The 72,089-nt window shown below is 37.7% G+C and overlaps 3 protein-coding genes across 6 annotated transcripts; 1 reads left to right on the forward strand and 2 right to left on the reverse strand.

The window, feature by feature from the left end:
- Positions 1-7,417: 7,417 nt before the first annotated feature.
- LOC104104098 (zinc finger CCCH domain-containing protein 66-like) lies at positions 7,418-10,489 on the reverse strand. Its single transcript, XM_009612101.4, has 2 exons — positions 10,333-10,489; positions 7,418-9,813 (listed from the first exon to the last, which is right to left on the reverse strand). The coding sequence occupies exon 2, from the start codon at positions 9,793-9,795 to the stop codon at positions 7,720-7,722; it is 2,076 nt and encodes a 691-aa protein (XP_009610396.1). The 5' UTR covers positions 9,796-9,813; positions 10,333-10,489; the 3' UTR covers positions 7,418-7,719.
- Positions 10,490-17,880: 7,391 nt separating this feature from the next.
- On the reverse strand, positions 17,881-22,421 carry LOC104104097 (phosphoinositide phospholipase C 2-like). 4 transcript variants are annotated; one of them, XM_009612098.4, is made up of 9 exons: positions 22,025-22,421; positions 21,742-21,938; positions 21,296-21,347; positions 19,950-20,087; positions 19,209-19,411; positions 18,937-19,054; positions 18,638-18,790; positions 18,429-18,530; positions 17,881-18,356 (listed from the first exon to the last, which is right to left on the reverse strand). In XM_009612098.4, exons 1-9 carry the CDS (start codon positions 22,337-22,339, stop codon positions 18,054-18,056), a joined length of 1,581 nt encoding a protein of 526 aa, XP_009610393.1. In that variant the 5' UTR covers positions 22,340-22,421; the 3' UTR covers positions 17,881-18,053. The 4 variants fall into 4 exon arrangements, with proteins under 4 accessions (XP_009610393.1, XP_009610392.1, XP_009610391.1 ...); XM_009612097.4 differs by having other exon boundaries at positions 18,444-18,530; positions 21,206-21,347; positions 22,025-22,419; XM_009612096.4 differs by having other exon boundaries at positions 21,206-21,347; positions 22,025-22,419.
- Positions 22,422-43,642: 21,221 nt separating this feature from the next.
- On the forward strand, positions 43,643-46,554 carry LOC138894263 (uncharacterized). Its single transcript, XM_070178947.1, has 5 exons — positions 43,643-43,911; positions 44,215-44,438; positions 44,784-45,137; positions 45,396-45,505; positions 46,243-46,554. Exons 1-5 carry the CDS (start codon positions 43,643-43,645, stop codon positions 46,552-46,554), a joined length of 1,269 nt encoding a protein of 422 aa, XP_070035048.1.
- The last annotated feature ends 25,535 nt before the right edge of the window (positions 46,555-72,089 follow it).

Below are 72,089 nucleotides of genomic sequence, written 5' to 3' on the forward strand. Positions count from 1 at the left end.
CGTTGCAACCTTTATGGAACCAACATGTGCCTTTACGAATGAATCTGCTAACATGGAAAAAGAATCGATGGAATTTGGCGGTAAATTGTGGTACCAGATCATAGCTCCTTTCGAGAGGGTCTCCCCGAACTTTTTCAATAGCACGGATTCGATCTCATCGTCTTCCAAATCGTTGCCTTTTATGGAACATGTGTAAGAGGTGACATATTCGTTAGGATCGGTCGTACCATTATATTTGGAAATTTCGGGCATACGAAATTTTTTGGGGATTGGCTTCGGTGCCGCACTCGACGGAAAAGGCTTTTGTATAAATTTTTTCGAATCAAGCTCCTTTATCATCGGTGGAGCCCCCGGGATTTGGTCGACCCTGGCATTGTACGTTTTCACCCTCTTGTGGTTTGGCTTCGACTCGTTTTGTGAGTTCCTCGAGAAATTTAGTAATTCCGGGAGTAGTCCCCGATTCTTGCTCTTTAGATTTCACTATGGTAGGCTCTGTTCTGGGGGTGACTTTTAGAAGTGGATTGGAGACCGGCCTGCTTTGTGCGCGAGTTTGGCTCTGTAGCTGAGCTATCGCTACTTGTTGTGCTTGCATCATCTCGAAGATCATACGTAAGATGGCCCTGATTTCCCCTGGATTTTGGGTGTCTCGGGCTACGGATCGAGTACGGCCCTGAATGCTTCTTTCCGGTTCGGAATGCTGGTTCGCCTCCAAAGCTATTTGTGAATTGACATCCAGTGGTATTTTGGCTCGAATTTCGGGTACTTCGATTCGAGCCTCGGGTGCCAAGTTGTTGGTTTCATCTTGAAGGCCGGCTTCATAATCGATCGGTGAAGCCATTCGATCGGTGGTTATTCGTAGCTGACCTTAAATTCAAGATGTTTTCGGAAATAAGTGCAAAGCACAATGGCGTGTTTTTTTCAGATTTGTATCAAATGACCACTGTTATCCTCGTCCCCACGGTGGGAGCCAAACTGTTTACCCGAAAAATGGATAGAGTCGAATTTATACGCAGTTCCGAGGATATGTGGCGTAACTTGATACAAAACGCAAGGATAAATAAAATGTAAATGTAGATTGGAGAGAATGCAATCTAGATAAGGTTATCAAGAACAGTGAACCTTAGGATTTAACAAATAGAATCAATCTAAGAAACTGGAAGTGCGATTCTTTACTGTAGAAGAATATAATACTTTTATTATAATGTAAGTCTTAGCAGAACTTGTGCTACAGAAATGATAACCAAGCCCTTTTATAGTGGAGGGATTCAGCTCCAAGCATAACAAAATAAATATTTAGTGGGAGACCCATGATAAGTCAGCTTTTTCATAATTTCTGCCAAGATTCCCTCTAGTGGGATTGCAACGGCTTTTGTCTGCGAGCTCGATCTCGCTTAGAATCCTCGATTTTGGTTCGAGCTTGATTTCGAGCTTGATTTCGGCTCGAATTTGTGATCTTGGTTCGATCCCGATCCTGGTTCGAACCCTCGAATTGATTCCAGGTCAGAGTTGGTTGGTCTTTGGATTATCAGCACGATAGGTCTACCCTGCGTCATGGTTTGATTCTTGTTCGAGTTTGATTATAATATCGATCTCGATACGAACCGGCCTCCCCGGGTTCGAGGTTAGTTCGTCCCCCCTTCGGGATCTTACTTCGATACATCACCCTTCGAACCATACCGGATATGCCAAAGCTGAAATCTATTTCGACCGTATACAATACTGTTGAATTATATGTCGTATACCAAAAATAACATAAAGTGTATCAAAATGGTATCTTATGTTCTTTGTTCAATGTCTACACTCTCTTTGAAATTGCCTCGAGATATTCAACATAATTTTTACATATTGACTCTAAAATCTCCACAAAAACGACTCAAAATTTAACCATGATCTATAATCAATATTTCAAGCACACATTAGTTAAAATCGAATCAAAATAACTACAAATTCAACAAACTCATTTTATGAATTTTAAGTTTCAAGATCCTTCAATAATGGATTTGATTTTCTCACAATAAATCTCCAAAAAATCAGTGTTAGCACAATAATCTACACATCAAAGAACAACATCTGATGAATTTCAATAGCTAAATACTTCAAACAAACACAAATTTAGTCGATTATCTATTCGTAAATATAAATAAAATAACTCAAAACCCGTAAAGCATCTATTCAATTTGTAAAAGTATAAAATAAAGAACCCACCACATTATATTTCACTGTCTTTAAGCCAACAAGAGAAACCACCTATGGTGGCATAAGATTTTTGTATTTGAATATCCAAACACAGATGTTGAAGCTTATTATGCTTCATAACGATGCCCTGCTAGTAGTACTCTCTCCCCATCCCCAAATAAGAACCAAATTATTCTTATAGGGGTGAGCAGTATAAGCATTATATTTTTAATGGAGTTCTTTAAAATATATCCTCTACTTAACTAATTATCGAAAATGATATAAATTTCTTTTGAGGACAAATTCAAGAAGAAAGAAAATGATGGAAAACATATGCGTCAAGGAAAAATGGGTAATCAGGTAATTAAGTTAGACCGCAAAGGTACAAAATGTAAGAGAATTCAATATAAATAAAAACGGGTAATTAAATTGGATTACAAGAATATTTAGCATAGATTTCCCTAAATTTTATGCAAACTCTGTAATTCTTCTCCTTATTTTACAACTCTTACTCGTAATATCAAATCCAGAAAATGCATGTAAACCAAATAAATAATGTTAATTTCCAAGTTCCGATCCAAAAAGGGGTCAAGTGATGAGCACTTGACATTATTTAATTGCACTTTTCTTCCTGATCTGCTATCTGTTTGTGATTTCTTTGAGGCTGAACTTGTAATATTTAATGATTTAACGATACACGTACGGCAATTTGTTTTGTTTTTTTGTAATCACTACGTATTATATTACAAATGAATAATAAAATACTTGCTCGACTTTCAATTGATAATGTCATATGTCGGAGGTCTCAGTTTGGTCCGAAAATTAAAAGGAAATAGAATTGTCAGACACAATCGTACAATGATACTCGTTAACAAAGGCCGAAAGTAGTTCTAAGGGGTCGTTTGGTAGGGTGCATAAACAGTGACGTACGCAGAATTTTTCGTAAGCGATGTCACTAATAAAAAGTTAAATAGATGAACAAATTACCAAAATGACATCACATTAAAAGGTCTTTTCATAAAATTATAGAATTCAACTCATAAAAAAAATAACGAATATATTTAAAAAAATCAACGAAAAACATAAACGAAAAAATAACAAGACAACTTATAATGGTCGATGACCCACAAAAGCTGGCGTAGATAATGAGAGAGATGACCAACCGTTTTTCAATAATATAATTTTACCTTCATTTATATACTCAATAAGATTGGAAGCGTCAAAATATTTAATACCAATTAATTTCTTGAGAGTATTAAAGAGTAAGGTTTTTTTTAGAAGCTTATACATAAACATATACATGTTTAGGTTCGATCCCTTGACATTTACCATAAAAATATAATATAGTGCTTGGCCAGTGAGCCACTAAGTACTTAACGTTATGTGATGTCACTTTAAAGAAAATCTAGGTGAAATTTTGTTTTTTCATATTGCTCTTACGTATATTCTGTAAAATTTTCCGGCAAAGCAGTGTCACGTGACACCGCTTAGCATAACCTAAATTCGCCCTTGTGCATAAGAATAGTGCTGAATATAGTGTATTAGTAATGCTAGTATTAGTTATGCTTACATTAATTATGTTGGCATTAGTTATGCTGACATAAGTTTTATCTATTGTTTGGTTTGATGTATTAAAGCGCTGCACACTTTCTAAAAGAATTGTTTATTTATAAAAATACCCTCATAATCAGTTCACCACTTTATCTTTTTAAAAGAAACATATGTCAAGGAATACAACTGAATACACTTGCATTTATTCATGCATATTGTACATACAGTATGCATGAATACACTTAACACAAACATTAAAATTGAACAGAATATAAAAAGTGAATAAATTTAATTTTAGAAAACAATGAAATACAGTAAAATACACTGAATACAAATAGAAATATATTGAATATAACCAATGAAATATACTGAATACATCAATAATAACATGTATTAGGAATAATTAAAATACTGTTAATACAAATACATTTGAATACACTGTATATAAAATAGCGATACAGTAAATGCAAATATTGAATCTAATGAATGCAACAGTAAAAATAATAATATTAAAATACACTAAATATAAAAATTATATACAACTGAAAAATCATTCTAATTAATTAGGTTGATAATGAGGCATGTTAGAATTGATTTTATTGAGTTTTATTAGGAGTGTATCACACTAATTCATATTATTTTCGTTATTAGACAGCTGGACATACCTATTTTTAAGGTAATTGTCGTTACTGTATTCATGAATACATGGCGCGAATACATGCGCGTACAGTTGGTTTGCCCTAATTTTAGGCGCTCTTTACTGCTGTATTCATGAATACAGCAGCGCGAATACATGTGAATACATGCGCGTACAGCTGGACTGCGCTAATTTTTAGGCGCTTTTTGCTACTGTATTCATGAACACAGCAGCGCGAATACATCGAATACAATACCGTAACAACTGAATAGTAGCTATAAGAAGTAATTATATATATGGTAGCTATAGAAAATTAATAGCCACTAAAGGAGTATTTCATAATTACTTTTTACTTTTATAGTAGTTAATATATTTTTACTGAATATCTTTCTCTTGATTTACTTTTACTTGTCCACTATACTAAATCAAGAGAAAGATAATTTTTCATGTTTTACTCTTATCATTAACTACTCATTTCCCAAATTATTTGCCAAGACCGTTGGAAATGCTATCATTACTATATATAAAATTGTGAAATACTCATTTGGTTCACTTTTACTTGTCCACTATACTAAAAATATATTTTTATTTTTACTTGTCCATTTTACTAAATTAAGAGAAAGACAATTATTTTTTTCTGTTTTACCCTTATTATTAACTACTCATTCCCCAAATCACTTTCCAACACTTTTTGAAATGCTATCATTATTATGGATAAAATTAGAAAATATATACTTCATTTATTTTTTCTTAAAGAGAATGTAAAGTCAAAAGTGGACAACTAAAAATGAACGGAGGTAGTATATACTTTATTTATTTTTTCTTAAAGGGAGTGCAAAGTCAAAAGTGAACAACTACTTTATAATTTTCTCATAATAATAATAGCTTTTCAAAAGGTCTTGGGAAATAATTTGGGGCATGAGTAGTTAATGATAAGGGTAAAATATGAAATAAAGATTATCTTGCTCGTGATTTGCTAAAATTGACAAATAAACGTGAATATACATTTTTAGTACAGTGGACACGTAAAAGTAAACGGAGAGAGTAATAAATATACTTTTTATGATGTTTCAAGCGTACAACTTTTAATTTTAATTTTTAGAAAAGGCAAGAATCAATGTTCACTGAGACCGTAAACTAGATCATTAAACACACATATTTCAGATCCTGCCAATATCACTTTCAAACAAAAAATCATAAACCTCTCTTTAATAAGTATCACGATTCAACTTCTATTAAAAAATATAGTAGCATGATTGAGCCATTTAAGTTGTATAATTTGTTTGAATTTAAGTTATATACATACATTACATTATTTATTTCAGTACAAATCAATGTCGTATAATTATAATATTAAAAGAAATTATTTACAGTTACCTTTTAAATAATTTAATTATATAAAGCATGGTCCATAGTCCATAGCGCCGGCCATAATCTAATGTAAACGTCAATGCATTATCCAATAGATAGGTTGGGGCGGCTATGGACATTTCTATATCATTGCCTGTTATATACTTTTTCCCTATCTTTTCCTACTTTTGACTTCCAAGGCTATTGACTAATTCACAATTTAACAAATAGCAACTTGTTAGAATAAGATTGCATCACATTCATTGCACCGCCTTTTCTTACTTCTTCACAATGAGTGTGAATTAGGCCTGCCTTTAGCACTTGGAATTGTCTCCTTTTTTTCTTCTTATTTGGCTATTCGTTATCACTTTAATTACTTTCTAGGATATAGTCTCTACTTTCTTAAAAAATCAATGGAAAAAGAGGGAAAATCTAATCTTATTAATAGTAAAACAAAATCATCATAATAAAAAAAACTACGAAGATTATAAATTACATCAAGAATTCTTAGAGTTATGTCCTTGGGATATCAAAGAATTACAAATTTTACTTATCAAGCTTATGTCAAAAATGTGTATTTGGAAGTAGCTAGTACAGACGATGAGAAAAAAAAACCTCCTCCTTAAGATTTAGTGGGCGTCTGGACATGAGAATAGTGAAATTCCGAAGAAAAAAAAAATATAAAGTGAAAATGATATTTAAAAATTAGAGTTGTGATTGCACATGAATATAATTTTGAGCTGTTTTTTAATTTTTGTGAGTGATTTGAAGTGAAATTTTTGAAAAACAAGTTTTTGGAGTTTTCTAAATTTTCAAAAAAAATTCGAAATTCAATTTTAAGTGAAATTTAAAATTTTCATGGCCAAACATTGATTCCGAAATTTTTTAAAAAAAAATTAATAAAAAGTGAATTTTTTATGGCCAAACGGGCCCTTAGTTTATACAAAGATGTATGTCAAAAGTATTGACAAGTAGCTAGGTTGTAAACGACCTCTTCTCAAGAGTTAAGTTATACTACAATGTACCGTTTATGTACGTATCTCAAAAGTATTAACTACAATGCTGAAATCCAAAGTAAAAAGAGAGTATTACATTGAGAACATCTTAGGGATTACAGTGTTGTCCAAAACCAGATTAAGGGAGAAAAGCGACAAGCGGGGGGGAAAAAACAAAACTAAATTTCTTTGGTCGTAATTGTTTCAGTCAACCAGGGTAAAAGTATGACGAGAAAAACAAGTCACGCTTCTATTATTAGCTCTGGGCAATCGTCCAAATTCCGAAAAAGGTTAAATGAGATGCACAATGGCATTCCACTCCATATAGATAACTACTAATCCACTATTGCTTTAATGGAGCGAACAAAAGAATATATATAATCTATAGTTGCATCATAATTAATCAAGTCTCAAGAGATTTTCTTGGACTTACATTTCCCAGTTCTTTCCATTTTATGATAAGCATAACATACACAAAAATATGATTATATCTTCTCAGTTCTTTTGTGTAATTTATGGATATAAGTTATATGCATAAATAGTGTAAGAAAATTTTATGCGGCACAAACACACTGCATAATTGTGGAGGACCAGTGTCAGCAAAAATTGCCAAGAATGGGATTGAATAATCAATTTTATCTCCTTGTGTACTTATTCATACAAACAAAGTACAGAAATTATAGGGAAGCGTAACCTGATAACTTGACTCTTGAATTAAAGGACCATTTCACTCGTATTTCATTATTCGTCGCCCTGTTACATATTCTATAGTGATGCCATTAAAGCAGACATCACTTTTCAATATTCAAAACTCAAAAATCAAAATATTTTGAATGAGCAGAATTCTTCCACCCTGACCAAGTCCTTTCTCTAGCTCTCTTTCTCTGTTCTGCTTATCAGTATCCTTTCATCAACAAGATGGTGAATATGAAAAAATGAATTCAAAAAATGGGAAAAGAACTTGTTAGATACTACTTCAAGAAAGAATAAGCCCAGCTCCAATCTTCACCATCAATGCACAATCTGCTCCTGCTCCATGTATAACTGATCTGCCCATGTTGGAATCGTCTCAGAACCTCGACTAGCATTCAGATGATATTGCTGATCTTCCCTAGATAATTGTCTTGAACTCATAGGCTCAGCAGAAGAGTTTAAAATTGAGGGTTCACTCATAGGAAACCTACTGCCACTGCTCCGTAAACCAAAGGAAGCAGATTTTCTCAACTTATTGAGCTCTTCCTTCTGAATACCCCAGTCCAATTTACCATCAGGGGAACCCCAACCTGAGAGGTTAGGAGGCACAGCGGACGTGTTAGAAAGGGATGAAGATATCCCAGAGAGACGGCCTGGAGCACCACGATCGATGAAACTCTGGCTTCGTTTGGCAAATGCAGCAGACCTTGAACTCAAAGCTGCTGCTGCAGCACCAGATGGATCAATCCCAAACGAAGATGATGTCCTAAAAGATGGTGAAGATTGACCGGAAGAATAGCCTGTCATAAGTTGCTGGTTCATATTTTGTCGCATCTGCATCCCTTTGGGAGATTGTAGTTGGGGTGATCCAGCATCAAGTGATAGCCCTTGTAGCTGAGACAAAATTTTGGAATCAAGGGTCGCTAAGATATCATCAAGATTAGTGGGTTTCAATCCACCATGCCTACTAAGTTCACCGTTTCTATCACTAGAAGAAGCTGCAAAAGCAGCAGCTTTGGCCGAAGAACTGTTCCACCCGGACGGTGAAGAAAGAGCAGATAAGTCATCCATCAGTTGATCTTGTCGCAGATGATGACTTTCGAATCCAAGTAAACCATTATCTAACTCCACGTCTCTGGCACTATATGCGGTTTTCAACCTACTTATAGGCAGCTGCAAGGTTGGAGTTGCAAGACTGGATTGGCAAGGCCACAAAGATCCACCCACAGAAGAAGCCACTGTAGAAGGAGACATAGGTGGAGTTGAAGTAGGAGGCATCATAAATGATGGAGAACCAAGGGCTCGCGGAGAAATTGATGCAATATCCAATGACAGAGCATCATTGGAATAAGATCTAGGTGAAAGCATAGCAGACCCTGTAGAAGGGTACAAGGGGCGGAGCTCTTCAGGTTTGTGGGCAAAGAAGCACACCCTCCTATTGCAATTTGTTTCGTCCTTGCACATACGAGTTCGGTACTGTGCAGGGTGAAGCCAGCACTCAAAAATCCCATGCGCATACTCACAAGCATCTCCTCGCTGGCATGCCCCCTTGCGAAAGTCTGGACAAGGGACACAACTATAGTGGTATTTTCTAGGGTCACGCCTTCTTGCGTTTTCACCAGGGTGTACAAAGGGACACTCTGTCCAGTCATGGGAGTAAGCTCTTGAGCATGGTTTCACCTTAAATATGTACATTCTGAAGTCATCTGTCCCATATATCCCAATCTTTATGTCCGGAAGAGAGGGATCAACAGGATACTCTTTCTTCTCGCTCCCAAATTTAGAGATGTTTGGAGTCAATAACAGCTGTTCTTCTGCTTGTTCAGAGATAATCTGATCGATGAGTCCACTTGCTTCCCCGTCGTCGCTGCTTCCTCCAAGCAAGTGCTCCAGTATCTTCCTCCTAGAGTTGAGACAACAGCCCTGAGCTGAGATCAGGTCAACAGCCTGTTTTCCATTCGCATCAACCAAATTCACATCAGCAGAAGCATCAAGCAAGAGCTTGACAACCTCAAGCAAAGCTGAAGAGCCACCAGCAATTGCGCAGTGAAGCGATGTAGCCCCGTCGGAACCACAGGCTTGATTAACATCAAGACAGCCCTTCTCAAGCATATAATTCAGCACCCGTTTGCTACCAAAAGTAGCAGCAATCATAAGGGGTGTCCTCTCCTCATATCCCATCTTCTTTACACCAATTCTCCTACCATACCATAAACCCACCTCATTCATGTCATGACCCTCCTCTTCTACAGCCTTTTGGAAGTTGATAATATCATCCGAGGCTGATAACTCGAGCAAGAGGGAGAAACCAGGGAGAAGATCCTTTTGCTTCTGAATTTCAGCTTCCATGGCTAAATCAGCAGAACAGACCTTACTCTTAGAACCACTACACATGATATGGTCTGTACTTCTCTACAACATCGTACAAGAGAAACATTCAGCACAAGATGTTATCTAATTCACAAAAAAATAACCCCAAAAAAAGAGGTGCAGCAAGCCCAATATTCCAACTTGTCTAATGTTAATGAAATTTCAAGACCACATATAACATAAAAGCAATAAAGAAGGTCACATAAACATCAAATTTTAATCATTAGCATGAGATGCTATATATACTAAAGGCATGTTTATGAAACCCCAACTGGACTACAAATTCTAGCAGCAAAGTATCATTCTTGAAATAAAGGTTCCATTCCTTGAGCACTGTAAGTGAAAAGTTTGCGAATTTGCAGTTACTATGAACGATAAAGCAAACATTTTTACAACTACAATGAATCTTTCTTGAGATCCTTATCATGGTATACCCCAAATAGAAATAAGCCAAGAACTAATTGCAGACAATTAAAAATTCTATACATGAACAAGTAGAGTGATCCAACTAGTTAATAATAGTAATACAAACTAAGAAGAATAATAAAAAGAGAAGTATACCTCAAGTCTTGAAGAGAGAAAGAGAGACAAAGGAGGGGTTTTAAGCCCAGGTTTTGTGCAGAGAGAAAGGAGCAACACACTAACAAGAAATGAGTTGCTAATGGACGCAACTGGAATGCCTCCTTTTAACTATACACAAGATTAACATACGACCTATCAATAGAAAGGGACAGGTGGAGAGAGAGAACGCAAATATTGAATTTGTACAGTAATTAAATTAAGGAAATGAAAGAAGAAATTTCTTTTCCCTCTCGTGACCTCACTTTTTTCAAAATGAAAATGAAAATGAAAATGAAGATGAAATGAAAATGCAAATGCTAGATGAAATGCAAATTCAGAAATGTGGGTTTTGGGCTAAAACAAGACTCCACATTGACTTCATTCATGGGTTTATTAAGTTGTACAATTTTAAAAAATTACATTATAATATAATTTAGGGAAAAAAAGAAAAAATAGCTTGATTTACAATAGCTAATTGAAAATTAGCCATATTTTGAAACGTAATCGAAATTTAGTAACTTTTTTATGTAAAAATAAAATATGAACAAAAATATCCTTAAAAATCCGAAAATATTGCAGCATAATATGTTGGAGTTTGAATATTTTACATATGAGATTTCAGCATAATGTGTTGGAATTTCATAATGTGCTAGAGTTCCAACATAATATACTGGAAGTTTATACGCAGGAACTCCATAATCTAACATATTATGCTGGAACTTTCTGTATTTCAGCTAGGGTATTTTTGTCCAGATTTTATCCTCGTATAAAATGGTGATTATTTTTTAATTATTTTAAAAATATTGGTTATTTTTCAATTAGCAGTTCGAAAACTTGCTAGCCTATGCTATTTTCACTATAATTTAACGGTTATAAAAAACACTCATCTTCTTTTTCAATCAAGTTGTTACAGAAATATTATTTAATCATATATAAAATTACTTTAAATAGTACAAATATTAGGGTTTAATCTATGAATTTAAGTTACATATCTTGATAGTTTAAAGAAAATTTACACTTTGAGTATAATTTTATAGATTATAATATATTATTTACTTTTTTTTTGGTTTCTAATCAATAGTTATACTGAAAATTACTTGTAGCTGCTCTGAGCAACTTGATAGTTTGAATACATTTTTAGTATTATATTGCAAAGAATATAAAACCAAATATACAATGTGCACTATTAAATCATTGTGAAGCCAATTCTATATTAAGTATAAGTTGGTAACTTAAAGAATAAGGTTAATAACAAGCTTATAAGTAATAAGTTAAACCTTGGAAATACCAACTTATTTGATTTCGTAAATATTGTACGGGGTGTCCTATTTGGTCGCCCTCATTTTAACATGTATCCACTTTTTAAACAACTTCAGGCCTTTTTTCCTCGTTCTTCTTCTTCTTCTTCTCCTTCTTCGGGTAACAGTGATTTTATATAGTGTTTGTGAACATATTTTAAGATAGTTTATGATGTTTTACAGTGGCGAGCTATTGCTGCGCTTTATTTTTTATTATGATTAGGATTTCTTCTTTTTCTTTTTCTTAATTGCAAAATGGGTTCGTTAGATTTATTGCTATTTTGACAAATTGATGATTGGGCTTTGTTCTTGATGATATTTGGAGGTTATGTTTTAAATTTGACCTCATTTGGAATAGATTTAGGTATTAAATCGTATATTGAATTGATAAATTCGAAGAGTAAATTTCTGTTTTTGGGCAATTTGCACTTTAGACCTATTTAGCCTTAAGTGTATGAAAATATTGGTTGCACTTCAGACCTTTTAGCCTTAAGTGCATCTGAAGTGCAAATTTTCACTTCAGGCTAAATTTTTTTTAACTTCAGACTCGATAAGTCTGAAGTTGATCATAAAGTGGGTAGGCTTGCAAATATTTTTGCAAAATGGGTATAGGTTCAATTGTGACCTCAAAATCGGGTATAGATGCAAAAGCTCCTTTGTTTCTAAGTATTATAAGGATCATCGACGTTTATAACTGTATCAAGGCTATTTTAAGTATGAATTCAATTTTTTCTTTCCTTTTATATCACAATGTAATTAGTAGCGAAACCAAAAAATTCAATAAGGATAATTCAATTTGAACACCCTTTTGTCAGTAGGTTATGCAAAAATATTCAAAGTCTATTTTTTAAATAATAGCAGTTAATATTGTATCGTATACATAGCTTCGTACCGGAAGGTAATAGGGAGTAGTATTTGTGGATTTGTTTTTTTTTTTTTAAAGGTATGAGGTAATTGAGCGACACACGGAAGGAAACAGTCCCATCATTCTTCAAAGACGTATAGAACCTTAGTTCTTCAATCGACAGGGCTGTCAATTTTAGTGAAGGATGTGTGTTCGTTTGCCATATATATCGCGGGCTGGCTTCATCGTTGGAGTTGCCTTGAGTGGATGGATCAATTGTTATTTTCTTGACTAAGAATGCGCACTGCGTCCACGTTGAAGTTATCGACACACACTCACATAGTGACACAGAAAGTGCCTGTCGAGTTCGGAACCTCCAATGATTTTCCCTTTTCTAGAAGCTCCTTTCAATTTTCTGTTTTTTGGCATTTACTGTTTCAATTAATTCCAACTTAGACGATTTCAACGCTTCGTATATTTTTTTTTTCTGAAATGTTTGGCGTGGAAATTATTTTACCACTCTTTTCCTATAAATTTTAGTATGGAGATGTTTATCCTTAAAATTGGATAATAATTAAATTTATAAGTGATTTTGAGAATACGCGGATTTATTTGACACAAAACATCAAATAAAGACAAATTAAATAAATAAGGATAAAGTAAGCTCAAACTACTCGAGGAAGGCGATTTAAGCCTTAGTAAAATATTTGCCCTCGATCTGGGGTCGTAACAACAAGCACTGATGAACAAAAGAAGAAGAACTAATAACAGAAAAAATAACGATATATTGCTTTGGAATACGTGTTACAATGTACTTTATGAATTATCATACCCCTTTATATAGTAGAGAAATCCTATTTTAGGTGCAATTCTATAAAAGGTAAAAATCTTTTGATTTACTGATTGCCGGTTCTTTATCTGTACGTACCAAGATTACCGCTGTAATATCCGGCCGGTCACGGATATTTCGGTCTTCCGTTGGCTACGCTGACAATGTTTCTTGAAAGTCGTTTGAGGCTAGGACCGGTTTCGGGATCATGGTCTCGATATTCTCGAAGGCAGGCATCCTATCTCCGGGTTCTAGCCCGGTGGGATTTGAGGTTGATCTTTAATCCTTTATTGTCATGTCTCGAGCCTGGCTTACTATGTCGGAGGTTAGGATGCACCACGAGGTCGATTTCGACCGAATATAGATAATCCTCTCGTTTTTTGGAGAGTAGACGACGAAAAACGATATAAACTTCCGATTCTCACTTCGATACATTACGACAGAAACGACAAAACAACTGAATTTCAAGTCTTTATTTTATTCATAAGGGAAAAGAAGGTGGGAATGGGGAGGGGAGAATAACCTTTTACTTTTCCATCACGCCCAAATCTTTATTTCTTTTGTGCACGACGAGAAATACTCTTTTGAAAAATCTGAATGACGTCATTAGTTAACCAATTCTTTCTTTTTTTGGGGGAACCGGGGTCACTTAATCTTTGTTGACGAGCACAATTAAGTTGACTGTCTAGTTAATATATGACATTAATTAATGGAAAATTATCTGTGAATTCATCAGTAATTTTGTTTTTAGTTAATAGAGTTTTCGGCTCAATCATAAAGTTCGGTTCGTGTAATTACCTGCATGGCTGCATCCTATTAAACGAAAGTGACATTACGCACTAAGCTGCTCCTCAAAACTATAGAATTTCTTAATGAATCTATTTCTAAAAAAAGTGAATTCTAAACCATTTTGTTCAGTATCTAACTTAGGTCCTCTAATTTTGAGGTTCCTATCAGATATGCGAAGCTAGTATATGAGACCCTGACAAGTCAATATGCCATTAATTAACGATAAATTGTCTGTGAATTCATCACTAATTTTGTTTTAAGTGTACTACATATTTTAATAGTAGAAATTTTGGCTCAATCATAAAGTTTGGTTCAAAAGTTAACTGCATCCCATTAAACGAAAGTGTCTTCCGCACTAATTAAACTCATCCTCAAAACTTTATGATATTTTATGAATCTATTTCTAAAAAGAAGTGCAATGATTTTTGTTCAGTATCTAACTCAGGTCTCTTTGTCCATTCGGTAACCGATAAAAAAACGAGAAATATATATTTTTAGTCGCTTTTAAAAATTATAGGCGATAAAATATATATTATTTATATATGTGTATATTATATATATATATATATATATATATATATATATATTTTATATACTTTTTACCTAACGAATACAATTAGTTTTGATCGACCAGCCAATTTTATACTTTGATCAATAAAAATTTAAGTTAGGTCCCTTCGGGGTACATTCGATAATAATTTAAGTTAACATCTAGCTGCAGCCTTAACAAAATTGAACGAGCATACAAAATAAGCCCGTATTTTCCATTTATTTCGGTGGAAAATTTTCTTTTGATGTGGATTGTAGTTGAACAACTGAAGTTGAAAATTTTTTAATAGGAAGAGTGATTTTCAAACCTACCTGTGAATCATAACCTTTTATATATCCTTAAAAAAAATTGACCTTACTTCATCTTCTTTGTTTCTGATATTGGTGAACTACGAGTAACTGTAAGATCTGCGAGAGTTCCATACATATGATATATTATTATTACTATGATAATATGATATGACTAGAATACATTATTGTTCACTATAATACTTACGAATTTAGAATTTGAACTTTACGAATTCGAGTTCAGAATTCTATCAAAACTCATTCTATTATACTTGATTCAGAATCTATTAATTATACTAATTTAGTGAATCTTTTAGCACATATATATGATCAAATTAAAGTTAACGGTTCAGACGAAATCATACCTAATGCACTAGGTCCGTCCCTGCACTACAAATTCTAATTAATATTCAAGTAGGTACAAGGTTCTAATATATATACAAGGAGTTTTTACCTAGCAATACTATAATAAAAATCTATTTATCATATTTATTTAGGTTCCTTATTAATTACTTTTTATATCTATATTTACTAGTTATATACAAAACCGTAAAAAAGAAGAAATTCAAGATCTCTTAAATCTAGCCTATCAGTTACATGACATTCAACCCCCATTTCGAAGAATTACTCATACATTTAGGGTGTGTTTGGTATAACGAAAAATATTTTCTGTGAAAAATATTTTCTTGAAAAACAAGTAGTAATCTTACTCATTTTTCGATGTTTGGTATGCAAATTAAGGAAAATAACTTCTCAAGAGTATTCATAAATAATTTAGATACAATAAATATGGAGTCATAAACTTTCGAACCAACAACCTTCCCAACCCATAAATTTGATAAACTTCTAAACCGTTAAACTTTTGAACCCGCACACTTTTGAACCCGTAAACTCTATAATTTCTAAACTCGTAAACTTCCAAACACATAAACCTCTGAACTCATAACTTTGGTGGTGCAGAAAAACGGAAAAACAGAAAATTGAAAAATACAAAAAAAAGGTAATTTTTTTTTGGGGGGAGGGGGTGACGGAAAAGAAAAAAACTGAAATCTGAAAAGAAAAAAAAAAACTTATTGGAGAGAGGGGGTTGGGGTTAGATATGAGAGTAGCTGGAGTTTTTAGAAAATATTTTCCTAAATTTTTTTAGGGAAGTCATTTTCCTCCAATTTCAGAAAAATATGATATCTAAGAAAATATTTTCCAAACTATTTTGTGCAACCAAACAGTGAAAAATGAGAAAATATTTTCCGTCATACCAAACACACCCTTAAGATTCTTTCCTTTTTCAAAGGATTACAAAATCATCTTTTCTCTTTCTTAATAATTAGCCAAAATTATTCTTACCCACAATAAGAAATCTCGACTTACCAAAATCTTGCTTACCCAAAGTTATCCAGATGGAGTTTTTAGAAAATATTTTCCTAAATTTTTTTAGGGAAGTCATTTTCCTCCAATTTCAGAAAAATGTGATATCTAAGAAAATATTTTCCAAACTATTTTGTGCAATCAAACAGTGAAAAATGAGAAAATATTTTCCGTCATACCAAACACACCCTTAAGATTCTTTCCTTTTTCAAAGGATTACAAAATCATCTTTTCTCTTTCTTAACAATTAGCCAAAATTATTCTTACCCACAATAAGAAATCTCGACTTACCAAAATCTTGCTTACCCAAAGTTATCCCCCCCCAAATTGAAGATTCTTTTCCTCTTCCAAAGCTTTTGAAATTCAATTTCTTTCTTTCTTACTAATCACCCAAAATCTCTATTTCTTATTGATACAATGCGACGAAATTCGAAATATTGCTATAGAATCAAGTTGTGGGTAAGTTTTGAATCTTGTTTTCTTTCTTTCTAAAATCTTTATTGTATGTGATTTGTATATGATACATCAATAATAATACTCGATACAATACTAATATAATTATAATACGATTATATTAAATTTTTAGTATAGAGTTGTGATTGAAACTTGAAGAAGATGAAGATCATAATTGTGTCATAATTTTTCAGAAATGTACCGCGACTGTATTATAATTGTATAGGTATCATAATTGTTGCAGGAACTGTATTACAAATGTATGATAATTGTATATTCATTGTATATTATTACGAGCAGTTGTGCATTCGTGACGAATTTCACAGTTTGTATCACAAGTATGATAATTGTATATTAATTTATTAGTATTGTATCAGGTATTATTTTGGGTATTAATATACCGGATACAAGTTAGATACAATAGTGATACAAGTATGATACATTTATGTTTTAGGCATTGATGTATCTAATACAATTCAAATACAATTATGATACAGTTATCATACAATTATCATAAAATTTTAGAATATTTTTTAATAATATAAAGTTGTTGGTAATGGTGGAAAGAGAGAAGATAGAGATTCTAGGCGTAGATTAAGGGATTTTGATGTAAAAAAAAAAAGGAGAAAGAAGAGGAGAAGAAAAAATAAAGGAAATGATATAATTGAATCCCTTAATTGAAGACAATATATACAATTTGTAAGAAAAACTTAGATACTTATTAAAAACTTCAAAACATAGAGAATATATATAAATAAATTTTTAATATAGTATAGCTAGGTAAAAATCCAGTACAACTGTGCGGATGAGACCGTCGTCTAATTAGGTCTTTCCATGTTTAAGTCCAAAAGGAGTGGGTACAAACAGAATTTTCATTTGGGCTTTTCTAAATAACTGCATTCGTTGCACGTAGAATCTCTCCTTATATTGAGCTGGTCATAATGGAATAGTGGATAATGGTACTATTCTCTCTATTCTATTGTTCGGTGATTTATTTGATGATACAGATTGACAAAGTTCATTGGGCAAACTGGAGATATATAAGATAGTAATTTGGTAAAAAAAGTAAGCTCTTTTTATGTTTTTTTAATTTCAGATAAGCTTGTGCTCTTATAAGATGATAGAGTTTAAGGTACGTACAAAGTTGAAAAAGTTTCACAATTAGTGCCACTATAACCTGGTATACAACAAGTTCTACATTATTATCAAATTATCATATCAAGTTAGTTATTGATACCAATAGTTATATACAGTAGTATCTTTGTTAGTCAACTATTGTTAGTGCACCTCTAAACACATGAGAAGTTTAAGGACTCATGAACTCGAAACGCATGAGAAGTTTTACGGATCTGTAGACGTCTCCTCTGTGCTTATACAATGGAACGCATCGAATCCCAGTCCTGAGCTCAGAAACTGGCAAACATGTTTGTCCTGCAAATTCATCTTCTCCAGAGGGGTCATAATCTTTAACATCAATGCGAAGCAAAGCCAGTTCAGGAACACGAATTGGGAATTCGAATTCCTCATTCCATATTGGTAACCATTGATCGTCAACTATCCTAGTTTTGCACATCTTCTTAGTATCAGCAGGGACTCCCGCAATTCCAACCTGCAATTTTCTCAATATAATTAATTTATTTTGTCAATAATGTAAACTATAAATCTCTGGTAATGTCCTAACCAGCCAGCAACTTACCCTGGCATAGAAGTCTGGAGGGGAACAATAATCGAAGTGTCTAAAGTGGAAGTCTGCACGCCAACCTTCTCCCATGTATATCTTTACCTTTTTATCAAAATGAAATTTATACATATGTTATTCTCAAGCAGAAGCGCAAGCACAGACGGATCCAGGACTTAGTAAAAATTCTTAAGTATGTTAGTAATATAAACCTTGAGAATTGTCTTCACTGGCAAGGCCATGGAATTGAAAACTTCATGACATGCGCCATCAGGACTTAGTAAAAATTCTGGTTTTTTCACATAACCACATCCTCCGTTGGCTCGAAAAAATCCTTGCATCATCCATAGGTACTTACAATAACCCTGTTACATATATAGAAATATTTAATTAATTAAGGTTCTAACTGTAATCTTGACCTTCTTTTGTCAGAATTTCTTTATTTTTCATTACCCTTAACTGAAAGTATATATATATATGAAGGAAATGGCAAGATAGAGTACTACTCGACCTGCATGTTAAATGCAACCATCTGAGCTCCGCGCATCCATGCAATTAGAGGATCATAGTTTGATGAATTAATGCGTGCACCCTTTGGGTACACCCTTAATATATGTCGTTGAGTAAATCTGAAGTAAGAAAAATAATACTATCTCATCAATTCTACAGTACATAAATAAAAAAGTACATTAACTTTTTTGGTATCTAATTGGTGAGTGAAAATATTTTCTGGAAATAATTATATCAAAGACAATAAACTGAAGATTTAATTATATAACTTACCGAATTAGTTGATGGCCGTGTTCAGTGACAGCTAAAGCTTTTTCAAGGGCTTGTTCATTCATGCTAAGACGTCCAACTTTATCAAAACTTGCATGCCTCCCAAAATTTTCCATGCCACCTTTATGCTTAGTGGCATGGATTGCTATCAAATCTCTATATTTGAGAACTTCTTCGAACTCCTCATCCTGGTCTTCATCCCTCTCCTATATACCAATTAATTGAAGGAAAGTGTTTGAAAAATATCATGTAAGAGATTTAGTTTATAGTATACCCAGAGGCGGACTCAGGATAAGGTCGCAGTTGCACTTTTTGATTCAACCAAATCTGTTTTGTATATAGGGTGCCCACTATTACTATATCGCTATTTTCTAAAGACATATACATATATATATGGAATTTTTGCCGAACTTTACGGGTGCCGGTGACCTCTCTACCTATTGCATAGGTCTGCCTACAATATAATGGTAATGTATTTTAACCCGTTTAAGAGGTAAGCTTCCTCATTTTTCGAAACTTATGTTCTATGAACTGACAGTGTAAAATCAATTATACTATCAAACTAACCAACAACATGTAACTCTCCATGTCAAACTTGATACGGTGACCTAGCTACAGAATAGAGTAAAATATATTGTATTATAACATGTTAAATTACAAAACAAGGGCTGGAGAATAATAAGGACAAGTTAAACCTGAGTATTTGTATCAAGTTCATTCTCCAAAAGTCCGCTCTGTGATTACCTTGTCTGATTCAGGGCTACTTTTTGGTGGTGGTTTCGTCGAAATTAAGATTTTATTCTTTAAAAAGTTTGGTGAAGGAAACTCGTCCATTTCTGATTTTGGGATGAATAGCATGGAACCAAATGTTTTCTTGACCATCTGCGTTCAAGATTATGTTGACATAGAATAAGCAAAGTATTCAAATGTACATAGAATAAGCAAAGTATTCCAGTATTCTAATACCTAGAGGATTACGTACGTTAATTTTATACTAAAAGAAGAGTTTAACTTCTATGCAATATCTATGTAAAAGATGTTTTACAGTATGAGAGAACCTAAAAGATAGTTACAATAAATGTTCATAAGAAGTAGGATTAGTAATTTGAAAAATAAGACAAGTTACCTATTAAAATACACTTACATGGTATATTGCATGATACCTTGTAACCAGTGTTTTAAAAGGCGTGAGCGTAAGGCGAGACGTTTATATGTGCATCAGCGATGCGTAAGCCCCAAGGCACGGGCGTAAGTCCCGTGTGTATTTAATTTTTAATATTTTATACAATAATATAATTACAGTAAATATTTATAAATAGGTAAAATTGCATAAAAATTGAAGAAAACTATAAATATGTGAAAAAAAAAATATATATAGATATGCTCCATCCCCCACAAAACTAGTCAAAACAATATATTATACTCTACTAATTACAAGCACAAGTAACTTGAGTCGAAAAGAATAAAGTTTTCTACATGGAAGATAAAAAGGATGACTAACCAGTAATTTCAACTTTGAACTTGCTACTATGAACGAGAATGAAATTCTTTTTGTATTTGTAAAAAAAAATTGAATATTCGTTTGCTTTTGGGAGATATTAGCAGACTAGGGACAAAATAAAGAATTGGGAAAGACCATAAATTAGGGCTTCAATCAATAAAAAAGGTCTTGACTTTTAAATTTAATACATTTCAGTTCCTTTTTAAAATATTTGAGTAATTACAAGCTGACTTTTGAGAATTTGGGTATTATATGAAAGACTTATTTAACAAATTTTATTTTAATTTGAAAAAGTCTCTGGTCTTACGCTTCACGACAAAAACGCGCCTCAAACGCCCAGCGTACGCTCGGGCGTAACCCTCTTGAGACTTTCGCCCCACACCATCGCCTCGAGGCATTTTTGGTGCGCCTCACCCCAGGGCTCGCCTCGGAAACGCCTTTTAAAACAGTGCTTGTAACAATAAATTGAAATTTCGCTATGAAATATATATAGGTTCACCTGAGCGACTTTTTTTTGAAGGTGTGGGTAAGGATGAAGGTGGTCTTCAAAGGTTAATATAACAGGATATTCAGAATCTGAGAAAGCAACCTCCTTTATGGCTTTCAGACATTTGCTTAGTTTAACAGGAGTTGTCAGTGTCCTGCAGTTTTCAATTTTATAGTGATGTTAGAATTTATCGTCGTTTATTATCTTTGGTAATCTCTTTAGTACTATAGATTTTTACATTTCATTGTAAATTGGATCCAGAAAATGCTAAATATTGATGTCTTAAATAAGAATGAAAAAGGAAAGATCGATGTTCAGAACAGCAATTTGCTTCTTTAACATTAAAAAAAAGGTCATAATAAACAGACATGAAAATCTGGTCATACATGGTCTCTGACATTTTAAAAAAACAGGTTATAATAAACAGACATGTAACAAGAAAGACCAGGATCTATATTCAATACGGAATCAAAGAATTGCAGAAAGTCAAAGAAAAACTGATATATGGTAATTACATAGTAAAAGTAGTTCAATTAAGAAATAGTTACCCTCCGTGACGAACATCGATATCATCTTTGGTAATATTAGACCAAAGGTCCAATTCAATCACTCTAACTCCTTTCTTTAGTGCCTTCTTTATAGGTTCAGTACTACAATCACTGCTCAGCTGGTTTCCAGTTAAGTAAGAGTTATGTCCAGTGTATATAAAATAATGAGCCAACGGAGCATCCATATTTTGGTGGACCTAAATAACCAACAATAGGCAGAAAGTAAAGAAGAGCAGTAAAAGTTTGTATCTAAAGGAGAAATTGACAAAGATAATTTTAATACCTTAGACTGGTGGGCAAAGTTATAATCACCAATAAGATATTTAAAGAAAGCATCAAGATTCAATCCTCTTTTGTGGACAATATTGTGATGATGCTTGAGGCTATTGAATATAATTTGGGCCACTTTTGTAACATTCACCTCCTTCTGTTCTTTCTCTAAGAAATTAATTAGATTATCTATGCTCATAATCCCATTTACTGAGTAAAATTCAAAGACTTGCTTAATATCTTCTGGTATTTCACCTCCCCTTAACTTGAATCCTAGTGACCAGCAGAAGCAGACCTTGAAATGTTGCTTATTATCATTGGTAGACATTTTCTCGACCAGTGCAACAGTAATTCCAATTATTACTATCACAGATTATTGTATCTGAATTTGTTTGTTCCATTTATATATAGGAATATTAATATCTTTGTTCGTGATATGCATGGTGGAATATTAGAAAACTTTTGGTTTCCATATTCTAGGAATTGCTTAGGAATATATATATTGTCCCTACTTTTGGTCCCAGTAAGAATAAATTATGCCTACACGAAAAGTGATGCTTGCTCTGTCTGAAACTTTAGTAAATTGAGGAGGAAGAGCAAGTTATGTTTCTTGATGGTGGGGTTGGAATCAGTAATGGAAAATTTCAGTGGCAAAGCAAAAAATTGGGATCCAAAACAAATTGCAAGAACGCCTCGAATTCAAACTTGTGACCTAATATAAATTTTGTCTTAGAGTAATTCAAGTAAAGGATTCAACAACTTATATATGTCACACCCCTTTTTACACCACAAAAGATATGTGTGTTTTAGATCGTGGGTTAAAGAATTTGTTCAATTAAAGTGACAAACTTGAATAGAGATTATTTTATTTACAGAGTCGCCACTTGGAATTGATTTTTGGGTGTTCCAAGTCACATTTTATTTGAATCTCTTTTCAAAGGAAGATTTGACTCTTTTCATGTTGATCTGCGAAAACAAAGTACGAATAAGAAATTCTGTTGGCCGAGGAGAAGGTGTAAGGCATTCCCCGAGTCCCGTGGTTCTAGCACGGTCACTTTATTGATTATATTTGGCTTATATTATTTGATTATTACATGTTTTCGACCTATTTTGTATTTTTATCTTTTACCATTTTTAATTGCTTGCTATTTGTAATTATGGAATTATATTTGAAACGAACCACGTGGGTGTGAATCCGTTTTGTTCGTGTGTCGAAATCATGTCACGCGTGCACACAAGTAATAACACTTAATTATTTATTAAGATTGTTTGGCCAAAGTCGCGCATACGCGTACTTTGCCTTTAATTTGGGAAACATAACTATGTCACGCGAACGTGTACACAATCACAATAATTGATTTATTACTGCGCGCCTAAAGCATACTAGCGATTTGTGAGTTATTTCTTCCTAAACTAATTTAAGATTTTTGTGAGGTAAGAGTTATGGAAGAAAGGTAGTTTAGCTTTGTGGACTAAGCATAACAACTACTCGGTTATGAAAGACATGAGCCCGATTTTGATTTATTAACTTTGGGCCAGCTCTCGCGCAAATCTCAAGGCCCAAGCATTATTAATGTTAGTCAAACCTCACACCACATTAATTATTCTAAAATCCATTTCATCTTTCTTCTTAGGCTATGACCCAATAACTTGTTTCCTCTAATCAATCTGGGTGCCACTTCCTATAAACTTCACAGTAAACAAAAGTAACAAAAAAAAAAACTTAAATCCAACAGAATTCTTAATTCATCAACTCAAAAAATTCGGTCTACTCCTAAAAGTCCTTATAAAATCTTTATACTTTCTACTATAAACATATTAGTACCTATATCTCATAAAACTCACTGCCGCTAATAATATTCAGAATCCAAAAGCAAACACACATGAAAAGTGAAGAAGTAAAGCATCAGTAACATGTATCTAAAATATTTGAATCATAGAGAAATGAAATAGAGTAGTAAAAGAAAGAAAGAACCGGACCTTGAGCAATAAAACTTTTCCAAATGTATTGATAAGAAAATTCGAATAAACTAGGTGGTACAATTACAAATGTCAAACCCAATGAGAAAACAGAGAAACTGAAGTGGAGCTAACGTATGGAGCTCGGACGACCTTGCACCTGACGGCAACCGAACCTTTCGAATGGGTTTAGCCTCGAATTTTTCAAGTGATTTGGGATGAAACTGTCAGGTTTTAATAATGATTTAGTGTCTGTTTTTCAGCAGTGTTTGGCTGGAATTTTGGACTGGTTTTAGGACTGTTTTCATGGTGTTTCTGGGCTGGTTTTTCAGCGAAAATGATAGCAATTTGAGCTACTATTTTTGAACGTTTTTGGGGACTGCTTTGCCTGGATTTCGGGGCTAAAAATGATGGTGTTTTGGAGCTGATTTTGGACATTTTTCAGTTGTTTTTGAGGTCGTTCAAGGGCTGGTTTATGAACAGATTTCAGCTCGTTTTTGGAGCTGAAATGGGGAGGCTTTGGAGGTCGTGTTTTGGGTATTTCGGGGTGGAGATGAAGCTGATTTTGGGGGTGATTTTAACTGATTTTGTTGCTTTTTTGGCTATTTTCGAAGCTGATTTTTTAATGGGAAAAGGGTTGTTTTTTTGCTGATTTTTATGGCCTCTTTCGGCTGATTTTTTTTGTCAACTATATAGAGGGTTTTGTTTTATAAGAGAGATGATGGAAAGTGAATGAATATTGTGTGTGTGTCCGTAAAGGAAATGGGGATATGGGGATTGTGAGTGGGGGACAAGGAGCAGGGGACAAAGAGTGGGGGACAAGGAGTGGAGGACAAAGTGTGGGGGACAAGGAGTGAGGTATTGGTGAGATGAGTAAAAACATATTCAAGCATGACAAAAAATTAGGTGCTCACAACATGCCCTTCTTTGCTTGAAAACATGAAGAGTTTTCAGGCAAATAAAAGATGAGCGACATGACTTATTTTTGGCCATACCATTATTCAAAATGGAAGAGATAAGAGAAAAGAGTGCAACCGAGTCCTGGTTTGGACGGCCTACATATCCCGGGTTATAAGAGAATCAGGTCGTGTGTAGTTTAAGAAGAGTGATGGAATAATGAGATGGAGAGTCGAGTGAGGTTTCGTCGAGGCTCCGGTATGTGGTCCTGTTATTACATCAAAATCAAAAGAAACTAAACAAGCCTATTAGTTATGAGTTACAAGATTCTTATCTATAAGTCTTTTGAAGCTTGATCTTGAATCTTGACTGGTTCTTCAGACAGACTCTGTTCTGAACCTTGATGCTTGCTAGCTGCAGGTGCTAGTTCATTCTTCTATGGTTTATTCTGATCAAAACGGAAAATGTAAAGCTCGTAACTTTAGTCATGTCTTGAGCAGTCCATATCCTGTCTATCTGCTTCTGCATTTGAATTCACTTCTTTTCCTTTTCTTTTCTTTATTCTATATTGAGAATTCTTCTTTTGGTCATCTCGAACCCTCTGCGTAGAGGTAAAAACCTGCTCAGACATTTTAAAAAAACGAACGAAATTTTTCTGTCCCAATTTTCACTAGAAAACTTTCGCGAGTTATTGTAGCAAAATTCTATATTACTTTATTATTGAAAGCAATAAAAGATCGGGATTGGTGTACCTTAGGAAAATATGATTCTTTGGTAATGGTGTACCCTGATTTGTCTAAATAGTATCTCAATTAAGGATTGGTTTACCTTATGTTGGGAAATACGATGAGGGAATAATGTACCTTATATTAACAAAGATATTAGGGAGTGGTGTACCCTGCATTTAAGATCAAATCAACTAGGGAGTGGAGACTCTATGTCTACAAATAAAAATTAGCTAGGGAGGAGAGACCCTATATTGGAAAAAAGACTAGGGAGTGGAGACCTTATGTCTAAAATAAAACCAACTAGGGAGTGGATACCCTATGTCTAAAAATAAAAATCAACTAGGGAGTGGGGACTCTATGTTGAAAAAGAGACTAGGGAGTGGAGCCCCTATGTCAAAAATAAAATCAACTAGGGAGTGGAGACCTTATGTTGGAAAAGTGACTAGGGAGTGGAGACCCTATGTCTATAATAACGTCAACTAGGGATTGGTGTACCCTTATACTGGTAAGGAAATGTAACAAGGGGTTGGCGCCCTGTATTACGGAAAAAGAATGTAATCAAGGGTTGGTACCCTGTATTACTTATATAAAATGTAACTAGGGATTGATGCCATGTATTATTGAAAAGGGAACGTAACCAGGGATTGGAACCCTGTATTACTGAGAAAGAAAGTAATCGGGGGTTGGCACCCTGTATTACAGAGAAAGAATATAATCAGGAGTTGGTACCCTATATTACTGATATGAAATGTAATAAGGGATTGGCATCCTATATTACTAAAAAGGAAATGTAACTAGGGGTTGGTACCCTGTATCACTGATTAAATACCAAATTCCTTGGGCGAAAAGGTTCTACCTGGTTAAACTACGAAAAGAAAGCCTGGGCGAAGAGTACTTCTACCCGAAACTATGAGCTAGATCCCCTAGCTGAAAAGGTTCTACTTGAGTTAAGCTACTTAAAACAGCCTGAGCGAAGAGTACTTCTACCTGGAACTATGAGCTGGATCCCCCTAGGCGAAAAGGTTCTACCTGGGTTAAGTTACGTAAAATATCCTGAGAGAAGAGTACTTCTACCCGAAACTATGAGCTGGATCCCCCTAGGCGAAAAGGTTCTACCTGGGTTAAGCTACATAAAACATCCTGAGCGAAGAGTACTTCTACCTGGAACTATGAGCTAGATCCCCCTAGGCAAAAATGTTCTACCTGGGTTAAGCTACGTAAAACATCCTGAGCGAAGAGTACTTTTACCCGGAACTATGAGCTACATCTCCCTAGGCGAAAAGTTTCTACCTGGGTTAAGCTACGTAAAACATCCTGAGCGAAGAGTACTTTTACCCGAAACTATGAGATATATCCCCCTAGTCGAAAATGTTCTACCTAGGTTAAGATACGTAAAACATCCTGAGCGAAGAGTACTTCTACCCGGAACTATGAGTTGGATCCCCCTAGAAGAAATGTTTCTACCTGGGTTAAGCTATGTAAAACAGCCTGAGTGAAGAGTAGTTTTACCTGGAACTATGAGATAGATCCCCCTAGGCAAAAAGGTTCTACCTGGGTTAAGCTACGTAAAGCATCTTGAGCGAAGAGTACTTCTACCGGAAACTATGAGCTGGATCCCCCTAAGCGAAAAGGTTCTACCTGGGTTAAGATACATAAAACATCTTGAGCGAAGAGTACTTCTACTCGGAACTATGAGCTGGATCCCCTAGGCGAAAAGTTTCTACCTGGGTTAAGCTACATAAAACATCCTGAGCTAAGAGTACTTCTATCCGAAACTATAAGCTAGATTCCCTTAGACAAAAAGGTTCTATCTGGGTTAAGCTACGTAAAACATCCCGAGCGAAGAGTACTTCTACCTGGAACTATAAGCTTGATCCCTCTAGGCGAAAAGGTTCAACCTGGGTTAAGCTACGTAAAACATCGTGAGCGAAGAGTTCTTCTGCCCGGAACTATGAGTTGGATCCCCTAGGTGAAAAAGTTCTACCTGGGTTAAGCTACGAAAATGATTTGTATGAACAATAGTGATGCATGCTGAAAATAAAAGAAAATGGAGATTTTGCGGAAACTTACATTTGGTGACATTCGTCTTGCTTCAAAAAAAAGAAAAATTGTGAGTTTTAAAAGTGGTAGTCGGTGTGTGGCCTTGATGTCTTTAGCAGCTTGGCTTTGTGCCCATCTTCTTTTGATGATGATTTCAACCTGCCACTAGATGTTTCCTGAATACCACCTGCATTTCTAGCCTCGAAGAGCCTTTGACTTTTCAAATTTTTACATGATGGTTGGTCGTATGAGACTTAACCTTTTCAACTTTATTTTGCTTTTGTGGCATTTCACTTTGATTTCCTCCTTTCGATAGTTTTTAATTTCAAAGCATCAGCCACCATTGCCAGTTGGGGTTGACTTGATGCCCCTGTTGAGGCTGGGTGTCTCTTGAATATTAGCTTGTATCAAATAAAATCCTTATAAATTAGTCTTGCCATCCCCTCTTCGCCTTAGTTTTGGAACAGAGTTAGACCGAAAGGGATTCAAATAACAACAAACAATGGAATGGACAATGAATTTAGACAAGAGGTATCCCTTTCGGGGAAAGAAAATAAGGACTTATCTGGAGTACATGCGGACTTCAATGAACATGACATGCCTTTTGAATGGATGCCTCATCTGTGTAAACCGTCCGACTCTCAAAAATTCATCATAACTTTTGCCTTAAAATCGAGAAACCTTTCCCAGGATTTTGTCGATGCCAATGGCTGTGAGGATCCTTTTTTCGATCAGTGGCACCCTTTGTGAGTTTTCACCAGTTGACCTCTCTCTTCTCACCATCTCCTTATAGTGCTCCTTGCGAGTTTGCACTAAAAAGACTTTCATTTTAGTTTCTTTACTCACCATTGCCTTACGGTGCCCATGAGGATTTTCACCAATAAGACTCTCTCAATTTATTTCTCTCATTGTGGTTGCACTAGATCCAAGTGACAGTATCCTCCAATTTTGAATATTCTCATTGATTGATCGGAAGGACTTGAAAAGGATTTGGGTAAAAAGGATTTGGATTGAATTACAACTTTGGAACCTCTCAAGCGAGACCATCGCCAAACCATTGTAACATCTGCCCAAGTTTCAAATTTTGGGGGAATATAGATTTTTGTTTTGGTGTGACTGAACCCTAGAGAGAGGTTGCCTACCTATTCTTTCGGAATCAAGTCAAATGTAGTACAATTAACATGAACTTGTTTAGATTTTTTTTTTCATTTTTCATTTCATTTCATTTTCTTTTTGTCTTTTTTTTCTTTCTTTGTTTGTTTTTTCAATAGCACTTTCAGGTTCCAAAGAGGGTAATCAAAGAAAGGTAACCGGCTCAAAAGAGTTAGCAAAAGGGTTAATGATGTTTGGATAGCGAGAATCAAAGCTTTCATCATCCCAATCAGAGAACATTAATGCTACATAGAGGGTCAAACGAAATACTTTTGACTGCATCTGCATTGACAGTTGTCTCGGGGACATTTCTTTCGATGTTTCCCAAGTATAACACTCGCTTTTGCAGTACTCTCATTACAATGTATGGATCTTTCCAATTTTGAGCCAATTTTCCTTTAGCTTCTTCATGAGGTGGGGGGATACATCTCAGAATGAGTTGTCCTATTTCAAATTTTCCAGGCCGCCTTTCTTGTTGTAGACACGAGCCATTCCTTGTTGGTACAAATGCCCATGACAAACTGCGGTCAATTATTTTTAATCAATCAAAATTAATTATTCCAATCGGGTCTTGACCCAACCTTTATCCTCAATCTCGGCTTCAACAATGATCCGAAGAAAGGGAATCTCAACTTCGTTCCAATTTTCTATTTATTTTCTTACAAGCCTAGTCTTTAAAACATTCTTTTTCTTGATTCATTATTTCGAGGTCTGACAGCGTTTTAGGATCTGGGCATGAAATTCGCAAGCATGTCATGTTATCAAAATCTGCATTAACAGAACTAAAAAGAGAATAAGAAAGGTGACAAGATTAAGAAAAGAGACATTTGTTAACGATAAAATACTAATTTCATTTATTTGATTTTTTTTAAGATAGAAGGGTTTACATCAGAAAGCAAAGCAATGAAATAAAACATTCAGATTACACCCTGAAATAATCCGAAAGCAAAAAATACAGCAAGAACGACTACCGAGACTCCCATATGATAGAGAACTTTTTAGGTTTGGCGCTCGTTTTTGGTTTCTCTTCTGTCGCGGCAATGACTACTGTGGCTTTCAATGCTGGATCATCAATTCTGCAACTTCCCTTTTGAGGGTCCAACAGTCCTCTGTATCATGTCCCATTACTCAGAGTGGTATTCACATTTAGCACCAGCTTGGTGCGAGTGGGACTCGGGGTTTGGCCGGTTCGGGGCCACTGGCTGCAGCAAACCTAGCCTGATTAGCCTTTGGAACAAGCTCGAGTATGATTCACCAATAGAGGTGAACTGATTTCTCCTGGTAGGCACTCCTGGGCGAGGAATATTTTGTTGGAGCTTGGTATGGACGGGCATTTATGGGAGGTGGAGCTCGATTTTGTGGATAATGTGTGCTTGTGGGTAAGGTTACGCGTTCATCACCACATAGGGAGGCGGTGCCACGGCATAAGCAACATCTTGATGCGGATAATAGTGTGGTGGGACCTTAGGAAGTATATATGATTGGTTGAATGACCTGCGGTCCCCCCTCAAGCTCAAAACCATCGGGGCTCCCTCTTTTCTCCCGTTTCTATTCATCAAACCCATCGAACCATTCTGAACGACCTGTGATGTGGCCTTAAAGGCAGCATGATGGATTACTCCAATTCGACCATCTCCCCAATTTTGATAGTCTCGGCGAACGGATTACCCATAGCGGACATCATGTTCTGGAAGTAGTCCGCCTCTTGGGCCTGTAGAAAAACCATAACCATTTTTTCTTCGTCCAGTTGAGGCTTTAACCTGGTGGCTTGCTCGCTCCATTTGACAGCATATTCACGGAAACTTTCTGCGGTTTTCTTTTTTAAATTGGACAAAGAGTTCTTTTTTTGGATTTTTTTGGTTGTTTTTCGCCTTTTGTTTTTCTTTGTTATTTTTTTCACTCCTTTCTTTCTTTTTTATTTCTTCTCTTTTTTTGCTCGATTTATTTAATGGATATGATCGAATCCGATGGGAATTGCCTACGTATCATGACGCCGCATGAATCAGATCATTACGTAGTTCAGGAATACCGGGAACAAAGTACATAAGCTAGCTCTTTTGTTTTTTTGATTTTTTCTTTGAGAATGTTTGAAAAGAAGACTTCTTAAAGGAGAAAGAAAATATTTTTTAGATTTTGGTTGATTTATTTTTTATAGATTTTTCGGTAGAAAGACTTCTAAAGAAGGAAAAAAAAATATTTTTGAATTTTGATTTGATTTGTTTGTTTTTTCGAATGAAAGACTTCTACAAAGAAAATATTTTTGGGTTAAATTTTTTTTATTTGGGATTTTCTAAGAAAAGACTTCTAAAGAGGGAATTAGAAAAAAATATTTTTGAATTTTGGATAATTGGGGCCAAAACCAATGAGGTTTTCCTACGTATCTCACATCAGGTAAGAATCAGACCCTTGTAATTCGGTCCAAGACTTTATAGTAAAAAATGATTATTTGTACAAAAGTGGGGGGAAAAGAGTTTTTTTTCCAATTCCGCTCAACTAATTTTTTAAAGCTAGTCAACAATGCAAGCAAGCCTTCCAAAGGATGCAACAAGTAGCACATAAGTGAACATGATGGTCTCAAAAATGATACTTGTCTTATACAGACTCGGTCCCTATGCTGAGTTTCGCTAAGTCAAATGCACATTATGTAACAAAGCAATCCTACTAGGGATAACCAGGCATGTGGCTTGTTCTTCTAGGTTTTAAAAATCCTAGAGGATGAGGTGTATCTAGACTAGCCATAAAACGAGCGGACAACTCGAGTTGGGAAGGGGTAGCGTACTGGGAGCAATACTTATCCGGCTTAACTACTGGACCCTCCCCGTTCTTAAACATGGGTGACTAATAATCCTTCACCGGGAGCCCAGACCCATCGGCTTTATCTAAAAAAGAATGGGGCGCGTATCCGTGATTTCCAAGGTTATATTCAGAAGACTCAGAGGGGGTGCCTGAGAAGACAATTTATTTGTACAGTTCAACAATATCAAAGCGGTAAAAAGAAGACAAGTAGCACATTAGGCCCAAATAAATCATAATATATACAAAAATTAATAAAGCCAAATAAAGTCAATATACATGCTCGAATTCTTAAAATTCCCAGCGGAATCGCCAGAGCTGTCACGCCCCTTTTTATACCACAACGGATATGTGTGTTTTAGATTGTGGGTTAAAAAAAATTTCCAATTAAAGTGACAAACTTGAATAGGGATTATTTTATTTATAGAGTCACCACTTGGAATTTATTTTTGGGTGTTCCAAGTCACCTTTTATTTGAATCTCTGTTCAAAGGAAGATTTGACTCTTTTCATGTTGGTTTGCGAAAACAAAGTTAGGGTAAGGAATTTTGTTGATCAGGGAGAAGGTATAAGGCATTCTCCGAGTCACGTGGTTCTAGCACGGTCACTTTATTGACTACATTTGGCTTATACTATTTGATTATTATATGTTTTAGACCTATTTTACATTTTTATCTTTTACCGCTTTTAATTGCTTTCTATTTGTAATTATGAAATCAGACGTGGGTGTGAATCCGTTTTGTTCGTGTGTCGAAATCATGTCACGCGTACGTGTACACAATTAATAATACTTAATTATTTATTAAGATTGTTTGGTCAAAGTCGCGCGTACACGTACTTTTGCTTTAATTTGGAAAACATAACTATGTCAAGCGAATGTGTACACAATCACAATAATTGATTTATTACTGCGCGCCTAAAGCATAGTAGCGATTTGTGAGTTATTTCTTCCTAAACTAATTTGAGATTGTTGTGAGGCAAGAGTTATGGAAGAAAGGTAGTTTAGCTTTGTGGACTAAGCATAGCAACTACTAGGTTATGAAAGAAATGAGCTCGATTTTGATTTATTAACTTTGGGCCAGCTCTCGTGCAAATCTCAAGGCCCAAGCATTATTAATGTTAGTCATACCTCACAACACATTAATTATTCTAAAGAGTTTTTTACACACTTGATCCCCTTTTAACTATTATTTAAAAAAATAGCATCATTTATTGTTTATTCCATAAAGAGCACTTTTTTTTCATTATTAGCGTATTACAAAAATTAAGCCGAACATTCATTTTCTTCACTCCATTTTTTAAAATCTGATGAATATGTGAATGCCACACAAATTCAAGATGTATTGATTTATACGTCTTTTATACTTTGTATATTAAGTATCACTTTAATTAAAAATGTATTTCTATGTATATAATTTTGTATATTTATTTGTGAATTTCCATCTTATTTTAAGATGTATTTTTAATGTATATTTCAAATATATTTTATATGTTAAGTGCCATTTTAATTCAAGATGTATTTTTTATATATATGTTTTTTGTATATTTATATGCCATCTTAATTAAATTTAAGATATATGTTTTATGTATATTTCACATGTCCAAGTGTCACCTTAATTGAAGATATATTTTTTATGTATATTTGTTGTATATTTTATATGTGTTAATTCATATATATATATATATATATATATATATATATATATATATATATATATATATATATATATTTTTATATATATTTTGTATATATTAAGTATATTATTATCGAAGTAAGATCTTTATATTAAGAAAGAAAGAAAGAAGGAAGAGAAAAACTTAAGAAAGATAATTAAAAAGAAAACGAATGGAACAAATTTAGAAAATATATTGGCTTCGGCAAAAACAAAATTAAGAAGATGAAGAAAAAGAAAGAAAGCTAATAGATAAAGAGAAAAAATCATGATTTTTGTATAAAGAATTATTAGCTTTCCATTCAAATTCCTTATGTTTAGAAATTAATAATTAATATTCCTATTTTAATGGAACTGTGTGCTACAAATATAAATATTTTCCTGCCACAACTGTAATATTGGATTTCATGCTAAGAATTTATTATATTTCTTTTAAATTGTGACAGTTATGTAAAGTTCCCTATTCTAAAATCCATTTCATCTTTATTCTTAGGCTGTGATCCAATTACTTGTTTCATCTAATCAAACTGGGTGAATGAAATGCAAGACGGACTCAACCAATTTGAGAGAAGTCAAGTTTGGCATCTGGTATCAAGACCCAAGGACAGATCAGTAATTGGCACAAAATGGGTCTTCAAAAACAAACTTGATGAAGATGGAACAGGTACAAGGAACAAGGCAAGATTGGTGGTTCAAGGATATAGTCAAGAGGAGGGTATAGACTATGATGAGACATTTGCTCCAGTTGCAAGATTGGAGGTAATTAGACTCCTTATAGCCTTTGCTGCTTACATAGAATTCACTCTCCATTAGATGGATGTCAAAAGTGCCTTCCTACATGGCTATCTAAAGGAAGAAGTATTTGTCAAGAAACCTCTGAGTTTTGAAAGCAAGGAATGTCCTGATCATGTGTACAAGCTTAACAAGGCACTTTATGGGCTCAAGCAGGCTCCAAGAGCATGGTATGATAGATTATTAAAATTCTTGCTTGAGCATGGCTACAAAAGACGTAAAATACTTTATTCTTGAAAGAAAAACGTAAAGATCTCTTGGTAGTTCAGATATATGTTGATGATAAAATCTTTGAAGCAACCACTGATAAATTAAGTAAATAATTTGCTAAACTAATGGGGAGTGAATTTGAAATGAGTATGATGGGTGAGCTTAATTTCCTTTTAGGCTTACATATTAAACAAAATTCAAATTTAACTATGATCCATCAGCAGAAGTATGTAAAAGAGTTGCTTAAAAGGTTTAAAATGGAAGATTCTAAAGAAATTGACACTCTTATAGCAACAACCACAAAATTGGATGTAGATGAACCTGGTTCATCTGTTGATCAGAAGTTTTATAGGGGAATGATTGACTCTTTGTTATATCTCACCACTAGTAGACATGACATTGTTTTCAGTGTAGGCCTTTGTGCTAGATTTCAGGCAAATCCAAAGAAGTCTCACTTGATTGCTGTCAAGAGGATCTTGAGATACCTAAAAGGCACCACTGACCTTTGTCTATGGTATCCAAAAAGTAGTAATTTTAACTTAGTGGGATATGCTAATGCTGATTATGCAGGTTTTCTTGTGGATAGAAAGAGCACCTCAGGTATGGCACACTTTCTTGGCTCATGTCTTGTGTCTTGGGCCACCAAAAAGCAAAAATCTGTGGCCTTATCTATTGCTGAAGCTGAGTATGTTGCTGCTGCCTCATGTTGTGCTCAATTGTTGTAGATCAAACAACAATTAATGAACTTTGGAATTAATGTAGGTTGTATCCTCCTCTTTTGTGATAACACCAGTGCAATTAGTATGACCAAGAACCCGATTCATCACAGAAGAACTAAACACATAGATGTTAGGCATCACTTTTTGAAGGACCCCTATGAAAAACGTTTGATCACTATGGAATTTTATGCTACTGACAAGCAAATAGCTGACATCTTCACAAAAGCTCTACGTAGAGATCACTTTGAAAGGAACATGTTAGAATTAGGGATGATAAAGATCACCTAAAAGGAACCAGTTCTAGCTCAAAAATTGGTTAGAAAATCTGTGAATTTTTGTACATAATTAGATTAGATTTTGCTCAATCTCATACTTTCATTAGTATACTCTTGTTCCATGTGCTAAAATGTCTCATTAATCTCTAATGATATTATCTTTATTTTCTTGGAAAGTTCAGACATACACGAGATTTCTCAGTGAATAACCTGGTTCATCCAGATTACATGGTACTCACTCTCCACTCCGCATATTGTGAAATAATTATATTTGGATTATGATCAAAAAGAGAGTCCCATTTAATCCTAACCTCCTTGAGCTTATCCGTTATGAAATAAACCCGTTCCATCCAAAAAGAATCCCAAAAATGCAATAAGTGCCTAGATTCTAGGGAGAGTCATAAACGTCTCTTCAAACTGACTCCCAGTTTGATTAGACTCATGAACTTCTGCAAAAGTTGTTACCCAATCAAAGCATCGCTCTTTAAATTGATTTGGCTTAAGTCATTTCTTCACTTCTATTTCACCACCGCCAAACAATTCTCTCTAATCTTCTCTCATCTTCCAAAGACACATAATCATATTCTCTCATCCTCTAACTATCAATGACTAACACTTCTGAAAATCCCTCATCACCACCCAAAGAATCCATACCCACTCCTTCAACAACACCGTCAACCATACATATCTCCAAGAAAGGAAGATTCAAGTTGCTTGCTTGCAAAGTAGTCGCTGGAGGAGAACAAATCAAGAAAATCAATGAGCAACTGAAGGTAGGTCAGGCAGATGAACCCCAAAAATTTGAAGATTCTTTCAAGTCTGTAACTGATGGAGAAGAAATTATTTCTTCTGAAACACAGCAAGTAACATATGGGCCTAAAATTACATCTGAAGTAATCTCTGATGTTGCTATAAATCTGGAAAATAGATTTGTTCTGGTAGGAAATATGGCTGGGGTAGAGACCACTGAGTCTGGGAAAATTGGTGGTAAAAATAAAAGGAGAAAGAAAAGAAGAGTGAGGGTGCTCAAGGCAATGTGAGGGGAATGGGAAAAATAGTGGCTGAATCTCACCCACTCCTGTTGGTTTGACTGAAGAAACTGGAGCTATGGTAGTATGTAGTAAGAAATCTGTTGGAGAAGAAGAAAGTGTGAGAGAAAAAGGGGGAAATGGGTCTGACGAAGCTGCTGAGGGGTTGGTTAGGTTGAGGAAGAGGTTCCAAGAACCTGTTCCATCTGTGCAGGAACCCCTCGAAGACCTATTGGGAAGAGTGTCTGACAGCTACAATCCTTAAAGCAAAAGGAGTTCATGAGATAAAATTCCTGGCACTGCGAGGGCAAACAAGAAAAGAAAGGTTGCCTCTTCTATCCCTATAGTGACTCCTCCTATAAGAGGAAGAGCTACAAGGAGTCAGAAGAAGCAGAGTGAGGCTGAGCTGAAAAAGGCCCTAGAAGAAAGTAAGAGATAAGCTGCTGCAAAGGGAAAGAAGAAGGTGGTTGAGCCTGTTGAGGTAGTTGAAATTGAGGAGATAGATCTGGTTCTTCATGATGAAGAGGAGGCAGAAGAAATGGAGGTTGTGACTCCAAAAGCAAATAAGATTAACACTTCCACAAAGAAGTCTGTTTCAAAGACAAAGTCTGCAGGGCCCTTTTCCTTGGCTAAAAGAACCAGGTCTGCTTTGAAGTCCAGAAAAGTGAAAGTAGTGGAAAAAGAAGAAGGGAGTGAAGAAGAAGAAGAAGAATCTGATGCAGAGAAGAACAAGATGGTTAAGTTTGGGAAGCGAATCATCTTGAAAGGTGGACTCTTCAGGAACTTGGAGGAGGAAGGCATGATGATGCTGCTGGAAAAGTTACAACTGCAGGGTTGGAAGGACATGGTCCTTCAGATGGATGGAAAGCTTACCAGAACTGAGATTATGGATTTCATGGCAAACCGTGAGATCAAAAATGGCAGAGTCACCAGTGTGGTGAAGGGGGTAACAGTGAGTTTTGATGACAAGGAATTGGGAAAGATCTTAGGTGTACCTGCTGCAGGGTACAATGATTACAAGAAACTCAAATGGCCAAGTCTAGAGAATCTCCATACCTCCATTGCCATTACAAGGAAGTTTGATGACAATGAAGAAAAGCTTCAGCCCAAATCTATATATAAAAGTGAGATGAAACCACCTCACAAAGTGTTGTTCGAATTTGTTAACAAAGTTGTGCTGCCTAGGCAGGAAATGAGGCACGTTGCCATGTTCATGGACATGGTCCTTATGGAATGTCTAGACAATGGAAGGCAAATCAATTGGCCTGGATTTATCATCCAGCTTCTCGATAAGGTTTTGACTGGCACTAAAACTCATGCCATACCTTATGATTTCATTCTCATGGCTATACTCGCACACTTCAAGGTACCCATCAAGAAATGGGAAGTTGGTACAAGTAAGGATCACTTTGGGATAAACACTTTGACTGCTTGTGACTATGAAGTCCACACCATTCCTAAAGAACCTAGTTCATCCAAGAAGGTACCTGTGATCAGCAAAGTATGAGCATTGGTGCAAGAAATTGGGGCTAAGGATGCTGAAATTGAAAGGCTGAAGAAGCGATTGGCAGAACTATAAACTGAGAGAGATGCTCTCAGTGCTAAGCTTGCAAAGGAAAAGGAGAAGAATGATGGCATTCTTCATGATATGCTGAAACTTATTCAAGCCAAGAACCAAGAACCTGGTCCTTCCCAGCCTTAAAACCTTGCAGCCTAGTTAGACAAACCAGTGACTCAGATGGAATTTCTTTTTGATCTTTTTGCTTATGATCCAGTATTTTTATTTATCTTTATGCTTTGTGGATGACTAGTATCGCTGATAATCAACTGTTTTTGTGATATAAATGTTTGTTGATGCTTCTAAGTTGACTAATCTCATTAGATTGATAAATGATGCTTGACTCTGTGATTGCATTTGAAGTAGCCCCGGTGGCCATGAGTAATTTCTATTAAAAACTTGTTATCTAACATAATTATGTAACTTTTCAATGATGCCAAAAGGGGTAAAATAGGTTATGCTTTTTATTGTGGACTGTGATGTTTATAACCTAATGAACCTGGTCCTTGATGACTTGTGACTTTAAAATGGAAAGTGTTCTAACATTGTGTTGATGTTGAGTTGTGTTGACGCAACGCCTATGCTTATGGAATGCATAGAGTTTGTCATCATCAAAAAGGGGGAATTTGTTGGCCCAAGTGAAGTTTGTTTTGATGATTGACAAAGGAACTCAAAGCATGAACCAGGTCCATACATAGTTGTGAGACCCCAGGTGTTTCTCTCTTCTCTTACGTAATATACGTAACGTGGCGTGGTTATATTAGGTATATATGATTGGGTATAGCACATTGGGAGAATAAGACTGAAAATGTGTGGTAATATCAAGGAACTAAACTAAAGCTTTAAGTCAAAGGAATCCCTTAAACAAAGGTTCATAGTTAAAGAAATGGCTCGGGTAGCACCCCGCGCGTTCGGAAGGTTTAAGTTAACTTGCACCTGTGGGATAAGACTAAGATTGTATAATATGCTAATAATAATTTTTTATGAGGTATTATAATATCACACTGGTCACATGTTAAGTTTTGGAGTCAAGCAAGTTGCGAAATAAAGGTCGGCAAAATTTATCGTAAATTTCTCTAATAAATTTTCTAAACTTTGGGTCAAATATATCAGATCATTTATCCCAATATATAAAGAGTTATGGGACCCATAACCTACCAAATCGAAGGTCTACGAGTTTAGTTTGCAACCAAAGAAATCTCACATCAAACCAACATTGAAGTAAATAGTTATGACTGTTTTACCGCGGACTGTCCGGGCTGAAATGGGGTCGCGAACCGGGTCGGGTCAAACAAGTGGTATAAGTCGGCAAATCCGACTTTTAAGACCCCAAAACATTTCATCTTCATCCCAAAACAGTGAGAAAGCTTAAGAGATGGTTTCATGGTGTTCCTGAGTGATTAAGGTGCGTTTTTAACGATTTCTATCATTAAAGTTTGCCCCCGTACCTAGAAGCGCAATCTCTACGCTTTGCAATCGTTTTCCCCTTCTATTAGCTGTGTTTGGAGCTATTTTTGGAAGATAGGAAATTGTTGTTCTTGCTGGTTCTTCAGGATTTATACTTGGTTTGCCAAGGTAATCATCTTGGGACTCTTTTATGATCATTTTTACAAAGTTCTACGGGCGTTTCGTCAAGTTAGGGTCATATGGCAAATCTGCCGATTTAAACTCATTTATGAACTGTTTATATGTGCATATAAGCTGCATATATATATATATATATATATAGTGGTTTCGAAGCTTAGGACGTAAGGAACAACTTTCATGAAGGAACTACAGGCATTCAGACATTCGTTGGAGAGGTATGTTAAGGCTAAGCTTCGTCCTTCCTTTTAGCACGAATTTTGAAAAATTCCTAAGACGACAAATGTGATATTTTACTATTCTGTTGCTAGAAAGACCTTCTGTGAAAGGCATTGGTATCGTAGCTGAAGTATTTTCATGATGCTACTAGGTTGATATTCCACTCGTTCGGTTAAAAAGGGTATTCGACATCTATATATGTCATTTTGTCGGCTTTCTTAAATATATGTCCATATATATGAATTCTTATTCGTCTTTGGGTTGTGTGACTTAAAAATAAAGGCATTTAGTATTTGCGATCAGTCCTTCTTCCTTGTTAAAGTGTATTTTAAAATCTCTAAAGTGACACGTCGATTTCAAAATTCTCAAATATAATTTTTATGTTTAAACTACTAAAACATTTGATTTTTTTTGAAATACTATCTTTTACTAATTATCAAGAAATCAGATATAAGGACTAAGTGAAGCACCTTAAGCTTTTTATGAACATATTCAGAGTTAAGTTATCTTTCTAAAAGTCGAGTTAAGTTTTCAAGCTTATTAAAAAAGATATGAGGTTCCACGAGACATTTGTATGCGATACGAAGGTGATTATGAGATTATGAGAATAAGAGTACCAATGAGCCAAGGTTGGCTAAGTTCTTGTTATGGCCTATTATGTGCATTCAAAGTTCATATCATACATGACATATTATGCATGGACTTCGAGCTATAATCGTAGGTAAGGGGCTTATTTGCCCGAAAGACTATATATATTGTACAGATGGCCACGGGTTGGCAATATGATACCGGTTAGCTACCGGGAGAGACCGCCATTGCTAGCATTTGGTTGGGTATGTCATGCATTTACATCAATATATATGTATTCACGACATACGATTACACGAGCATACCATGCATATGTTATTACTATGAGGTCGGATGTCGGCCATGGAGGCTATCAGAGTTTCAGTGTCAGGTGGTATCTTTATTACCTTTTTACATCAGCTATGTATGATTCTACTTTCTGCCTTACATACCAGTACATTTTTATTCGTACTGATGTCCCATTTCCTGGGGACACTGCATTTTTGTTTCGTGCGTGCAGGTCCAGGTAGGGACTCTGATCGACCCCTCCGCTAGGATTTCGGGGTTCAGCTGTGAGTTGGTAAGCTCCACCGCTTCCTGGAGCTTTCATAGGATGGTTACTTTTGTTGTACAGTTTGGGTATAGTTGGGGCCTTATCCCGACAATGCTTATGACACTCTTAGAGGCTATTGTGGACACAATATTCTGGGTTTCTTTTTTGCTGCTTTCAGTCTCCAGCCCATAGGCTTGGCATGTATATATATAGGTGTGTAGGCATGTATGTCTTCAGTCGCGGCCTCGTCGGCCAACTAGTATTTTATTATTTTGGCTTGTCTACCTATGTTTATATGACTTATTGTTATTCATGTCATAACCTTACGGTCCAGGCTTAGTAATTCAGATGTTGTGCTGCCCGATCTGTTGGGCCCCCAGTCTAGTTAGCTAGTATGTTTAGTGGCTAACTCGATCGAATATAGTATCGAGTGCCAGTCGTGCCTCCCCTAGTTTGGGGCATGACAAATTTGGTATCAGAGCAGGTCGTATCCCAGGGAGTCCACAAGCCGTGTCTAGTAGAGTCTTGCTTATGGGTGTGTTGTGCACCACACTTATAATCAGGAGGCTATGAGGCATTTAGGAATGGTTACATTTCTTTCAATTAATAGATCGTGCTATAGAGCGAAGTTATAAGAACATATGAAATCTAAATCGTGCTTTGTGTTTCCTATCTAACAGGCTACCTACGCTCAGGAGATGGCACAACGAGAGATAGGTATGGATCCGGGAGAAGGTACCAGTCGTTCCCCACCGGGTCAGAGGGATAGATTTCCCTTAGAGGCACACAGTGAGTCTCTAGTACCCCTAGTTTCAGCTTCCCCAGCACTTGTTGGAGCCCAGGGAGATGCAGTACCCCCAGCCTCACCAGTTCCATTGGTACCTGAGGCAGCTAGAGACACAGGACCTCCAGCACCTATTGTTCCCCCATCAGAGACTGGGGAGCAGGGGATGAGGGAGGCTGTTCAGTTGCTGACTAGGATGGTTTCTATTCATGAGCGACATCTAGAGTCAGGAGCAGATGCCCAGAGAGATCGGATAGGAAGCTCGACGGTACGAGAGTTTCTTCACTTGGCCCCTCCATTATTTACAGGATCCAGTTCCACTGAGGATCCCCAGGACTTTATAGACCATATGTATAGAGTATTGAGGGTGATGCATGCCTCCGTCACCGAGGCTGTGGAGTTGGCTTCTTTTCGACTACGTTATGTAGCCGTCCTATGGTATGAGGCATGGGAGAGATCTAGAGGACCTGATGCTCCGCCAGCAGAGTGGGAGGACTTCTCTGAGGCGTTTTTAGCCCATTATTTGCCACGGGAAGTTCGGGAGGCCCGTCTTGACCAGTTTCTTAGCCTAAAGCAGGGGGATATGAATGTGAGGGATTATAGACATAAGTTTAATTCTTTGGCAAGTTATGCACCAGATATAGTACGTACCATGAGGGCTAGAGTTCATCATTATATGGATGGTTTGGGGGATCATCTAATTAGAGACTGTAGGGTTGCATCCCTATCGGATGATGTAGATATTTCCCGCATACAGGCTTTCGCTCAAACTATAAAGGACCTTTCCCGTCGGATTCGTGATACTCGCAGGGATAGGGAGCAGAGTAAGAGGGCTCGTACTATGGGGTCTTATAGGGAGCCACGAGTTGATTCTAGGCCCCCACTCCATCGATATCCACCTCAGTCAGTAGGTAGTTTCCCACCACAGATGCAGGGCCAGCGGTTTGATCGTTATATTCAGTCAGGACCGGGGCAGAGCTCAGGCCAGCCTGAGGGCCGTTGACAGGAGCGTTCTACACAAATGAGACAACTTACTCCTCCATGTACTCAGTGCGTAGGGGTGTTCATGGTTCGGTTTGGGTCGATTTTTTCCTAAAAAGAAACCAAACCAAGTAAGTCGGTTTTTCAAATATTGGAACCAAATCAAACCAATTAAGTCGATTTTTTATCGATTCGGTTTTTGTCGGTTTTTTCGGTTATTTGTCGTTTTTTTTAAATATGAGACATACACTACCAAACGCATATTCCGGCGAGTACATTTTCAACGTAACGCTATCAAACCAATTGCTCTTTAAGAAATCTATCATTTACCAATATATATATTAATGATAATTGACTCAAATAGTGATGAATAACTTAAGTACTCAATTAAAAATTAATTATTTTTAATATGAAATAAATTCTTGTACTTAATAAAAGAAAACTACCAATCAAACTAGAAGGCAAAGAATTAGATTATTATAAAAGCAAAGAACTAGACTAAAAATACAAATGACTAATATGTACCACAAAGTTTTTGAAACTTTATATAAAAATATACATATATATAGGTGTAATAATAAATTTAAATAACTACTTTTATAGTCGGTTTGGTTCGGTTTTTTTTTATTAAAACCAAAACCAAACCAAATTTGATCGATTTTTAAAATTTAAAACCAAAACCAAAACCAAACCAAACCTAAAAATATCGGGTTTTTTGGTCGGTTTGGTTTGTTTTTCGGTTTGGTTCGATTTTTCGGGTTTTTATGAACACCCCTATCAGTGCGGTAAGCTGCACACCGGGCAATGTAGACAGGGTTCGAGTGCATGTTTTCATTGTGGGCAGACAGGACATTATATTAGCCGGTGCCCGGGGTTAGGCAGAGGTACACCAACTCAGCCTTCAGGATTCACAGCAGCCTCTTCGCCCTCAGTCCGTGCTCCCCGACCAGGTCCATAGTCTACTCAGGGCCGTGGTAGAGGGAAAGGTGGAGGAGACACCTCAGGTTCTAGTGGTGGCCAGAACCGCTTTTATGCACTCACAGGCCGACAGGATTCAAAGGCATCCCCAGATGTTGTCACAGGTATATTGACAATACATTCTCATGCCATTAATGCATTGATGGATCCCAGCTCTACATTTTCATATATTACTCCATTTATTGCTGGTAAGCTTGACATGAGATCTGAGTTGTTGCCACAGCCAGTTGAAGTGTCTACGCCAGTTGGCGACTCTATTGTAGCTAATCATGTCTATCGAGATTGTACAGTGTTAATTAATGACCGTCCAACCTCTGTTGATTTAGTTGAATTGGTTATGCTAGACTTCGATGTCATTATGGGTATGGATTGGTTGGCAGCTTGTTATGCTAATATTGATTGTCGTGCAAAGTTGGTCCGATTTCATTTTCCTGGTGAGCCTGTCCTTGAATGGAAAGGTAATACAGCCACGCCCAAGGGTAAGTTTATTTCATACCTTAGGGCTCGGAAGTTTATTGCTAAAGGTTGTATATACCATCTGGTTCATGTTAGGGATATAGATAAGGAGCCAGCGACTCTTTAGTCGGTTCCTATTGTGAATGAATTCCCGACGGTATTCCCTGACGAGCTTCCAGGAGTTCCCCCCGAAAGAGAAATCAATTTTGCTATAGATTTGCTTCCTGATGCGCATCCTATATCCATTCCTCCCTACAGAATGGCTCCTGCAGAGCTAAGGGAATTGAAGGAACAACTGAAGAACTTGCTCGATAAAGGCTTTATTAGGCCAAGTTCATCCCCATGGGGTGCTCCGGTGCTCTTTGTTCGAAAGAAAGATGGGTCCTTACGGATGTGCATTGACTACAGGCAACTAAATAAAGTCACTATTAAGAATAAGTATCCTCTTCCACGGATTGATGACTTGTTCGACCAGTTACAAGGTGCCAAATGCTTTTCGAAGATCGACTTGCGATCCGGTTATCATCAGCTATGAGTCAGGAATATTGATATCCCAAAAACAGCATTTAGGATGGGGTATGGCCATTTTGAATTCCTTGTCATGTCTTTCGGGATTACAAATGCCCCAGCAACCTTTATGGATCTTATGAACCGGGTATTCAAACCATTCTTGGATGAATTTGTGATTGTGTTTATTGACGACATCCTGATATATTCGCGATCGGAAGCCGAGCATGCGGACCACTTGCGAGCTGTATTGCAGACTCTCCAGGACTAAATGTTATATGCTAAATTCTCTAAATGTAAATTTTGGCTAACTTCTGTAGCTTTTCTTGGTCATGTTATTACCGGCGATGGTATCAAGGTTGATGGACAAAAGACTGAAGCTGTGATGACTTGGCTGAGGCCCTTGAATCCGACAGAGGTTCGTAGCTTTTTAGGCTTGGCAGGGTATTACCGAAGGTTTGTGGAGGGAGTTTCCTCTATCTCTGCACCATTGACGAAACTGACACATAAGGGAGCTAAGTTTCAGTGGACTGAGACATGTGAACAAAGTTTTCAGGAACTAAAGAAAAGGCTTACTACGGCACCTGTCTTGACTCTTCCGGATAGCACCGAGGGTTATGTTGTATATTTTGATGCCTCGAGAATTGGCCTAGGTTGTGTTCTTATGCAGCATGGTAAGGTTATCGCGTACGCCTCCAGACAGTTGCGAAAACATGAACAGACCTATCCTACGCATGATCTTGAGTTAGCCGCAGTTGTATTTGCCCTAAAGATTTGGCGGCATTATCTATATGGGGTTCATATTGATGTTTTCACCGACCACCAGAGCCTTCAGTATTTATTTAAACAGAGGGAGCTGAACCTATGACAAAGAAGATGGCTAGAATTACTAAAGGACTATGATGTTGATATTTTATATCATCCCGGCAAAGCTAATATTGTTGCTGATGCCCTTAGCCGGAAGTCCATGGACAGTCTAAGCCATGTTGAAGCTGATAAGGTCAAGATGACCAAATATCTATGCCAGCTAGCTAGTTTGCAGGTGCGTTTGGTAGATACAGAGGGTGGACGCATTCTCGTTTAGAATACGGCAAAATCTTCTTTTGTTACTGAAGTGAAAGAGCGACAACACGAGGATCCTGAGCTTATAAAAATGAGGGAAAGTATTCCACAGCAGCAACAACCTTTATTTGAGCTAACTGGAGATGGAGTCCTTAGATACCAGGGCCGCTTATGTGTACCGTCAGTAGGAGAGCTCCGTGCCAAGATTCTTTCGGAGGCCCATTATTCTAGATATGCAGTTCATCCCGGAGCGACAAAGATGTATCGGGACCTTCTACAGATATATTGGTGGAATGGAATGAAAAACAATATCGCGGAGATGGTAGCCCAATGTCCCAACTGTCAGCAAGTTAAAGCCGAACATCAGAGGCCTGGAGGCCTAACTCAGTGTATTGAGCTTCCATTATGGAAATGGGACATGATAAATATGGACTTCATCACTGGTTTGCCTCGCACTCCATGGAGGTATGATTCTATTTGGGTAATTATTGATAGGCTTACAAAATCTGCTCATTTCCTGCCAGTCAGGACGACATATTCAGCCGAGGATTATGCCAAGCTTTACATTTGAGAGATTGTTCGCCTTCACGGAGTGCCATTATCTATTATCTCTGATCGAGGGGCTCAATTTACAACATATTTTTGGAAATCTTTTCAGAAGGGTCTAGGCACACAGGTAAATCTTAGCACCGCTTTTCATTTGAAACTGATGGACAGGCAGAGCGTACTATTCAGACAGTTGAGGATATGTTACGTGCCTGCGTGCTAGATTTTAAAGGAAGTTGGGATGATCATCTACCTCTTATTGAGTTCGCTTATAATAACAGCTTCCAAGATAGTATTCAGATGGCTCCTTACGAAGCACTATACGGGCGGAAGTGTAGGTTGCCGATTGGTTGGTTCGAGATCGGGGAAGCAGAGTTGCTAGGTCCTAACTTAGTCCAGCAAGCAATGGAAAAGGTAAAACTTATTAGAGATCGGCTGCGTACAGCACAAAGTCGGCAAAAGTCTTATGCAGATGTTCGATGACGAGACTTAGAGTTTGATGTAGAAGATTGGGTTTTCCTGAAAGTATCGCCTATGAAGGGCGTCATGCGATTTGGAAAGAAGGGGAAGCTCAGCCCCAGGTATGTTGGACCGTATAAGATTATTCAGAGGATTGGTAGGGTGGCGTACGAGCTTGATTTGCCTTTAGAATTAGAAGCAGTCCATCCTGTGATTCATGTATCTATGTTGCGGAAGTGCATTGGAGATCCTTCACGTATTACGCCCATTGAGGATATTCACATTGCTGAAGACTTATCTTATGCAGAGGTACCAGTAGTTATTTTAGATCGGTAGGTAAGGAAGCTTCGAACTAAAGAATTGGCTTCCGTGAAAGTGTTATGGCGAAATAACAACATCGAGGAAATGACCTAGGAAGCTGAGGAGGAAATGAGGAAGAAGTACCCCCACCTATTTACGACTTAAGGTGAGTCGCATTTAAATAATTGCCAATTATTTCTTTACAACAACTTAATTGGATTTTAAATGACTTGAAAGTGCAATTTAAATTTTTTTTATTGCGAGATAGCTATACGAAGCCTAGTAGTTGGAATCTTCAGAATTTGATTTATGCTTTGCAAATGTAACAAATATAGCCTCGCAAATAACGTATTAGCGGACAAGAAATGAAACCAAGGAATTGACTTGACCCATTCGCGGACGAATGTTCTTAAGGGGGGGAGACTGTGAGACCCCAGGTGTTTCTCTCTTCTCTTACGTAATATACGTAATATGGCGTGGTTATATTAGGTATATATGATTGGGTATAGCACATTGGGAGAATAAGACTGAAAATGTGTGGAAATATCAAGGAATTAAACTAAAGCTTTAAGTCAAAGGAATCCCTTAAACAAAGGTTCATGGTTAAAGAAATGGTTCGGGTAGCACCCCGCGCGTTCAGAAGGTTTAAGTTAACTTGCACCTGTGGGATAAGACTAAGAGTATATAATATGCTAAAAATAATGTGTTATGAGGTATTATAATATCACACTGGTCACATATTAAGTTTTGGAGTCAAGCAAGTTGCGAAATAAAGGTCGGCAAAAGTTATCGTAAATTTCTCTAATACATTTTCTAAACTTTGGGTCAGATGTATCAGATCATTTCTCCTAATATATAAATAGTTATGGGACCCACAACCTACCAAATTGAAGGTCTACGAGTCTAGTTTTCAATTAAAGAAATCTCACATCAAACCGACATTGGAGTAAACAGTTATGACTGTTTTACCGCGGACTGTCCGGGCTGAAATCGGGTCGCGAACCGGGTCGGGTCAAACAAGTGGTATAAGTCGGAAAATCCGACTTTTAAGACCCCAAAATATTTCATCTTCGTCCCAAAACAGTGAGAAAGCTTAAGAGAGGATTTCATGGTGTTCCTGAGTGATTAAGGTGCGTTTTTAATGATTTATATCGTTAAAGTTTGCCCCCGTGCCTAGAAGCGCAATCTCTACGCTTTGCAATCGTTTTCCCCTTCTATTAGCTGTGTTTGGAGCTATTTTTGGAAGATAGGAAATTGTTGTTCTTGCTGGTTCTTCAGGATTTATACTTGGTTTGCCAAGGTAATCATCTTGGGACTCTTTTATGATCGTTTTTACAAAGTTCTACGGGCATTTCGTCAAGCTAGGGTCATATGGCAAATCTGCCGATTTAAACTCATTTATGAACTGTTTATAGGTGCGTATGAGCTGCATATATATAATGGTTTCGAAGCTTAGGACGTAAGGAACACCTTTCGTGAAGGAACTACAGGCATTCAGACGTTCGTTGGAGAGGTATGTTAAGGCTAAGCTTCGTCCTTCCTTTTAGCACGAATTTTGGGAACTTCCTAAGACGCCAAATGTGATATTTTACTATTCTGTTGCTAGAAAGACCTTCTGTGAAAGGCATTGGTATCGTAGCTGAAGTATTTTCATGATGCTATTAAGTTGATATTCCACTCGTTCGGTTAAAAAGGGTATTCGACATCTATATATGTCATTTTGTCGGCTTTCTTAAATATATGTCCATATATATGAATTCTTATTCGTCTTTGGGTTGTGTGACTTAAAAATAAAGGCATTTAGTATTTGCGATCAGTCCTTCTTCCTTGTTAAAGTGTATTTTAAAATTTCTAAAGTGACACGTCGATTTCAAAATTTTCAAATATAATTTTTATGTTTAAACTACTAAAATATTTGATTTTTTTTTAAATACTTTCTTTTACTAATTATCAAGAAATCAGGTATAAGGACTAAGTGAAGCACCTTAAGCTTTTTATGACCATATTCAGAGTTAAGTTATCTTTCTAAAAGTCGAGTTAAGTTTTTAAACTTATTAAAAAAGATATGAGGTTCCACGAGACATTTGTATGCGATACGAAGGTGATTATGAGATTATGAGAATAAGAGTACCAATGAGCCAAGGTTGGCTAAGTTCCTGTTATGGCCTATTATGTGCATTCACAGTTCATATCATACATGACATATTATGCATGGACTTCAAGCTATAATCGTAGGTAAGGGCCTATTTGCCCGAAAGACTATATATATTGTACAGATGACCACAGGTTGGCAATATGATACCGGTTAGCTACCGGGAGAGACCGCCATTGCTAGCATTTGGTTGGGTATGTCATGCATTTACATCAATATGTATGTATTCACGACATACGATTACACGAGCATACCATGCATATTTTATTACTATGAGGTCGGATGTCGGCCATGGAGGCTATCAGAGTTTCAGTGTCAGGTGGTATCTTTATTACCTTTTTACATCAGCTATGTATGATTCTACTTTCTGCCTTACATACCAGTACATTTTTATTCGTACTGATGTCCCGTTGCCTGGGGACACTGCATTTTTGTTTCGTGCGTGCAGGTCCAGGTAGGGACTCTGATCGACCCCTCCGCTAGGATTTCGGGGTTCAGCTGTGAGTTGGTAAGCTCCACCTCTTCCTGGAGCTTTCATAGGATGGTTACTTTTATTGTACAGTTTGGGTATAGTTGGGGCCTTATCCCGACAATGCTTATGACACTCTTAGAGGCTATTGTGGACACAATATTCTGGGTTTTTTTTTTGCTGCTTTCAGTCTCCAGCCCATAGGCTTGGCATGTATATATAGGTGTGTAGGCATGTATGTCTTCAGTCGCGGCCTCGTCGGCCAGCTAGTATTTTATTATTTTGGCTTGTCTACCTATGTTTATATGGCTTATTGTTATTCATGTCATAACCTTACGGTCCAGGCTTAGTATTTCAGATGTTGTGCTGCCCGATCTATTGGGCCCCCAGTCTAGTTAGCTAGTATGTTTAGTGGCTAACTCGATCGAATACAGTATCGAGTGCCAGTCGTGCCTCCCCTAGTTTGGGGCGTGACAATAGTGTACACATACACGAGCAGATTCAAGCACAAGGAATGTACGTGAAGGAGATAAGCTTAAGAGGTTATATCTGATATCTCCTGAACGAAAAGGTTGCATAAATATTAAATAGAAGGACTCCTTACTCGAGAGAAATCTATCCTAGATAAGGGGGAGTTAGAAGTTGAAGATAACTAGAACTCTTCCACCAAGGAAGAGTATAGCATTAGAACTCTAGTTATTTCTATTCTACTAACTCTATAAATTGCAGGATGTTCTCATTTTACAGGTGACACACAAACGCTGAAGTTAAACTTGAGTTGAGAGAAAAATAACAAGGAATTTTGCAAACAATTCTTGTGTGATTCAAGTATGCGAATCTAAACCTACATGAACAAGATAGAAGAACCAATTCCAAGTGTATGCCTTTTATTCTATTTCAATTGTAATAGGACTTTTTAAATTGTACCTTTTAGCTTTATCTAGAGGCAATTGTATTAGGTACTCTGAGTATTCAAGTTAGAGTTAACTTGAAGTTGTCGCAACAGTTAGATGCTGGTTGCCACAATGGGATTAGAGGTAATCCTTAGGTTTACAAAGAGTTTTGTAAATGCTATTTTGGCTCAGTGATTTAGTGAAGTGTTGGAAAAAATTCTACTGAGTAGTAGGTTGTGGTTTTTTTTTTACCATTTGAGCCGGGTATTTTTCACATAAAAATACCTGTGTTCTTTACTTTCCGCATTTACTATTTCGCAACAATACTATAAGGAACACATAGAAGAATCCGGTCTTTCTATAATTAGTGCACGCAAAAATTGGACACCACATAAATCACCGTTCCTCTTGTGTGGCATTGAAGTATAAAATATCAAGTCACCTTCAAAAATAGATTTAGAAAAGCAAAAACATCTTACTCCCTCCATAACACATTGTCACCTACCCCTTATATTATCTTCAACCCAATGTCCATTTCCACTAAAGAATATGAAAAATATATCACATATTAAATAACCGAAGAGTTGCATGTGTCATACTTTTTGCATGCAGTTTTTGTCAATAAACTCCACTCGAATACGAAAAGATAACAAGTGAGCACAACATGTCTATTAAATATCATATATTTAATAGATAGTTTCCAACTCTCGGGAAATGTTCATGCTGAGTCAGACATGGTCATTCACTCTTCAACTAACTGATCTATGACAGCTCATTGACAGCTAATCTAACTAACTAACCAACTTCTTAACAGATAATTAACACTACTTCTAGCTACAGTTAATTCTACTAACTCTATCTATAGTTAACTCCTAGACTCACTGAGTAACTCCATTCTCAACACTCTCCCTCAAGCTTCTAGGTGCAAAGACATTAAGCACTCCTATCTTGGAAGCCAAATATTCATGCTGTGACGTCAACAGTGCTTTAGTCATGATGTCTGCCTGTGGCTCACTTGAGCTCACATGATGTGTTTGCACTATCCCTTGCTGTATTTTTTCCTTTATAAAATGACAATCCACTTCTATATGTTTTGTCCTCTCATGATAAACTGGATTAGCTACAATCTGTAATGCTGCTTTATTATCACATTACAGATCAACAGGTTCCCTCACTTCTGCTCCAAGCTCCTTAAACAAGCCAATAAGCCACATCAGTTCTGATAGTGTAAAAGCCATACTCCTATACTCTGATTCTGCTGAGCTTCTTGATATTGTACTCTACTTCTTTAATTTCCAGGTAATGAGTGACTCACCGCGCTTCACTATGAAGCCTATAATTAACTTCCTGGTGTTTGGGCATGATGCCAAATCAGCATCACAAAATGTTGTCAATGTGTTGCTCTTTTTACTACTTATTAATACTCCCATTCCAGGCGTCATCTTCACATATTTCACCATTCTTAAAGTTGCTTCCCAATGGGATCTTTTAGGTTGTTGCATGAACTGACTAAGAGTCTGTACTACATAGGCAATTTCTGGCCTAGTCATGGTTAGGTACAATAATTTTCCAATCAGTTTTAATACTGCACTTTGTCTTCCAACAACTCATCCTCTCTGGTTCCAGCTACTTCATCAAGTTCCTTTGTTGTAAGATTTTGATTGAATTGTAGAGGAGTCCCAATTGGTTTGGCAGTACTCAAACCTAAGTCTGCTATCAGCTCCAAAGTGTGTTTTCTTTGGTTCATCAAGATTTCCTTGTGTGATCTAGAGAATTCAATGCCCAAAAATACTTCAATTCACCAAGGTCCTTCATCTTGAAAGCTTGTTGTAAGTCCTTTTTAGTGGACTCTATCAAACTCATGTCACTGCCTATGATTAACATGTCATCAACATAGACTAAGATTACTATAATGCTCTTATCTTGTCTCTTAGTAAACAAGGAATGATCTAGTGAGCTTTGATTGAAGCCTGGGCTGAGCAGGGCATCTGTTAACTTGACATTCCATTGTCTGCTAGCTTGCTTCAATTCATAAAGGATTTGACAAGTCTGCATACTGTATTCTTCTCTCCTGACTTGCAAAACCTTATGGAAGTTGCATTTAGACTTCATCATATAAGTCTCCTTAAAGAAAAGCATTGTAGACATTCATTTGGTGCAAATGTCAACCTTCACTAGCTGCTAGAGACATCACTGCCCTGATAGTGTCAATCTTCACTACAAGAGAGAATGTTTCATTATAGTTCAATCCCTCCTGTTGACTGTATCCCTTAGCTACTAGCCTAGATTTGTATCTTTCAACATCCCCATTAGCCTTATATTCAACTTTGTATACCCATTTTCTCCCAATAGGCACCTTGCCAAGGGGCAGTATAACTAGTTTCCAGGTCTTGTTGTCTTCAAGGGCTTTTAACTCTGTCTGTATAGCATCAATCCAAAGTGGATCTTTAGATGCCTCATGAAAAGTTTGGTGTTCCACTATGGAGGTGAATGCAACTAATGATTTCCTGTAGGAAGGTTTGAGTCAGTCATAAGCAATACTGACATGAATGGAGTGTGGTGGTTGTGCTGTGCTCTTGGACTTTGATCCAATGATGAAGTCTGTCATCCATGCTGGTTGCTGTTTGTTTCTCTAAGACTGTCTCAAAGGTGCATTAGAATAATCAGGATGTGACACTGCTGCAGGAGGTTGGAGGAAATGAGCAGTATCAGCAGGTGAATCAGGTGCAAGCAAGGTATCATCAGTGGGTGCTCAGGTAGTGTCTGGAACATGATCAACTGATTCTCCAGTTGGTGAAGCATGTATGACAGGATCAGGCAACTCACTATGCTGCAATGGTTGATTTGGTAAGACTTCAGAGTCTGCTGCAGAGCGGGTATCAAGTTCAGCAACATGATAATTGTCTTCTATACGACTGGTGTCCTCTGAAGGCATCAGCCAAGTTATATCATTTAAGAAGAGCTTGGAACTATCAGCATATTTGTGCTTGAAAGGGAACACATATGCTCTAAAAGTAACATCCTTGTTAATAAAAAAAGAATGGTTAGCTAAATCATATAGTATATATCCTTTTGTTACTTCTGAGTGTCCCATCAATCCTGCTGCCACTGCTCTTGGTCCAAATTTGTCATGTAAAAGTACCTTTTTTGCATAACATAGACATCCCAGCACCCTCAAATGGCTCAAGGTAGGTTTTTCCCATGAAAGACTTCATTTAGACTTTTGCCTTTTAGAACTGTTGAAGGCATTCTATTGATGATGTATGTGGCAGCCAAAACACAATGACCCCAGAATTTAAGTGGGATTCCTCCCTAAAATCTAACAGCCTTGGCAACTTCCAAAACATGCTTGTGTTTTCTCTCTGCCACCCCATTTTGCTGGGGTATGTAGACACAGATTCTTTGATGTACTATCCCAAGAGATAATAAGATCTCCTTGCATTCATTGTTTATGAACTCAATTCCATTGTCAGATCTGATTGCTTTAACTGCTTTGTTGAATTATGTGCACCATTTTAAAAAACTGTCTTAAAATGACTACAACATCACTTTTCAATTTTAGCAAAAATAACCAAGTAACTCTAGAGTGATCATCAACAATATTAAGAAAGAGTTTATTGCCATCATAAGTCTGTACATTGAAAGGGCCCCAAACATCTATATGTAGTAAATGGAAAACTTCAATAGTCATACTAGTACTATTTTGAAATGGCAATCTAGTATGTTTAGCTAATGGGCAAACAAAACATTCATGTATTATTTTAGTACTATCGACTAAAGGCAAATCAAGACATTTTCTAATCACTCTAACAGGTGCATGCCCCATTCTCTTGTTCCACAGTCCAATGTCCATGTTCTCTGACCTTGTGTTCAAACTTTTAGCTGATACTATAGTGTTCTCATTAGGAAATTGAGGCAATAAGTACAAGCCATCATCCTCTTTACCAATCCCCCTCACTCTGCCAGTGTAGAGGTCCTGGAACACACAGAAATAAGGCAGAAAAAGAATAGAATATTGTAGTTCTTTAGTGATCTTAGATACTGACAAAAGATTATATTTAAAATCAAGACATATAGCACATTATTCACTAATCCTCCTGCTATATGGCAAGATCCAACATGTGATATATCAATAACACTACCATTTGGTAGATGGACCTTTTTAGTGTTATTGAGTTTGATCCTTTCAAACAACATGGTTAAATATGAAATCATGTAATTTGTTGCTCCTATATCCACAATCCAGTTTCTAGAATCAGAATTAACCAATAGTGCTTTGATAATATCTGCCATATTGGTTGAACTTTCTGCATGATCATCTTTATTGAGCAACTTTAGAATTTGATTATATTGTGCTTGTGTGAAGTATGGAGTTTGTAAACCAGCAGCACCAGCATTCATACCATTGTTGTTTCCACAAAAATCTGTTGCTCTATGTTCCTCAACTGTCACATTGTTAGCAGTATTGTTGTTTGCAAAGTTAGGGGTATTGTTTCCAAACCTTCTTTTAGGTTTAAAATCAGTTGGATAGCCTATGATTTTAAAGCATTCTGCACGTGTATGTCCTTTCATCTTACAAAAATCACAATGCACAATATAATTCTTCTTTTGTCTTTGCATATCTCCACTCTTAGCAGCCATTAGAGATGTCATCTCTGCTCATTCAGTAGAAACAGATGCAACAGTCATGCTCCTTTGACTCTCCCATTCAGTGAGCATGGAGTAGGCCTTGTTCAAAGTTGGTGCATGCACCATCATAAGAATCTGGCTGCGAGCCTATTCATAAGACTCATTAAGCCCCATGAGAAACTGTAGCAGCTTCAATCGTTCCATGAAAACAACAAATTCACGCAACTTAGCACAATCACACCCAGGAATTGGGGCTAAACAATCAAATTCTGCCCATAACAACTTCAATTTCGAAAAATATGTTGCTACTGAGCTGGTTCCCTGATTGATCGTAGCAATTTGCTTATGGATCTGAAAAATCCTAGATCAATCTACCATATCAAATCGCTCCTTCAATTCATTCTAAACTGCACATGCATTTGAAGCATATACGATTCCACTTAGTAATTCAGCTAAAACACAATTCATTATCCATGATAGGACAATGGCATTACATCGTTCCCACAGATCAATGAGATTTGGACCATAATCCTCCCTTTTGCATGTGCCTTCGATGAACCCTAACTTGTTGCGACCAAGGATCGCAATTCTCATTGCTCGGCTCCATACAGAGTAATTCTCTGTCCGTCTCAGTTGCAGCGAGATGAGTACTGCACCTGAATTGTCATTCCCTGTAAAAAATAATGGATTATTGTGGCTTAGTTTCTCCGGCAAAGTATCGTCGACAGCCATGGTCTTCGAACGAAAAAAAAAACTCTGGTGAATATCTGATGAATTCGAACAATCAGTCCTCAATCTCCCATAGCTCTGATACCATGACAAAATGTGAGCTGGAGATGAAGTATTATAGTAATGGTGGTCGAGGAAGACAAGTATAGAGAAGAAACGGAGGTCATCAGAGTGAGCTCAAAATGAATTGCTTACTTCATTTCATATCTTTACAATCTATATATACAAGGCTTACTTCAACTAACTGATCTATGAAAGCTCATTGACAACTAATCTAACTAACTAACCAACTTCTTAATAGATAATTAACACTACTTCTAACTGTAGTTAATTCTACTAACTCTAACTATAGTTAACTCCATTCTCAACACATAAGTCAGCCATTACCATCAGATTATCAAAGTAAGAGCTTGCCTTATTAAACTCTATTGAAATCCAGCAGTACCTTAATATCATCAGCTATAGTAGTAGTCATGTCACATGTAGATTCCATCCAAGAAAAACACTATCGTGCTAAGCGTTTTACCAGTTAAGAGAGCTTCAATCTCCTCACGACCAGGTATCGTCTACCTAGGCCCAGCCTTGATAGAACGTTTCAACACATTTAGATTATATATTGCAAAAATTTGAACCTCGATGTCATTATTAGCGCCTCCCGATGCTAGAGGTGAAGGCTGCTGAAGCGGCCGAGCTTGATGCCTGATTGCAATAGAGTGAGCAAGAGGTGATGGATCACAGTCAAGTAGCCACTCAGCTACATGCACAACTTCAGGATGCAAAGGCTAGGTGGGCTGAATCTTAAGATGCTGCTCTTACTGCTATCGAGCGCGAGTCTGCCTCTATTGAACCAGCAAATAATTTGGAGGCGTCTTTGAACTCCAAAGCTGAAGAGGGTGCTGCTGCCGAGGAGAAGCGGGCCTGGATGGAAGATAGGTATAAGAAGATCATGGAACAAAATAAGGTTCACATAACCATAATTCGTGATCTCGATCTTAGCCTCAATGCCATGAGATCCAAGCGGGATGGCCTTTTGACCGAGGTTGATAGGCTTAAAGCAAAACTTTAGCACCAATGGAATTCCCTCATCTTTGAAAAACACACTCTATGTACCATATGAGGATGAAAACCTTGGAAGAGGCCAAAATGGGTGTTATTGATATCGACGATGAGATCTCCAAGGCCCGAACGCTAAAGTTAACTACTCAAGAACATCTCTTAGCTCATCCTGATGAAACTGACTCTTTTAGTGCCGATTCTGAGTTCTCAGGAACTGAGGAGGAACTTGAGGAGAATAATGATGAAGGCCAAGATCCTGCGCTGGTGGCAGATCCACCTACTTCTCTCGGGGGCGTAGATGCCTCTCTTCCCCCAAGTTCCGATGGCGACGAAGTTTCGCCTTTTTGCTTTCTTTTCTTTTATTGTTTTCCTTTTGTATTTTTGTACTTATGCCATTTGGCATATTTGATAAATAAAAAGGACCTTTTGTTTAAGCATTGCACAAAGTTCATTCTTTTTGTGTCGAATTAAGTAATGCTTCGGTTGTGTTTTCTTCCTATAGCTTTTGGGTTCCGAGCATAAACTTTTTCGGTACCAACCCTTAACTATGAGGATTTCATAAGAGAGATCCCTCTTATGTTTACGGTTCTCTTGAAGAGGACGTCTCATATTCATTCTGGCACTAACATTTGAAGTCTTCAGTTAACTTTCAAATGATAAAATAAGTTTATCGTTTGGACAAGAAACAAGATAAAATCAAAGGACTTCATTTTTATTCCTTCTATCTTCAAAGTACATAAGCATTCGTTTGCTTAAAAAAATGGAATTTCCAATATATATGGCTAACTTGTAAAACTTGTTTCTATGGGCTAGTTGTGTTGTCCCCGATCTTGGCGAGACATTATTGTTCCCGGGTCTCGCTGTCTCGATTTTTGTGGCAATCATGTTGCCGTGTTCTTGTACTATTCCCCCTAGTGTTTGAATGCGAAGTATGCAAATTGGAACACTAAAGACTTGCTCTTCTAAGGAAAAACACTTGTGAACGGTTGAATAACTTTTGGTCTGATGGTAAGTACTATTTCCCATTAGGAATTTTCCATCGAGCCGAAGACTATCTAACCATCCCGCAGTGGTTTGTTGTTTCAATTATGTGTCATTTAAAGGTATTAACTCTGCTAATGACGTTTCCTTCGTAGTATGCTTTCCGTTGTTGCCTCGTTAAAAACCTTGCCAAAAAAACTCAATTGGGACAAAACTGGTCAAAGGGAAAAAGAGTGCAGCACATACTTTCAACATAAGAAGAATCCATCAGCAGTAATACCTTTTGAGGTGAGTCACATTCTAGTTACTCGGTAACTTGACTCCATCTTGATTCTCTAGTTCGTATGATCCTTTTTCCGGTGACAGATGAAACCCGATAGGGGCCTTCCCATGTCGGACCCAGCTTTCCCGCGTTAAGCTCCTGGGTGTTCGTAGTCACTTTCCTCAAAACCAAGTCTCCCACTTTAAAATAGCGTAGATTGGCCCTCTGGTTATAGTATCTTTTCATCCTTTGTTTTTGAGCCACCATTCTTATATGCGCCAAGTCCCTGCATTCATCAAGCAACTCCAGTTTGACCATCAATGTCTCATATTTGCTTCTTCTTCTGCCCGGAAGTACCGTAAGGTCGGTTCTCCTACTTCTGCCAGGATTAGAGTTTCTGTGTCGTATACGAGAGAAAAATGTCTCTCCCCTATGCTCGACTTGTTCGTCGTCCGGTATGCTCATACCACTCTCGGTAACTCTTCGAGCCACTTGCTTTTGGCTGCTTCCAACCTCTTTTGAGGTTTTGAATAATCACTTTATTGGTTGATTCCGCCAGCCCATTTGCGCTCGGATGGTATGGTAAAGATGTGATTCTTTTAATTTTTAGGTCTTCATGAAATTTTGTGACTTTGGAGCCTATAAATTGTGGTCCGTTGTCGCAGGAAATTTCCTTCGGTATTCTGAACCAGAAAATTATGTTTTCCCATAGGAACTCGACCACTTCGCAATCACTGATCTTTTGATAGGGACATGCCTCAACCCATTTAGTGAAGCAATCAATTAAAATTAAACGAAATCTTACCTTCTCGGTACCCAATGGCAGTGACCCAACTATATCCATCCCCAATTTCATGAATGGCCATGGGGATAGTACCGAATGTAGGAGTTCTGCCGGTTGGTGCACCGAACTATGCATAGAGTTGACACTTGTCGCATTTATGAAGGAATGACTTCGCATGTTGTTCCATCCAGGGCCAATAGTATCTTGCTCTAACTAATTTTAGCACCAATGAAGATGCACCAGAATGATTCCCGCACATCCATTCATGAACCTTTTTCATGACGTAATCTGCCTCCAAGGCTCCTAAAGATCCGACCAACGGGCCTTGGAATGACCTTCTGTATAGCTTCCCCCACCCCTCCCCCCAAAGGCTGTAGCGAGTTTGCTTTGGTGCGGAGATCCCGGGATAACTTAGGGTCTTTGGGCAGCTTGCCATGCTGAAGGTAATCAATGAACTCATTCCTCTAGTCCCAGACTAGGTTGGTTGTATTTACTTCATAATAATGGTGCACATCCAGTACCGAATGCATAAGCCGCACGACAGTACCGGAAACTGATCCCTTCATTTTTGTGGACGACCCCAAATTGGCCAATACATATGCTTTAAACGTTTTCTTCTCTCGAGAGTGAGTGATTGACCACTCCTGGAACCGTGTGAGCTTAGTTGGAACTTTAATCACATACTGTTGCATGCGTTCCTCTTTTGTGTCAAAGATCCCATAAACTTGGTTTACCACCAGCTGGGAATCATATTTGATGTCTATGACCTTGGAGCCAAGTCCCCGGGCCAATTCAAGTCCTACAATCAATGCCTCATACTCGGCTTCATAGTTAGATAAAAGAACAGTTTGTATGGACTACCTCAGGGTTTCTCTCGAGGGCGTGATTAGGACCACCCCGAGCCCGGACCCTTTAACATTGGAAACTCCGTCCGTGAACAAGATCCAAACTCCTAATGTCATTTTCGACACCATTACCACCTCTTTCACAGCCAGATGCAGTAACCCGAGACTGAAATCGGCCACAAAGTCGGCCAAACCTATGACTTGATCGCAGTCCTAGACCTATACTCAATATCAAATCCACTAATTTCAACAACCCATTTGGCCAGCCGACCTAACAACTCAGGTTTGTGAAGAACATTCCGCAGGGGAAAGGCTATCACCACGGCTATCGGGTGGCACTAAAAAGATGGCCTAAGTTTTCGAGAGGTGACTACGAGAGTTAAGGCCCATTTTTCGAGGTGCAGATAACGAGTTTGCGCTCCCGACAAAATTTTACTAACATAATAGATAGGAGATTGTGTACCTTTGTCCCCCCGGACTAGAACGACACTTACCGGTACCTCTGAGAACGCTAAGTATATCAGCAACTATTCGCTGTTTTCGATTTTGATAGTAACGGAGGGCGTGATAGATAACATTTCAGGTTTTTAAGGCTTGTTGGCATTCTGGGGTCCATTAAAAGTTTCTCTTTTTCTTTAGAAGAGAAAAGAAGTGATGATATTTTTTCGAAGACCGGGAAATAAACCTTCTTAGAGCGGCCAATAATTCGGTTAGCCTTTGCACTTGTTTCACGCTTGTCAGCTTGTCTGGGATGTCCTCGATGACTTTGATCTTATCGGAATTTACCTCGATCCCTCGTTGTGACACCAGGAAACCCAAGAATTTATCGGAGTTAACTCCGAACGCTCATTTTTCGAGGTTGAGCTTCAAGTTGTGCTTCCTTAGGATATCGAAGGTTTCTTGGAGGTGTTTTAAATGGTCACCTGGACTCAAAGACTTGACCAGCATATCATCTCTGAATACTTCCATTGTCTTACCTATTTGTTTTTCGAACATCTTGTTCACGAGCCTCTGATAAGTGGCGCCCGCGTTCTTAAGCCCGAAGGGAATCAAATTATAACAATATGTGCCAAAGTTCGTTATGAATGAAGTTTTTTCCTGATCCTCTGAGTTCATATTAATTTGATTGTCCCAAAATAGGCATCGAGGAAACTCACTAACTCGTTCTTGGCCATGGCATCAATCATTTGATCGATGTTCGGTAGTGGGAACGAGTCTTTCGGGCACGCCTTATTCAAGTCCTTATGATCTATGCACATTTGATTTTATTATTTTTTTTCAAAACTACAACTACATTAGCTAGCCAGTTGGGATACTTTACCTCCCGAATTGAACCGATGTCAAGTAACCGAGTTACCTCTTCTTTGACAAACCTATTTCTGACCTCGGCTATTGGGCGCTTCTTCTGCCTTACCCTTAGGTCCAGGCTTAGCTTGTGCACGGCCACCTCTAGTGAGATACCTGTCATATTCACGTGCAAAAATTCGAAACAATCAACGTTAGATTTAAGGAAATCAATAAATCCTGACCTGAGCTCGGGGTTGAGTCCTGTCCCCAAGTGAAATTTTCTCTCTAGGAATTTTTCGAACAAAGCCATTTGTTCGAGTTTTTCTACCGTAGACTTGGTCGCATTTGTTTCTTCCGGTACCTGAAAATATCTTGGTACCTGGTGGGATTCCGATGACTCCTTGCCTTTGTGATCTTCACTCGATTGGGGAGCATGAATCGATTCCTGTAATTGCTATGTGTTGAGTTCCTTCCCTATACTGTTGGAAACCGATACCGCGTTCATTTCCCTTGTTGTCGGTTGACCTCCTCTTATTTGTTTGATTCTCTATAGAGTTGGAAATTTCAGTAGTTGGTGATATGTCGATGGTACGAACTTCATCTCATGTAGCCATGGTTTGCCGAGAATTATGTTATAGCCCATATTACTGTCCACCACTTCTAATAAAGTGGTCTTCGTGACCCATTCGGCATCCGTGGACAACAAGATATCCCTTTGGCTTATCTCACTCGCTAAGTTGAACCCGACGAGGAGCTTTGTTGCTGGAATGATGCTTCCAATAAGTTTGGCTTGTTCCATCACCCTCCATTGAATGATGTTGGCTGAACTTCCTGGGTCAACCAAAATACATTTAATCTTGAAATCTAGAACGTTAAGGGAATTTACCAGGGCATCATTGTGCGGTAGAAGAAGTCCATCGGCGTCTTCTTCCGTGAAGGTGATGTCGTCTTCCGCGACTTCCCGGAGTCTCTTGCTATGAGCCACTAATACCTTTGTCTTCTTGGCTGCCGAGAAAGTTACACCATTGATCTCGTTCCCCCCGAAAATCATGTTGATAGTTAGTCGATGAGGGTCTTACCCTATCGTTGAGGGTTTTGCATTATCTCGGCTGCGGCCATAATTGTTCTTGGCCCAGTCGCTTAAGAATTCCCTGAGATAGCCTATGTTTAACAGTATTTCCACCTCCTCACGCAGATGTCGGCAGTCCCCGGTTCGGTGGCCATGAGTCCCATGATATTCGCACTATAAATTAGGATCCCTATGGCTGGGATTAAATCTAATCGGCCTCAGGAATTGTGATTCCTTGATGTTTCTCATTGTCGATACCAGCTCCAATATGCTAACATTGAAATTATACTTTAACAACCTGGGATAAGTGGAATCCCAGGAACCCGATTCCTCATTGTCCTACAATGACCTATTGTTTCGGCCGCGTCTAGTTCTTCTACCGGGGGAGAACCTATCCCTTGACCGGAACCCTTTACTTCCTCGTACTTCGACCCTCTCGTAGGGCAAGAATCGGCCCTTAGAAGATCACCGATCTGCATCAAAATCATCTTTTGATTTATCCCTGTTCATTTCTCAGTACCGACCCTTGGTTGATGCCGGGAACCCGAGCTGATCATCTTCTATCCTTATCTTTGATTCATAACGGTTTGGACATCCACCCATGTAGTTTCTTGTAACTCAAACGTACTATCTTTTAGCTTTCGGGAGGCGTCAGAGCTCCTCAAATTCAACCCCTTAGTAAATGCCTCAGTTGCACATTCATCCAACACGGTCGGTAACAACATCTTCTCTTTCTGGAACCTATCACAAACTCACGCAGCAATTCAGACTCTCCTTGCAAATTCTGAATATGTCCGCCTTCCAGGCCTGGACCTTCCTGGTCCCGGTATGGGCCTTGATGAAAGAATCTGTGAGCATCTTAAAGAAATCTATTGAGTGTTTGGGTAGGAGTGAATACCATGTCAAGGCCCCCTTCGTGAGGGTTTCTTCTAATTTCTTCAGCAGGACCGACTCAATCTCATGTTGGGTCAAGTCATTTTCTTTCACATCATACTTCGGCATGTCTGGAATTTTGAACCATTTCAAAATCAATTCTGGTGTTGCGCTTGGTTTGAGCGGCAATTGGGTGTACTTCTTGGAGTCTGGGCCTTTCAACACTGGTGGTGCACCAAGAATTTGGTCCATTCGAGCATGGAACACTTTCGCGTTCTAATCCATCCACTCATTCATTTCCCTTATAAATCTCATTAGTTCGGTTTTGAAAGGATCATTGCCATTGTCGTTACCGGATCCACTGCCAATACCCTTGGCTCCGTCACAACCGACCTCACTCCTCAGGGTGTTGTTATCAACTCTTTTTGCTATTTGATTTGCGGGAGCACAGGGAGGAATAGGACCTCTTCCATTCGTGTTGTTGGAAGCACCTAACAATTCCTACTTTCGTTCTGTCATGACCTGGTCTTGCCTTGAGAGATGGCCCATGATGGCCTTTTGCTGCTCTATCAAGATACTTATTGTTTCCGCAATGTGCTAATCCTAAGCGTCTTCAGGAGTCGTCTCCCGCACATGTCGGGGATATTGCCCACCAACATGTCGGGGATATTGCCCACCATGGACCGGAGTTGCTACGTCCCCCTCATTGCAGGCATCACTGATTGAATCCTCAGGTTGAGGCAGATTTTCTTGTGCTTTAACGTTGTGTGTGATGTTGACTTAATTAGCTGCCATTTTTCTCTAAGAAACAAAGAATCAAGCAAGTTAGTAATAGATGCAAGGATCAACTCAATTACGCAGCTGTCTAAGCCCCACGGTGGGCGCCAATTGTTTACGTGTAAAATGGCACACTTAAATTTGTTGTGTGGTTTATAGACAAGTGAACTGATTTGATCCCAAAATGATAAATAAATTAAATGAAACTATATGACTTAGCGTTGAAATTGAAAGAAATAGCAAGCTTGGTTCTGAGACATGGGCTTCCGAAGACAGCGATAAGAATAGTACTAGATAGGAAATAAAATTATATTATTTTGCTCGATAATAAAATGTAGCATAAGTTAAGTTAGATATTACGTGTGTTGTAATGGTTGTTAAAGTCACTATTTATAGTTATAACTAGGGAACAAGATGTAACGACCTGATTGGTCGTTTTGAGAATTAGCATTCCGTTTGGCGGCTTAAGGTCTTCAACAACTTTGTATCATGTATTATGACTTTCATGAGTGGCCGAGTTCGGTTTTCGGATGATTCGGGATTGATTTGGAAGGATGATTCTTGTTTTAGAAATTTAAGCGGTAAGAGTTGACCGGAGTTTGCCTTTTGTGTAGACGACTCTGGAATAATGTTTTGATGATTCCAATAGCTTCTTATGGTGATTTTGGAATTAGGTGTATGTCCGGATATGGATTTGGAGGTCCTTAGGTTGATTTGATGTATTTTGGCGAAAATTAGGAAGTTGAAGGTTTGGAAGGTTGAGAGATTTGATCGGGAGTTAACTTTGTAGATATCGGGCTCGGACTCTGATTGCGAGAGTTGGAATAGCCCCCACTATGTCATTTAGGACTTGCATACAAAATTTGACGTCATTCCGGGTTGATTTGATATGATTCGGCGTGAGTGGTAGAAGTTTAAAGTTCATAAGTTTAATTTGTGGTGCGATTCATAGTGTTGGTGTTGTTTGATGTGATTGAGGCCTCGAGCAGGTTCGCGTTATGTTATGGGACTTTTTGGTATGTTCAGACGGGGTCCCGGGGGCCTCGGGTGTGTTTCGGATGGGCTTCGGGCCATTTCGTCATGTTTTAGAGCTGCTGGTTTTCTGATGCTTCAGGTACTCTATGTGATCGTGGGTATGCTGTCGCGATCGCGATGTGTTGTGTAGTTCTTTTTCGCGTTCGCATAGTTGTTTCAGCGCTCGTGATGCTTGAGTTGTTTGAAAGTCGTGTTCTCGTCATAAAGATCGTGATCGAATTGTGCTGTGGAAGGAGGCAGGCTCGTTGGCTTACGCTTTCGCGTTCACGCTTGTGTGGTTCGATGGACTACACGATCGCACTGCAGTATACGCGATTGCGTAGTGTATTTTCGGGGCCGTTATTGTTTCTTCTTCGCGATCGCGATGAGCAAATGTCTGAGCACAATATAAAGTACTCTATTTCGAAGGCTTTTGATATTTTATCACTTTGTGAGTTAGAGAGCATGGATTTTGGGCGATTTTGGAGGGGATTTTCACACTTTGGATTGGGGTAAGTGTTCTTTACCCGAATTTGATAATATTTCATGATTCTATCTTTATTTTTATCATTAATATAGTGATTTGAATGAGAGAAAATAAATTTTTTTGTACAACTTTAAAAAATATAAAATGAGGATTTGAATGCCGATTTGATATCAGAATTGGATAATTTTGGCATGGTAGAACTCGTATGGGAATGGGTGTTCGGATTTTGTAAATTTTGTTGGGTTCTGAGGTGCGAGTATGGGGTTGACTTTTTGGGTTTCATTAAAGATCGAAGATTTATTATTCGGAATTGTTTCCTATGATTTTTATTTATGATATAAAGTTATTTTGGCTGTAGTCGAGGGCTTTTGATATTTTATCACTTTTTGAGTTAGCGAGCATGGATTTGGACGATTTTGGAGGGAACTTTTACACTATGGATTAGAGTAAGTGTTCTTCACTCGGATTTGATTATATTTCATGATTCCATTTTTATTTTTATCATTAAATTAGTGATTTGAATGAGAGAAAATGGAAATTTTTGTAAAACTTTCGAAAATATAAAATGAAGATTTGAAGGCCGATTTGATGTCGGAATTGGATAATTTTGGTATGGTTGGACTCGTATGGGAATGGATATTCGGATTTTATAAATTTTGTCTGGTTTTGAGGTGCAGGCCTGGGTTTGACTTTTTAGTTTTCATTAAAGATCGAACATTATTATCCAGAATTATTTCCTATGGTTTTTATTTATGATATTAAGTTATTTTGGCTAGATTTGAGCCGTCCGGATATTGTTTCACTCGAGAAGGTCGTTTTAGACTATCAGTTTAGCTTCTTTGATGTAAGTATCTTGCCTAACTTTGTGTGAGGAAAACTATCCCTTAGGATTTGAGTCGTTTGTGCTAATTTTGTTATGTGAAAGCCGTGTACGGGAGGTGACGAGTACGTACTAAGGCTTATTTGTGAAAATTGACCGGTCTAGACTCTTAGGCTTCTTTTCATGTATTTATTTAGAATTGTTAGCACATGTTATATCTTTTGTCTACTATCACATGCTTTATTTGAAGTTGTCGTTACATGTCACATTCTCTACTTGTTGAGTTAGCTCTTATATGGTTTATTTTAAGTTGTTACCACTTTTATCAATATGTGATCTCTTTTATTGTTGAGTTACTCTTAGTTGGAATTTGTTGTACATGATACCCTTTTTTTTATCGGGTTATTCTCATGAATTTAGATGTAGTACTAGTTCGTGCCATCTCTCTTTCATTGTTAGCCTAATTCATACACTAGAACCTAGAGTTTGCCATCTCATGGAGATACTTTCAGTATTGAGTTTACCTATAAATAATTAATCGGAATTGAGGTTATCGAAGTCATTAATTTATTTTAAATTGAAGTTGTGTTTAAATGGGGTGTTGTTCCATGTGAGTTACTTTCTCGTTTGTTTACCTATTATTGAGATTTTATACACATTGTGTTTGAGTCGTGGGCTATTTGTTGTGGAAATATTGATATTGTTAAATCTTTAGAAAGGTTGTGGCCTATGGGCACTTGTGTTACGAGTGATACACCGTGTTGTTGTGATGTTAGCATTTGTGAATTGTTGTGTGGTTTGGTTATTTTTATGCGGAGTATAAGGGTGACATCTCACCATTGTTGTTATGTGGGGCATAAGGGTGGCATCTCACTGTTGTTAAATGTGTAGAGTGATACGGGTGGCTATTGTGTTATTGTCCAGGCGAAGTGATAAGGGTGGCTATCAGAGAGATAAGGGTGGCAAATGTTATTGTCTGGGCGGAGTAACAAGGGTGGCTATTATACGGAGTGATATGGGTGGCTATCAGAGAGATAAGGGTGGCTAATGATATTGTCAGGGCAGAGTGATATGGGTGGCTATCGTAGGGATAAGGGTGGCTAACGATATTCCCAGGGTGGAGTGATACGGGTGGATATCAGAGAAATAAGGGTGGCGATATCAAGGATGATGTGTGATGGCTTGGGGGCATTGTGTTGGTGATTTTTGTATGATGGTGTGTTTTTCCTTGTATATGTCATACACCTTATGTGACTTATTTTTTGCTTCGATGAGCTACTCGATGTCTTTGATATTACTTATTGACTTGGGCTGTAGTAGTACACTCGCACACGTATACACCGTAGCATGTCACTTATACTAGCTCAGGATTATGGAATTTACATTTATTAATCATGCCCATATGTTCTTGTATTATTTGTTTTCACATTGCTATTGAGCATGTGATCATGCCGGGTGGATTGTGATTGTGAGCCTGTGACCACGTCGGGCGGACTGTGTTATTGAGACTATGACGACATTGGGCGGATTGTGATTGTGAGCATGTGATCATGCCGGGCAGATTGTGATATTGAGCATGTGACCACGCCGGGCGGATTGTCATTGTGAGCCTGTGATCATACCTGGCGGATTGAGATATTGGCACATGAGTTATCCGCGCGGTTATGATTCGAGATATGGGTACGAGGTGCTGTGAGTATATGATGGTGAGTTGAGACCCGTGACTTGTGACTATAAGATGAAGTATCACGGAGTGATTTCATTGTGAAACTTGTGTTAGAACGACTTGATTTATTGGTTGTCATTGTATTCATTATTTTGTTTCAATGATACTTTTATGGTGTTCCTACTGCCTTATTTTTTATATCACATGTTGATTCTTGTTGTCATTTACTGATTTTCGCTTTCCTTTATTAGCTTTATACTTCTATACTGCACAAGTTATTTTGTCTAATGAGTGTCTTGACTTGTACCTCGTTACTACTCCACCTAGGTTAGTCTTGATACTTACTGGGTACCGACCGTGGTGTACTCATACTACACCTCTGCATAGTTTTTGTGCAGAGCCAGGTATTGGAGATACCGGACTTGGGCAGAGTTAGCTTGTTGATCGCAAGGATTCAAGGTAGAGTTGCTTGGTCGTCGTAGTCCCTTGGAATCCTTTCCTTATATTGTACTGTCAGCTTGTTATTGAAAAAGTATTATATTTTGATCCTTAAGATCATTCTATGTATTTAGGTAGAGTTCATGACTCTGTATTACCAAATCTTGGGAGGCTATTATGATTATTGTCACGTAGGCTTATTCCGCTTTCGTTTCAGTTTTTTTATTAAACTATGTTTCAAATTACCATTGTTCAAAACTAGCTTAATCATTGGTAGTAATCTGCTTACCTAATTTTAGAGACTAGGTGCCATCACGATACCAGTGGTGGGTTTTTGGGTCGTGACAAGTTGGTATCAGAGCTCTAGGTTCATAGGTTCTATGAGTCACTAGCAAGTTTAGTAGAGTCTTGTGGATTGGTACGGAGACGTCTGTACTTATCTTCGAGAGGCTACAGAACTATTACAAAAAAATCCACTTCTTTCATTCCTGTCATGCGGATTTTTTAATTTTGAAGTTTGAGCCTTTGTATCTCTATTTTCTCAAAGATGGTGAGGACACGCGCTATCGGACCAGCTGAGCAGGCACCCACGCCCCCTGCTAGAGTCATGAGAGCCTGGGTCCAATATAGAGGCCGAGGAGGGGCACCCGCCGCAGCTAGAGCACCTGCCAGAGCAGCAGCTGAGGAGTCACTTGTAGCTCCAGTTGGGGGACAGGTACCGGAGGCTCCTGTTGTTACCACAAGACTTTAGGAGACTTTAGCACTTTTCCTGAGCATGTTTGGTAAATTGGCTCAGGCGAGATTGATCTCCGTTGCACTAGCTACTTTGCAGATTAGGGGAGGAGCCCAGAATCCCACCGCCAGTACTCTAGAGCAATGGGCTCACATTGGTCAGGTTCTGGGTGTGGTGCCGGTACAGTCTATTATTCCGGTTCAGCCTGAGGTCAGGCCAGGGGTATAAGAGGAGGAGCAGAAGAGGTTCAAGAGGTATAGTCCAGAGACTTTTAGTGGCACAACTACCGATGATGCACAAGATTTTCTATAGAAGAGTCACCGTATTCTCCGCACCATGGGCATAGTGGAGGTGAGCGGAGTTGCTTTAACTACATTTCAGCTGTCGGGAGCAGCGTATCAGTAGTGGTAGATTTATGAGGAGGGTAGACCAACCGATGAAGCACCACCCTCTTGGGCTCAGTTTTCAGAGATGTTTTTGAGGGAGTTAGATCCCTAGACCCTCTAAGACGTATGGCGTACATAGATTAAGTTATTGCGTCAAGGCACCAAGACGATGTTAGAGTATGCCATCAGGTTTAGTAAGATATCCCGTCATGCACCTACTTTGGTTCCTACAGTCAGAGAGCGAATCCGCAGATTCATTGAGGGGCTCAATTATGACCTTAGATTTTGCATGGTTTGGGAGTTGCAGATTGATACTCCATTTCAGCAGGTGGTGGAGATTTCCAGGATGTCAGAGCGTATTTGGGGTAAGGAGAGGGAGGATAACGAGACCAAGAGGTCTTGAGGTTCTAGAGGGTTCAGTAGATTCTAATCTTCAGCTATGATCCATCATGGCGGAGGCTCGGGCAATCAGTTAGTCCAGTCTGCACTTCAAACTACTCGTGGTACTCTAGTTAGTGAGGATACTCATGTGGGGCAGTAATCTTTTAGTGCACCACATGCACGGGGTTCCTACAGCGGTTATTCCAGTTATCTGGCACGAACTCAGTACTAGCAGCCACACCCGCAGAGAGGTTTTTATGAGTGTGGTGATACTAGGAACATCATGAGAGATTGCCCCAGACTCGATAGGGGCATATTTCATTAGAACACTCAGGCTACGGGCTCCATTCCAGTTGCTACTCCACCTGCACAGATAGTTAGGGGTGGAGGACAGGCGGATAGAAGGTGCCCTAGAGGGGGAGGCCCGGCCCATTAATATGCTTTCGATAGTTGGGCTGAGGTCATTGCACCAGATGGTGACATTACAGGTAGTTGCAATTTTTTATAGAAGAGCATCATTCTTAATTTTATTCGGTTCTGCTTATCGGGGTGAGTCCTCCTATCTTTCTTCACATATGGGTGAGTTTCATGATTTTGTACTCTGCTTATGTGTTATCCTTATTAGGAGATTCTATAGTGATAGCTTATGTCTATCATATTTTTTTAGTTCACTATTGAGAGATGAGACTAGAAGTGACTTTCTGTTACTCATTACGGTAAGTTTTGATGTGATTTCTGGATGGTTGGGTTACAATTTGTGATTTAGATGCTCTACCGGTATGCGGAGTTCGCTATGTGTTGTGATTTTGTTTTGCAAAATTGAGTTAGTGGAACATTTCGGTTGGTATGATGTGTGTTCTACTTGTGATTCAGAGTTGAGGGTGAGACCCTCGTGTTTTCAGGTGATTTGATATGTTGGGACTGGGCTACGTGCCGCGGTGGAGTTATATTAGGATGAGATCCTTGTGATTAGTTCATGTGTTTGATTCTCCCTTGTGGAATTGATTCGTAGCATGGTATTGATAGGGAGTAGTACCTGTCGGGTTTGCTTGATAATTCACTCATGTGTTTCTCTTTGCATATTTAGTCATATTTGTGTTGTTCTTATTGTGTTTTAGCTTGCGAGGTGTGTGCCTAGGTGACATTAGATGTGACTTGAAAATTTTAGTGAATGGTTATGACATTTTCATGTTTCTTGCATCGTTGTCAACATTGTGAAGGTTTGGGACAAGGTTTTAGCTGAGATGCTGTTAATTGCTGGTGCTAGATTTGTTTATGAGCAGCTATGGTAGCCAGAGTTGTTGTTATGAAAATCTGTGTGATGTGTTACGTCGTGAGGTTATAGCTTGTTGGTGTATGCATGAACCATTGCATCTGTTTGAAATTGGTACAGTGTGTTTATGTGGGAATCGGGTCTTTGGGAAAGGATCAAATGGTGAACAATATGGTTCTAAGGCTTATCGGTATGGGTGGAAGGAAAAATCTTCAGTTGAGATGGTTTTGTCAGGATTAAGTGGATTGGGGTGACGTGGAATAACCCCGATGTATCTATATGATGAGTACATTTAGTGACTTGATTACTTCGGAATGGTTCTTGGCACGTTCGAGGACGAATGTTTGTTTAAGAACGGAAGAATGTAACGACCCGATGAGTCTTAAGGTCTCGAGAAGTTTCATATCATGTATTATAACTTGAGTGAGTGGCTGGGTTCAGTTTTCGAATGATTCAAGATTGATTTGAAAGGATGATTCTTGTTTTAGAAGCTTAAAGGGTAAGAGTTGAGCGGAGTTTCACTTTTGTGTAAACGACTCTGGAATGATGTTTTGATGATTCCAATAGCTTCGTATGGTGATTTTGGACTTAGGCATGTGTCCAAATTTGGATTTGGAGGTCCGTGTGTTGATTTGATGCATTTTGGCAAAAATTAGAAAGTTTAAGGTTTGGAAGGTTGAGAGATTTGACTGGGAGTTGACTTTGTAGATATCGGGCTCAGATTGCAATTTCAAGAGTTGGAATAACTCGGTTATGTCATTTGGGACTTGCATGAAAATTTTGACGTTATTACGTGTTGATTTGATATGATTCAGCGTGAGTGGTACAAGTTAAAAGTTCATTAAGTTCGATTTGAGGTGTGATTCATAGTTTTGGTGATGTTTGATGTGATTTGAGGTCTCGAACAGGTCCACGTTATGTTGTGGGACTTGTTAGTATATTCGGATGGGGTCTCGGTGGCCTCGGGTGTGTTTCGGATGGGCTTCAGGCCATTTCGTCATGTTTTAGAGTTGCTGGTTTTCTGATGCTTCAGGTACTCTATCCGATCGCGGGTATGCTGTCGCGATCGCGATGTGTTGTGCAGTTCTTCTTCGTGTTCGCATAGTTATTTCATCGTTCTAGATGGTTGAGTTATTTTAAAGTTTCGTTCGTGTCATGAAGATCGCGATCGCATAGTGTTGTGGAAGGAGGCATACTCGTTGGCTTAAGCGTTCGCGGTACGTGCTTCACGTTCGCACTTTTGTGGTTCACTGGA

This window comes from Nicotiana tomentosiformis, chromosome 6, assembly GCF_000390325.3.
Source record: "Nicotiana tomentosiformis chromosome 6, ASM39032v3, whole genome shotgun sequence".
Lineage (NCBI taxonomy): Eukaryota > Viridiplantae > Streptophyta > Magnoliopsida > Solanales > Solanaceae > Nicotiana > Nicotiana tomentosiformis.

Coding starts and splice junctions, on each gene's coding strand:
- LOC104104098 (XM_009612101.4), bottom strand. CDS start 9,795: ATGTGTAGTGGTTCTAAGAGTAAGGTCTGTTCTGCTGATTTAGCCATG.
- LOC138894263 (XM_070178947.1), top strand. CDS start 43,643: ATGGATCCCAGCTCTACATTTTCATATATTACTCCATTTATTGCTGGT. Junction 43,912..44,214: donor AATATTGATTGTCGTGCAAA/GTTGGTCCGATT, acceptor TCCTCCCTACAG/AATGGCTCCTGCAGAGCTAA. Junction 45,138..45,395: donor TTGTGTTCTTATGCAGCATG/GTAAGGTTATCG, acceptor ATCCCGGCAAAG/CTAATATTGTTGCTGATGCC.
- LOC104104097 (XM_009612096.4), bottom strand. CDS start 22,339: ATGTCTACCAATGATAATAAGCAACATTTCAAGGTCTGCTTCTGCTGG. Junction 21,348..21,741: donor ATCGATGTTCGTCACGGAGG/GTAACTATTTCT, acceptor TGAAAACTGCAG/GACACTGACAACTCCTGTTA. Junction 20,088..21,205: donor TTCAAAAAAAAGTCGCTCAG/GTGAACCTATAT, acceptor TCTTGAACGCAG/ATGGTCAAGAAAACATTTGG.